Raw genomic sequence first — 72,089 nt, forward strand, 5'->3', positions numbered from 1 at the left:
GTATACCTTGGAGTACATATCACGTCTGATCTAACACGAAAACATCACATAGATAACGTAACTAACAATGCAAATCGCTTGCTGGCATACTTGGAGAGAAAGTTCTCATTGGCACCCCAATCATTAAAGGTGATACTGTACAAAACACTCGTACGACCAAAGCTAGAGTATGCATCGTTTATTTTGACCCTGATCAATCTTCACTAATTGCATCAGTTGAAGCTATACAAAATAGATCAGTATGTTTCATTTGCTCTAACTATCAACGAACGGCAAGTATATCGTTAATGAAGGCTAACCTTTCACTTCCACATCTCTCGGTACGTAACAAAATCGCTCGGTTAAGCCTATTTCACAAAATTTATTACACTAATGTTACACTCTGAGAAAGGCTTGTGGCGGTCTCCTCACCGCCAGTCACATCGAGAAGCAAAAAGTGGGGTCCGCCCGGCAAGACCAGCGCGGCCCCTTCCCTCGCGGGGTGAAAATAATGAGAACGCGGCAGCCCCAGCGGAGGGTCATAAAACCGGGCCCCCGCGGGGCTCGCCGCTCGGTCCCTTCCGCGTTGCCGCCTGAGTGGACAATAAACAGAACCGTTTTGTACAAACACGGAGTCAGACGTTTTTCCTTCGAGTCCGCAAAAATCTCGCAACACTGCCCCACAAATTGGTGACCCCGGACGAGCGACTCCTTCACGGTTCCCGGCAATTTTCCAACCATGTCCGAAAGCGAACAGTCTGCTGCTGGGGATGCCATTCCGACGGGATCTTTGGCGCCAATTCGACTCAAGCTGCCTCCATTTTGGACGAAGAACGCCAAAGTCTGGTTTGCGCAGGTTGAGGCGCAATTTCAGCTGCATCACATCACCTCGCAAGCCACTAAATATCTGCACGTTGTCTCCTCGCTGCCAGCTGAAGTCGCCGACGAACTAGAGGATATCCTCGCGGCGCCGCCAACATCCAACCAGTATGACAACCTCAAGGCCGCTATCCTCGCCCGGAAGACCGCGTCGGAGCGGAGCCGCCTCCAGCACCTCCTCAACATGGAGGAGCTTGGTGACCAGCGTCCCTCCCAGCTACTGCGCCGGATGCGACAACTTCTGGGCGACGCCACTTCGGATGCCGACACATCGCTCCTCCGTGAGCTATTCCTGCAGCGCTTGCCCAACAACATGGTCGTCGTGCTCGCAGCGGCTGAGGAAATGCCCCTGGAACGCCTGGCTGTTCTGGCGGATCGTGTTGCGGAATACTCGACACCCCCGGTTGTCGCCGCGACCAGCTTTCAATCGCGAGCATCGGATCCCACAGCAGCCGCACCTTCCCCGGATATAGCGGCTCGACTCAGCCGCTTAGAAAAGGCCATCCAAGACCTGCAACTTCCAGCCTCCCGTTCGTCGTCTTCCCGTCGGCGATCAAGCTCCTGTCGTACTTCCCCGGCGGCTGTATCGCCGGACAACGAACGTTGCTGGTACCATCGTACCTTCAGGGCAGCTGCGCGCAAATGCTCCCAGCCATGTTCGTGGCAGGGAAACCCGACCACCGGGCACTAGCAGTGGCGGGTGCTCCCGGTTCGCGACAAAGCCGCTTGTTTTACGTCGTGGATCGCATCGCTGGCCACCGGTTTCTCGTGGACACCGGAGCGGAAGTCAGTTTTGCCAGTGACACCAGCTGAGAAGCGTCGCCTTTCCCAGACAGCGCCACTTCGTGCAGTCAACAGTTCGTCCATTCCAACATATGGTCAACGCTCCTTGACCATCGACCTGGGCCTGCGCCGGACATTTCGGTGGGTCTACATTGTGGCGGACATTCGCATGGCTATTCTCGGCGCAGACTTTTTGAGCCACTTCAACCTCGCCGTGAACATGCATTCCCGCCGCCTCGTTGACGCAACGACTCGTCTCTCCGTCAACGGCATCGAGTCTTCTTACGTGATCTCGGAGGTACGTCCTGCGCCCCCGAGTTCAACGTTTGAGGACCTGCTGGCCAAGTTTCCCGAACTCACAAGGACCAATAGCCTGGATCAACCTGTGCGGCACTCAGTCACCCACCACATCGTGACTACTGGCCCTCCCACGTTCGCGCGACCGCGTCGTCTCACGGGTGAGCGACTCAACGTTGCCCGCCGCGAGTTTGATCACATGCTGCAACTGGGCATCGTACGGCCATCGGCGAGCAACTGGTCATCGCCTCTGCACCTGGTCCCCAAAGCAGTAGCTTGTGATTGGCGACCATGTGGCGATTACCGCGCGCTGAACGCCCACACCGTCCCGGACCGGTATCCACTTCCGCATATCCAGGACTTCACAACGAACCTCGCAGGCAAGTCCGTCTTCACCAGAATAGACTTGGCTAAAGCGTATCACCAGATACCAGTCGAACCCTCGGATGTCGCCAAGACAGCCATCACCACACCTTTCGGGCTCTTTGAATACGTGCGCATGCCGTTTGGGCTGCGAAACGCCGCACAAACATTCCAACGGTTCATCAACGAGGTGACCCGAGGCCTGGACTTCGTGTTTGCCTATCTCGACGACTTGGTCGTCGCCAGCTCATCCACTGAGAAACACGAAAAACATCTCCGGCTCCTCTTCGATCGCCTCCGATCCTTCGGCCTCGTTGTCAACCCAGGGAAGTGCGTATTTGGTGTCCCAACCATCGATTTTCTTGGCCATCACATCGCGTCAGACGGCATCACGCCACTGGACGACAAGGTGCAAGCGGTACGTGACTTTCCCCAACCTACATCATTGCGCAAGTTACGCGAATTTCTTGGCCTTCTAAACTTTCACCGACGCTTCATACCCGACTGTGCCCGTATCCTGCAACCTCTTACTGATCTGCTCCGCACGAAGAAAGGCCCTAACTCGCCGGTCGAATGGTCGGACGCAGCGGCGTCTGCTTTCTCCCTCGCGAAGAAAGCCCTGGTCGACGCCACCGTCCTCGTTCACCCACGCGCCGATGCCCCCCTTCGTTTGATGACAGACGCCTCGGGCGTCGCTGTCGGAGCTGTGCTGCAACAATACGTCGGAGGTGACTGGCACCCTCTCGCGTTCTTCTCTCAGAAGATGAAGCCGGCAGAGACAAGGTATAGCACCTTTGGACGTGAGTTGTTGGCCATTTTCCTCAGCGTAAAACACTTCCGTCACATCTTGGAAGGCAACACATTTCACGTCCTGACGGATCATAAGCCTCTCACCTTCGCGTTCATTGGGAATCATACTAACTACTCTGCCCGCGAGATACGACATCTGGGATTCATCTCCGAATTCACAGTCGACATCCGACACGTGCAGGGATCCGACAATTCCGCTTCCGACGCCCTCTCGCGGGTGGCGGCACTTTCGCCCCTACCCGTGACAGTGGATTTTCAAGCAATGGCCGAAGCACAGCGTGAGGACCCTGACCTTCTAGCCGAGCGTCAGAAAGAATCGCCGCTGCAGCTTGATGACATTCCCTTGCCCCTGGGCTCATCGACGATCACCTGCGATGTGTCAACTGGCAACGCACGGCCCTTCGTACCTCTTTCGTTTCGGAAGGCGGTCTTCGACGCCTTGCACAACACCCACCATCCCGGGATTCGCAACACGCAGCGACTGGTCACGGCTCGTTACGTATGGCCAAGTATCAATGCTGACGTGCGCCGCTGGAGCAGAGGCTGTCTACACTGCCAGCGTTCCAAGGTTACGAGACACATCATCACTCCGTTGGTACGTTTCCCGCTCCCTGAGGCTCGCTTCGACCACATTCATTTGGACCTGGTTGGACCTTTGCCACCGTGCTAGGGATTTACCTACATCCTCACCTGCGTGGATAGGTACACACGGTGGCCTGAGGCCATACCGATTTCCAACATCACAGCTGAGACCGTCGCGGAGAACTTCGTCATGCACTGGATTTCCCGGTACGGATGCCCGTCTACCATCGCGACAGATCGAGGACGACAGTTCGAGTGTGCGCTGTTGACGGCATTAGCTCAGCTCCTCGGGGCACGGCACATCCGCACGACAGCCTACCACCCTTCGGCTAACGGAATGGTGGAACGACTTCACCGGCAGCTGAAAGCCGCACTCACAGCACAGGACGACCGCACGCACTGGCTCCAACACCTACCACTCGTACTTCTCGGCATCAGATGTGCCTTCAAACCCGATTTGGAATGCACGTCGGCGGAACTCGTGTACGGCACAGCACCACGGCTACCAGGAGAGTTTTTCACCCCCCTGAACGAGCAAGCCTTGCCATCACCATGTGCCTATATGAACCGCTTGCGAGAAGCGTTCTACCAACTGCAGCCAACGCCCCCAAGAAATCCTGCCTCCCGCAAAGTGTTCATGTCCCAGGACCTTGAGACATGTACGCATGCTTTCGTGCGCCGCGATTTGGTCAAGAAGGCGCTAACACCGGCGTACGATGGCCCTTTTAAGGTATCGGCACGCGCAGCGAAGACAATGACTTTGGATGTTAAAGGCAAGCAGGAAGTCATCACAATCGACCGCATTACTAATTAATTAATGTCCCCAAGAGGCAAAAGAAGTAGCTGAGACGCTCTTCCGTGACCCCTCTAACGGTGTTTGAAACTTTTCCCCCTTGACTTCTAACTTAATTACTTAGTTCTTTTATTTATTTACTTCACCATTCTGTTAAAACCTATACATGTTATAAGAGTGCACAAATCTATGTGTAAACACACTAGTTTTTTTTTTGCTTTTGTACAAATGTATATATATATATATTCTGTGAGTGCATAGGTCGGTGTTGTGGGCACAAAAGTGCATGGGCGTCAGCCTTCCCCCAACACCAGCACGCCTGTACACTTCTACTTGTCAAGTGCAATAAATAATACCAATATCAATATCAATATCAATGTCCCCCCAGCTGTATCTTCTGTCATCTCGTCCCCCTCGCATACCGGACCCGGCCCATCACTCCAGCGCAAAGTCCGGACAGTGACATGGACCCTTCCGCAGCTGCCTCTGTGGCGGTCTCCTCACCGCCAGTCACATCGAGAAGCAAAAAGTGGGGTCCGCGCGGCGAGACCAGCGCGGCCCCCTCGCGGGGTGAAAATAATGAGAACGCGGCAGCCCCAGCGGAGGGTCATAAAACCGGGCCCCCGCGGGGCTCGCCGCTCGGTCCCTTCCGCGCTGCCGCCTGAGAGGACAATAAACAGAACCGTTTTGTACAAACACGGAGTCAGACGTTTTTCCTTCGAGTCCGCAAAAATCTCGCAACACTGCCCCACAGGCTTTTTGAACTTCCATTTCATGTTTCATCAAGAGTGGGTAATCAGCATAAAGTTGGCATCGCTCATTCAAATTGCAATGCGTTTTACTATTTTTTCTACTATGCACATCCCATGAATGGAACCACCTTCCTGCCCCCATTGTTTCAATTGTTGACAGTGCTCATTTCAAAACGGCGTTGATTAGTGTCTTTACTTAATTTTGTGAATCATGATTTTTATAAATTTTCCTGCGTGAGTTTTTTTACTAGCGACTCATTGCTCCCCCACTCCCCCCTCTGTAATGCTTTATGCCCTGAGGGTAAATGAAATGAAATGAAAAATCTGTGATTACTAATGTCCTCTGTTGCATGTGAAAAAAAAAAAACTTTTCTGAAACGTATTATGGCTGTTGGTCATATCCATACATTTGTAGTGGACTGCATATGCATACTGTCAAAATCCGAAAATATTTTTGTGTATTATCGCGGAAAGCACGTTTAAAAAGCCCTTCATGCTTCTTTGGCGTATACTTGCCAGTTCTTGAGAGTAATGTGGTCCGAACTAGAGGCGAAATACAAAGTGGAGATCCCATGTTACGAGCCTTTAGAGAAATTTAGAGATAATAGAGCTCCCGTGTACCGGAAACACAAACACAGGCTAGGTCGGGTGTTTGAGCCCGTAGTGTCCACGGGGGTGCATTGTGTTTTAGTTGTACGTAATGCCCGTAGAAAGTCGACTCCTCTCGTAAACTTAGCCCAGTAGCGATGCCAACGTGCTTTAGCACTTAAGAGAAGAGAATATGATCCCACCTCTTTGTGATCTCAGAGATTATCTTGTTTTGCGGGTAAACCACGAAGGGGTTTGTGGCTATATACACAGTGGCGGATGCCCCATATCATTTCAGACAAGATGGAGGAGATCATGGAGCACCTGGCCAAGGAAGTTGAGTGGTAAAGTCATGCAACGTTTGATTTTCGTAGTGCGATACTGCTTGAAAATTTTATCTGTGTCTGTAAAATAAAACGGGGACGGCGGTGCAGATTTCAGTTGGGACGGCGCAACTTAAGATCGCACATAGAATCGCGCCGCGGAAATCTGGCGCTACAGCTGTTAATACGGTTCCTGCAAACCTCTTTTTTTGCGAACGCAAAAACCAATACAACATAAAAAAAAAAAAAAACGCTTGTGAGAACTAAACGCGTTGAATGGATGTTGTCTTCTTCTGGAAAGCCAAACAACACGGTACAAATTATAGTCTCAATGCTTGGGGCGCAATTAAAAAAGATAAGTTGATGATTTATTTTAAAATAAATAGTACAAGTGTGGCGAACTCCATTCAATATAAAATGAGTAATATCTGTGAACTCTCGAAGAGACTAGCAGCTCCCCGAGACAGTATATTGATTCTTGTGAGTGTTGCCGTCGACTCGATGTTTGCGTTTCGTTCGCTGGTCAGCGATATGGACGATTATGGACTCGTGGCGAGGAGGTTGGGCGGGTCAACGCACCTGTGCCGGAAGCATACCTGCGTGAAAAATATTTAGTGGGAGTAAGATATCTTGCAGAGAGGATTATATTTTTTTACTGATAACGAAATCATTATTAAACTTGAACCGCATAACAAGCGCTTGTCAAAAGACGCGCCGTACGAGGTTGAAAAGAGCCATATGAGTCCGTTAAAGAAGACACCCGTTTAACTATCACCCCCGAGAACGATCAAAACCCGTGCATTAGCATTTTGGCGTCATCAGAGTGAGCTCGAACGCAGACACAGGTCAGACAAGAGTCCTGAGTCAGCGTTTGGCTGGGCCTCGAGGTAACCGGCACCAGGAACTGAACCCCGGTCACCGATGTGGAAGCCAAGTGCACTGATGACTGAGCTATGGACCTAGCACGTAGGAACGGGGAGAGCAGAAACAGGTGGTGTGAGAAAGCGCGCGGAGTGTCCAGGCGATGCGTCGAAGGACGCTGGGCATCGGCGCCAATTGCTGGTACTCCTGAGAAACCCCGGGAATGAGGGGCACAAAAAAAAAAAAAAAGGTGGCAAACACAACACTGTTTTAAAACGCCACAGCTGAGGTGTAGTGTTTTTTAAGATGCCCCCTTTTTGTGTCCCCTCGTCTCCGGAATTTCCCAGTAGGATCGTTCAGCAGCTCGCCCGCCCAATCACCATTATTTCGAATTGCTGAGTTGGCGCCATCCGAGTATCATGTAAGTAGAGGAGGTTGTTCAAAGGCTTTGACTATTCTAGCCGGTGTTGGTTCGACGCAGTTCTGTCTGGACTTATCATCGACATTATTGTTCTTGGCAGATGACGAGTAAGATCTCAATCTGAGCATGCCTGGCGGTTTACAATATTTGTAAAAATAATATGGGTTGTTGCTTAACGTCTGCGTTAGAGATCCAGAGGGGAAACGAGGCTCTATTTACGTTTTGTTTTCGAAATTAATACCGCCAACGAAACATTGCTCGCGTTTCTCTTTTTGAAAGTTTTGTTCTGAATTTCGCTATAAACGTTTTGTTTAGAGTAATTGAATCGGCGTGTGTTGCCAAATCTTAATCACATTGGGATTATTACAACCATCAGGTTTTGTCCCGAAAAATGATCGGCCGGTAAATCTGAAGGCATTCAAAGATACCAATAAACGTAATATAATTTCGTAATAACCGCGTTTTAGCTACGTACTTTGGACAGTTAACACATTTATAGATCTTTTTGTTGCTTGGCAGCTGAATCTTAAGACCCGTTCACACACTTGCGTTTGCTCATGACACCGTAGGACCGAGTTCTTGCGATCTCTTAGGCTGAAAAAAAACCACTGGCTTCCTGGCGTCATCTGTTAGGTGTCCCTGGAACCGCACGACAAGACATGGCCTCCGATATCCCGAAGCGCGGGAACGCTCGCGCGCGCTTCGGGATGTCGGAGGCCATGGACTAGAGCAAAGGTTTTGCGGTTTTTGCGGCGAATGTATGTACAACCTGAGAAGTAGTCGTTTATAGCTTTGTCGAAAGTTTTTCAAATAAAAAAAAAAAAGAATGATGCTACAAAAAAGGTATCTAAAGAAACTCATTGTTCCACTGCGACCCTAAAACGGCGCTAGTGCATTCTCTCGTCGCAAGAGATTTTCAAGAGGTTTTAAGGCACACCGTAGTAAGCTGTAGCAAATCGGTGAACCAGCCTTTACACCCGAAAGTGCTACATGTTTTGTGAAATGGCGTAAAGCAAACGCAGATTTTGACGTGCACCGCCCTTACCTTGTTTCCCTGGCAGGACATTCCATCCACAGCAGGTTCTTCAAAACAAGGATCTATGCCATCAGCACAGCACATAACTTTGCAACGTGGCATATAATAACCCTCCTGTTAAATAAAAAAGTGAAAAACACACACATATGAAGTCAAACCCGCCCTCCGCTATTTGTTCAGTTTTGAATTTTCTGCGCTGCACGGAATAAATAAAACGCTGTTCTAACAGCACATTTTTGCGTGTAACTAATAATCTGGCCTATGGTGCTAATACAAAGAGTTGTATTGTTGATAGGTTGAGCCTTTAATTGAGCCGGTTCGTTCCGACAGGCAGCCTGTTATACGATTCTGTGGCTTAAAGGGCAACTCCGCTTCGTTTGTGTTAATGAAAAAAAAACAAAAAAACAATGCAGTCCTCTTCAGTATCAGCTAGGAAGACCACACGTCAAATATTAAGACCTAGTTCTGCCTATATGTTTCTTAAACGGTCCGGCAAACTTTGCAACGCGCCAAGTTTCCAAAATCGGCTGACTCTAGCGGACGAATTGAGACGCAACCAACATCGCAATCAAGGCTACGGCATTGGTGTAGCTAACATTGAACTAAGCGTCATTACCATTGCCTCTTTTCGTTTGTTTTACTTATCCGGGCAAGCGTAATGGGCGACGTCAACAACGCTATCCCTCAGCGGTCAGCGGTGCCCACGCGCTTGGCGTAACGCGACTTCGCAGCGCGCTTCTTGCAAGCCATCCAGTCGTACCGCCGTTTCGTTCACACTACGTGCGCAGACTGATGCCACAGTTATGCATACGTAGTCGAATGTCGTAACCACCAAAACATGGTGAAAAGTCTGGTGCAGACGACACTTGCGCTCGGCTCACGCCCGTCCAACGGTGACCAGCCGGCTCGCCGAATTCCCCTCCGTCGTTGCGTAGAGGATCAGGTGACATCTCATACCACGTGATAGCCATGTTTTTGGAGGCCCAAGGCCAATGTTGCCAGACAAAGCCGAAGTTTTGGTTGCGCTTTATGCTTCTGTTTAAAGTAATACTTAAATAGGTAAGTATATTCTATTTTTCGCAAAGCAAACGATTTAGTGCCTTTTATTATTGCTTTTGAATGTAAAATCCCTCATAATACCAAATATTTCAGAATTGAGTGCGGAATTGTCCTGTCCTTTAAGGAAGTCAGCTATTATTACATTCAACACCAAAATTGTTTCTAAGGGGAAAATTTTAACATTGGAGACTCTAGACGGCCAGTTTTGTAAATGAAGGTTTTTGAGCTTAGTACAACTCACGCTTAGCGAGTTTTTTTCTTGCTGATGATAACTGCATTTTCGATATAGGAATGTATTGCACTAGCCAATACGGAAGCTCACTTCTGTAGCATATATGGGAAAGACGCTGTGCTACAATGTTTCGTGACGTATTAAAACGGTTGGTGAATATAGCAGATGGAGTCAAATGGTCCAAAGTATAATTGTGCAGTATACTTTATATTCTGATCTTTAATTTTTTTTTTATGACTGTTTTTGTTGTTTTTGGAAATGCAATGTGTCGTGCGGTCTGGTTACCATTTATTAGCTTGAGGTTGTAAAGCGTATTCTTTTAGGATTTATAAATTTGGTTAAAATAAGCCGCGAAAGCGACACTAATTCGGTCTGTGCCGGTGAGTTTATACGGCCAGGCGCATGCAATATGGGGGGGGGGGGGGGGGGGGGGGGGGCTAATCGTCTCGATATGTCGGATAATGAACTACAATTTGTTGGTACAGTTTACAGTTTTTATTTAGTAAAAATAAACATATGGTTTTAATTGTAGTTTTGATAAGAGTCATCGGCAACAACTGAGTTTAAAACAATTGGGGGCGCGTAGGAAGCGTGGCGGTGCGCTAACTTTACCTCTCGTGCACTGGACGCAATGCTGTTGGTGCGAAAACGGGGATGATAAGACACGAAAAAATTGCTTTGCGCCTTTTTCACGAGTGGTAACCTTGGCGCATCACCGCGCTTCTCACGACCAAAAAATCTTTCCAAAATTTATTTAATTGTTTCTTCTCTATTACACAGCAAGCTTTTTGACTCTAAACATATATTTATCTTCATTAAATAATAATAAAATGGTTCAATATATTCTAGTTATTTATCCGACTTATCGGGACATTCATTCACATATATTACGTCCCAGTGGCCGTATACCTCACCTGCGCAGGAATCAATGTAACGTTCACTGCGCTTCTACAACAAATTTGTAAAGCCTTAAAAATAGTATAAAGGAAAATAGTTACCAGCTGGTGAGCTGGTAACTATTAACCTTGCTGAATTAACCTGAGACTGCGGAAGAAAACAAATATCAAAACGAAGAAGGAACAAAAAATAGACAAGACGACGTATCAAACTCAGCTAACCGGTTTATTTAGTCCACCCCTTTATATTGTCTCAAACTTAAGGTCATCACCACCAACAAAGATGGACGAAATTGTTCTGTGTTGGTGGCGATGACCTTGAGCTTGAACTACACTAAAAGTGTACTGAATAAACGAGTTAGCTGAGGTGAATTTGAGTTGAAGTTTAGATGCTGTTTGTCTCCCTATAATGTTTCTAAGACTTTATTATTTTAGTGGCCCATTCGCGGTTGAGTGGGATCATGATAAACGTCCGCCAGCTCGCGAGCATTATCACTTTGCGTACTTCCAAGAAGCCTTCACCTCTTAGTGAGGTATCGTCTTTTAGCGTGTTGCGGTACCACAGGTTGGAAGTAGGATTAACTCATTCTTTAACATATAATGTTTTATACGGCTGGATCCTGGCAGTTTCGTCTAACGCAGGAGCATCACGCAAAACTTCGCGAGATTAAAATACGCCTACACAACTGAGGAAGCACAGTTTCTCAACCCTTCGGTTAAGAAAGCGGATGTTGAAGAAACGGCTCTAACAACGCATGCGGCGAGAGCAAGCTCGAAATGCTGTCACCAAGCAGAGACCACGCTCATATATATTATAGTGAAAGAGTGGGATAGACGAGAGGAAATATTACAAGCACCTACTTCAGAGGAGATGGCAAGATGCGAAATAGCAAGGTCACAGCTGGGGAGTGCTACAGTTGGAGACACGAACCTCGCATTCCGCACCATCTAGAGCGCTAGCTTTGGCAGGACTTTTTTTGGGGACCCTACGCAATAGTGTGTTGGTTACCTTGAGGCAAAGCAATTCCTATCAAGTTCATCTGTAAAACATAAGCGCGAAGCAATACACAATACACTCTGTGTTACGATTGCCTTCGCTTACTGGAAAGAGGGGTGTTGTGCTGAGTGGATTCCCTTCGTAACATGGGAACGTTGTAAAAGCTAAGTATGCTTGCGTGACTGCCCTTGGAACAAGGAAATATAAAGTGTGAATATTTTAAAACCTGCAGCATGGTTTGAGATTTTGTCCGTCCCCCTTTTTACGGTCGCTTCCAATGTGTGTTTTTGATGTGTGAAACACCATCGACTTTGAGTGTGTTGAGCTCTGCAAGAACCAGCCAATCGCTGATGACCGAAGCAGGATAATTCCTAGTATTCGGCGGTGCTGTACCTGCGTACTCAAGTACTGAAAATATAAACTTACATGCCTGCCAATGATTTAATTGATTACCTAGAGTTCTACGTGACGTTATAGTGTGTGATGCTGCGGCTTACCAATTATCACGCTAAGTAGGGTGACACAATGATGATAACTTGCATGAAGGTGAACTTATATGTGCTCATCTAGTTGCACAAAGTAAGCATGTGCAGATAAAATGATTTCAGAAAAAATTATTGCACAAGAAATGTATATAAGCGTTTTTTTTATAGTTGGCCTTACGTTATCTGGAACGATCCGTGGATAATTTGGGTGTTTCTTTTGGCAGTAATACGTTCGGTTCAAGTTCTTCCCCGGGAGTTCGCTCGCTATCACCTTGTGGTAAGTGTCCAATTTCACATCAAGGCAGCTTTGGGTTAATGTACTGGAAAAAAGAAAGTTGCGAATGAGAAACCGTACTACGACAATTATTGAAGTCCTTTATCTGCAGAGGCCGACTCATCGTGCGATAGAAACTTAAATCTAGACGCCTATAATAGCCACAATTAGGAATAGGCGCAATAAGGTACAACTGGTCGGGATGCCTTTCAAAACATTTTGGGCCTTTGTAATGGATAGAAGGACTGAACAAAACCATACCATGATAAAAGCAGTTAGATAGTCAAGCCAAAAAAGAACTTTACTTTCATAATTTGCGTGCTTAAAATAGCCCATTTATCGACCAAAACCAGCTTTGGGCGGCGAAAAGAAACGATCGACGCGACACACCTCAGTGGAGCGTACCTGCATTTTGGAATGTTTGGAAGTTTCCGCGCTCCGAAATCCTTAAATGTTCGCGGGCCACAGAAACCCCTGATGTTATTAAAAAGAGTTGCAAGTTTTAAAAGACTGTTTTCAACACTGCTTTTGCTAAAACGGTGCTGAATAGTCTTTACTTATTCAAATTAGTCGTGACGTTTCGGGTAAGAGTTCTGCCTTACAGTTTTATGATGTCGTACATCGATCGCGAGAGTCGTGTTGTGGGGAGCACAAGTAAGGCAGGCCTTTTTGAAAGATTATCCCTCGCACAGGACAGTGTGATTTTTTCTGACTGAACGAGTTGAACCTCCCCTCGAATTTATTACCACAGTTCTCCACGTTATTCAAGTTAGCGTGTAAGACTCAATGGCTTTAAACAATGCGTCCCAACGTGCCTAGACGGGCCTCTCCAAGACGCGTGCCTCTTGAAACTGCTCCCTACATTCATGTGCGTAACAACACCACCTTATAACGGAAAGAAAACAAAAACAAACAAAAAAGAAAAGCGATAAATTTTACCCTGCGGTGCTTTTCTGGGGGGGGGGGGGGGGGGGGGGGGGAGGGGTTGCTGTCACAAAAGCTGTTGTGCCTCACGCAAAGCAAATGTATCACCGTGCGAAGTTTGTATGTTGTTCACCTCATATACAACACCACAAAATCCGGCCTAAAGAAGGCATTTCCGGGACATCGAGCTATAAGTTTGTACACAAGCTTGAATTGTTTCTTGAGCTCTGATCTCAGAATTCTAACATACTCTTCCACACGCACTCAAGTGAATTCTGAGGTAGTCAATTTGTGATGCAAACCAAATTTATGGACCCTATAGGCACCATAAAAAAACAACACTTAAAGTTACACTAATGGGTGGCCGATTTCATTATTAGAAATTTAATAAACCATTGTGACACGCCCCTCTTCCTACGCCTTAGAGTAGACACCAGGGGGCGTTGTCAAACAGCGTTTTCAAACAATAATTGTTGTATTAAGGCTTCCACACCCAAAGATTTCACGTTTTCGTCAAAATATAATGCATAACCCGCCTAAAAACAGCAATTATAGTAATGCTTGTAATCTCCACGCCGAAAACTGTTCATTGGTAAACTTCTACGGATACGGCGTAGACCCTAGGATGCAACCCCCCTCCCCCCCCCCCCCCCCAAAAAAAAAAAAAAAAAGTAGCGCCCGTAATTTTTTTTTTTTTTTTGCTGCCTGTTTTTTAGGACGTCTTGCCATCTACACTCTAAGAAAAAATGGAGGAAAAGAGTAGCAGCGGCGCGTCCTCCTCGTTTCTACTGACGCGCCCCCAAGCGGACACGAGAAAAGCGGAGGAACGAAATGTTTTTCTCCTTCTCCAGGCAGACGGGAGAAAGCTTTCGCCCTCCCGACTCATCTTCTTTCGGTTTCGTTTTTCGAGCAGGTCGCGCACGTTGTTTAATAAATTAATGTTGAGTTGATTGAGCTTCAGCGGCAGCAAAGGCCGCCTGTAATTCCGTCTTGTAGTCCAAATGTGCAGAATATTTCGGTTGCATTGACGTACGAAATGGTGACGGAAATTACGTATATTTACAGTATGGAATTTCGGCATTAAAAAACAATAGTAGGTAAAATCGAAAAAAAAGAGCTACCCTTTATTTTGCTGTTTAAATATACTACGATTCCTGGAGAAACTGCCCTCCAAGTGGCGCGCTGGGATGAGCGCTAGAAGTTTACGGGCTCGCCACGGCGTAGCTCCGTACACATAACACCTGCCGCAAGTCGCGGCTTTGACTGCATTCAAGTTGATCGAAAAGCGATTTCTCAGCCCGTGAAGTATCACTTCCAGCTGAGTGAATATCCGCTCTACAGAGATTAATTCAAGACGGCAGTTGCAGGTTTGCGCGAACAGCACAAATAGAAAAACCAATAGAAATACAGGCTACGACTTGCCGTGTGGGGAAACAAACTCATGGCTTCGAACCGCTTGGCTTCGAACCTTCGAACGGCTTGATTTATTGGCTTTCAAATAGTTACGGCATGATCAAGCGTTTACTTTTAATAAGAGATTCATCCCCTGAGCTATTCAAAATACTCTCAGAGGTGTGACATTGCTGGGAAAAAATCAGCACGCTGGGAATATTTTTTATTGCTTAGGGAGTCACTGAAAAGTTCTGTACGTTCAAGACGACCAGTATAAAAGACGGAAACGCAGAGCACCGGTGTAGTGTCCGGGTTAGTGGAGTGTTCCGTTGTATTGATATTTGTGTGTGCCGTGTATATGCTCAATGTATGTTCACCTGATGCTTGTAATAAGCGTAATGTGTTGAGTATGCCCAAGCGCAGCAGAGCCATATATGTAGAGAATTTGGTCAATGGGAGGCGCGGGCAGAGCCAGGGCGTGCACCACACTCGGAACGAGGGCTTGGCATGCTCTCTGGACCAACCAGAAGCCGAAAAGTATCCCCTACGGTGGTAGCGAGAAACCGTTCTGATCAAAGGTCGTAAATGGTTTAATAAGCGCGTAAGAGTGAAGTGTAGTACCTCTTCGTGATTGAAAATAGGGTGCACGTGTTGTTTTGATCGTGATCATGTAGAAAGATGTAAGAAACGAATGCGCCGCTCAACTCTCTTTTGCTCGGACAGAGTGTGACCGCTCGGACGGCAGATTCCCGGTCCTCGGCGCTTGGCGTACGGATTATGTCTACCGTTCCGCTAGTCGCACTCTTCCACCATCATTTTGGATGAGCGTGATTGAAACATCACGCGTACTATATTTTCAGTCGTCGAGAGTTACTCTAATCCAGTTATCAGGTTTGTTTCTTGCGACCACCGCCAGGGTATTATTTCCGGCTTCTGGTTGGTCATATTCGAATTTCTGAAGACGCCCTGGAACACGCCCAGCCCGGCGCCTCCTCATTTGTCTCCTGTACTTCCCAATGAATGGCCAAACTCTCTACATATACGGTTCTGAAGCGCAGTAGTGGCCTGAGAAGAGCAAATTATTTTTTGTAAAACATGAATTGGGCGGTATTTAGCGCCACCTAGCCTAGCTACTTGCAATTACTCTGCTTGACCCCGCCATCTGGTGGCTAGCGATTTAACCTTCTTTTACGCTACGCGATAAACAGCGGCTTCGAGTTTGTTCTTTCGAGAGCGGCTTTTGGTTTCGCGGATAGAGTTTGCCCTTCTCCGTGATGTGCGGTTGACGAAGGAATTGTGACTCGAGGAACACCAAAGGTAAGACGCAAAGTGCGCGAAGTAACTAGGTATCGGTTGTCTCCGTTTAACATCGCAGTGCTGTCGACGAGAAGACTAGTAACTGCTTTCGAAACGCAAGTTTCTGTACCTGTGGGGGGAATCTGGCTTCGGAAATAAACACAGTTTGCGGAAAGCTCGTGTTACGCTTTTATTTGCTGCTGCTCTCGTCCCGTACAACAGACGTAGCGTCCTCGTCAAGCCTTATTAGGCTCGATTTGCTCGATTCGGGGCCGCCATATTGAGATACAGGCGACGGAGGAACTAGTTGCTCCTCTGCTTCAGGGACGACAGTTTCTCCCTTTCTAAAGGAACATAGGTTACAGGGGCGTACCTCCCTTAAAGGCGCCTTCCCACCGGCGTTGCGATCTAGTCGCGCGATAATTTTCATCGCAAAAGCGACCATCGCGGGCAAAAAGCGACGCGATTTGAGCTGTCGCTACTCGACCCGACTTTTTTGCGACGCGATCTAGTCGCGGAGCGGCTGAGCCAATCAACGGCGTTCGAAGCCAGGGTTTTTGAGAAACGACTAGCCAATGAAGGCATTGGACTCGCTCATCGCGCACGCCGGTGTGACCATCTATCTTTTTTTACGATGCAATCTAGCCAATCTAGCCGCATCGCGCGACTGCTTACATCGCCGGTGGGAATGCGCCTTAAGGGAGGACTATCCATACCTTTTTTTTTAAGAGTGTAGAGCAGGTCATTCTTATTGACTAAGTCCCAACAACCAATATACCGTCAAAAACAAGCGTGTTTAAAACAAAAACGAAAAACATGAGTGCCTTTTTAGAGGTAATATATTAATTCACCATGTCCTTGGTAATTTTTTTCTATGTCGTTGAGGAAGTTCAAGCAGCTGTAGTATGTCTCAGAACAGCCACCAATACAAGCAGAATGGCTTAATTAAGCTGTTCGAGTGGGGACATTCAGCAAGCGAGGTAACCTAATACAAAATCAGGAATTACGCCTGCTCGGTGCGCACTGCCGCGGCTCTTTTTAGTAAACACTACGTTCGTCTATAGAACAACAGCTTAAACCCGATAAAAAAGTAGTTGTGCCTGGGTTCGCAACGACCTCCAATGTTGCCATGTGTCGAAGCAACTCACTATTTTGCTACCCGTTTTTGATGATTCTATCAAAATTCTTATACGTGGGCGGTACTGACCCACAGTCCCGTTCAGAAGTCAAACTCTTCCATGTATTTTTCTTTTTATCAGGGCTTGTACCGTAATACACTTTAATCAGCAAAGCACCATGAGTGGTACCAGAAACTACACAAAAAAGATGGTTTTAGACTGGATATTATACTGTAGGAAGAAATACAAAAATAATCATGTTTAAGCGCCAGTAAAACACTCGTTTGCAAGTGATTCCTTGTCATTCATAAGAGGAAAAGGTCAAGTTCCCAAGTGTATTGTTTGAGTTTCTTAAGTGCCTAGTTTTTGGATATAAACTTTGGCTGTAATATTCGTTTAATTGCCACTTTTGCCACGTTTCTTAGAATAACTCTTCTCCACGAGCGGAATACCTTAGCAAGAATTTATCATATGCCATAGAGGTTCACACTAATGTGCCAGAACAAACATTCCGGTAATTTCCGTTCTGATCACAATATACTGTTTCCCGCGAAGCAATGTGGTGCCAGTAATTGTAACACACAGTGGTGCTATCGCGTACGTCATAAACTACAACAGCCCTCCGCGTTTTTTGGGGTACCGGCCCGTTTTTGGAGAAGCTTAAATGCTAATCAGTGCTCGAACACAAAGAGTAGCTTTTGGCTTGAGCGGTTTGACAAGTTGAGAAATAATTGAGCTTGTGGGGACCTCGCAGGGGTAGCAGAAAGCTAGACCGAGTGTTTCAGCCCGTTTTCTACCGAGGGGGGGCGGGGGGGGGGGGGGGGGGGGGTATACGTGTTTGTGAATGTCTTGGTGCCAGTGCACCTAACGAACATGCCAAATTTATGTTCACACATGTTTCTTACCCGACAAAGGCCTCAATCTGCTCAATAGAGCAATTCGAAAAGTGCCCGTGGTTCTCTCCGTGTGCTGAGGGTGCCATCAAGTGCCCGGACGATCGATGGCATCTGCTTTTTACCTTATGAGCTAAACTCCGAAGAGGCTTTTCGCCATCATGGGAAACTCCAAGTCTGTAAGTTAAAAAAAATTTAGTATACAAAATGTTTGTTATATTGTTATTTCACTAGTAAGAGTAAAAAATCCCAAATGTGCCAAACAGGATAGCTTTCACGAACCATTAATTCGACCACCTAATAACGTGCCGTTTTAATGCATTGACTTGACAGGTTTTTTAATGACACACTGGCTTAATATTTTTTGATTATGAAGGAAAACTGTTATTTTGAACTTACGTATGAGCAAGTTCGTGCGCTATAATTTGGATCAAAGAGTAAGTGGGCGGTACATCCTCCACGATTGCAACGCGCCTTCCGTCCTTGCAGAGACCTCCGAGTTGCGCCTGTCCTGTAAAAAATTAGTATTGTTCAGGCTGTACTGAATTGAGTGAATATGCGGCGAACAGCCGACAAATGTTTCCTGGTGGTACGTTTTCTTTGCGCATTATATTTGCATTATATGTTCCCTCACTTTGTAAGGGAACATATACTAGATTGAAGATTATACATCCATATATATATATATATATATATGAAAACAAAAAAACAACGGAATCTTACTGGAGAAGGGGAAGAAGGGGGGCAAAGAACAAACAGAAGTGAAAGAAGAGTTAGGCCACAGGTAAGCTGGTGAATATTAAGCAACACAATAAAACCAGAGACACGGAAAACGAAGGAAGCTGTGACTGAGACGGTGTTTTGTGTGTCCTTCTTGTTCCGTGTCTCCGGTTTCATTACATTGGTTAAGAACCGGAAATCTCCAAACACAGCTATGTGACTGGTGCGCGACCGAATAAATCCGCCTGGTCCTGGTATCGAACCGCCTAAAGCAACCACCACGTCTGAAGAAAAGAACATCATAAGAACTAGCGCGCACAACGCTATGCAGGCAGAACAGGGTGGGTGGGGTAGCCTCAAATATGGCGCGGAGGCTTGATAGTGCGCGTGGCCGCCAACAGGGGGCGCTAATATTAGATAAGGTCTAGAGTTCTTGTATAGCTACCTACGGTAGCAGAGTTGCGCATTCAGCCTCCGCGCGTGGCCGTAGCGCCGGCTTTCCCGCACGAGCTGGATGCTTTGCTCCTCACGTGACTAAATTTGGCGAATAGCGGCGCCGCGCGCGCCGCCGCGCATGGAAAACAGGAGAGGAGGAAAAGGAGGCGGAAAGCAGGGAAACATACGCCGCGGCGAGAGAGACGTCGGCGGAGCGACCGTAAAGGTGGCTTTCTTGCACGCCACCGGATGCTTTGCTCCTCACGTGATGGATCTCGGCGAATAGCGGCGTGGCGGCGCGGGGGAAAACGAATGCGCAACTCTGGCTCCCGTAGGGAGCCAGAGTTGCGCATTCGTTTTTAGACGTTATTAGAGTTCCTGTATAGACGTTATTTTTTTAGACGTTATTAGAGTTCCTGTATAGGCTCCCATAGGGAGCCTATACAGGAACTCTAATAACGTCTATCACACAGTGACTTACGCCAATCGTAAATGATTGCTCGTGAAACCTAACTATGAGAAATTTTGACGACGGGCTATCTATTTTAAATAGGTGCTTCGGCTCTCGTATAGAATAGAAAGTTAATTAGTAAGTTTTAGGTGATGATCTGGCGAATTACTGCATCACAATAGACCCACAAAAATAGAAACTACACCGGCAGTCACCAGTGCCTTGACAGAAAGTGTGTGATTGGATCCGAGTCCTCGCCGAACGCTGACGCAGCCCTCGTGTCCAATACATGCTCAGAGTACGTGATCGAGCAATGGCGGACAGGCAATGGCGCCGTGCTTTGAAAAGGGTCTTACTGCCCTGGGCACTATTTCCAACTATTTGACTTTCTTAGTAGTCCCTTTTATCAAACAACTTGCACGCTTTGCTACTTATTGTCAACGTTCAGGTACCGTTTACTTCTTTTTTCGTTCGTCCCACCCATCCTTCCCAAATTGAAAATGATAAATTATTTCCAGTGTCATCCCTCCATGCAATAAAAACTTTTGTTGAATACCAGTATCAACCTGGTCATTTAACACGCAAATATGCGGGTGAGCCCGGAGTCCTAAAAATTGTGACATGGAATAAAATGCGACATGTCAGAATACAGGAAATGAACAACACTCACCCATAACATGATTGTAAACAGTTCCATCAAACTTGTCGGCAAGATCCACCCTGAAAGCAAAAATATAAATTACATACACAAAGGGCACAAAGCTTTGTGTACAGTCGCGAAGGATAAAAATAGAAAAAAAAAGGAACCCCAGCCGAGCCCGTGACTCCATGCAAAGACCACCAGTTTTATGTAACGATAGAAAGCTGAGCTAACATCGAGGCTATTCTGTGAATGAACGGGATTTTAGCCGCTGATCAACTTTTGGCAGTACTGGCCACTTGGTCGGCAAACGATTTCTGAGTGAACACCGACAGTAGGAGTGCTCGGTGAAATAAAAGATTACAGTAGGACACCTAAGACTGCTTACATGTAGGAATGCGAAAGCATTCGTATAGACCTTTGTCCGGAAGTGCACTTTTTAGCCTCGACCGCAAGGAGCAAAAGCGAACAATAATCTCGAACCCAGACGCTCTCGGGGAGGGGGGGGGGGCTGCGTCGGCCCGCGCCGCCGCTTCCCGTTGAAGGCTTCTTCGCTGGTGTGCCGACTGCCGTTTCGCCGGCATCGGTCCTGTTTACCGCGGTATGTGAGTATAGTGCCCGTAATGTGAGAGCCGTGTGTCCATACGCCACTTTGTCGCTGTTGGTTTCCATCTAGCCGAGCCAGAAAACATCTCGCGACGAGTTGACCGCGCCGCGAGTGACGAAGAAGAAGCAAACATGGCGATGGTTTGTGCATTTGCTTTGGTGGCTCCGGTGTTCAGTGTCTTCAACGTCCTCGTGAGAAGGTTCCCCTGCCCTTCGAAGTTATTGCAAGCACCGCCAAAGATGTGGAATCATCGTCTCAACTACAAATAAGCAGGCCTTCACGAGCAACAACGGTGCCGAGCAGGCGCTCGGCACAGTTGTGTCAGGCTCACGCAGCCAGCGGCACAGTTGTGTTGGTTGTGTCGTCAGATGTTCAACAACGCCGAGGTATTTTCATTTATCATTTGGAATGGCTTCAAGAGTGGGAAATTAATCTATTTCACGGATTGTTAACGCCGAGGCGAGTGTCCTCCGTTGCAGTGCCGTCGTTGCGCAAAGTGCAGAGAAAACCGGGTGGCGATGGCGGCGGTGCTCTTTGATCTTGCGCCGTCGGGTTCGTGAAGTCCGGAGTAAACGTACGTACGAGCGTCTGCTGGATCGGTATTTTGGACTTCCTCAAAACTCTTTCTCACGCGCATTTTCCTTGTGAAGCTTAGTAGCTCATTACACCTCATCGTCGACTGCGCTCATTTGACTACGACGGACGAGCCTGCGTGATGTGAATTTCACTGCCTAACATCCTTGGTGTGTTGTAACTAGGGCTAATAAAATATCACCGCGAACTTCTGAACAAACGAGTCGAAGTTTCGTCTGCTATCATAACTGATCGCCTGTCACAATATTAATCAGTAGCGCTCCTAGACTCCGCCCCCACAGGCACCGTGCTTCGTTGCCTGATAATAAATGTCTCCTGGTACCTCGTAGAATTCCAGCTCTCACTTCAAGTAAGTACCATCCTTTAGAACTGGCAATTCATAGTTTCGAACCCAGACGCTCGCAGTGTGTGTTTGTTTGTGTGTGTGTGTGTGGGGGGGGGGGGGGGGGACGCGTGCTAGCGTACTCGGAGCCCTCGTTTACGCCGCTTCGCAGCGGCAGACAAGGCGCCACATTACAAAAGGAAGCTAATCCGAGCTGTCTATGTAACTAGACCCATTCGCTAGTCATTCGATGAAACGTCGTGGTCTCGTTTTCATTCGCTAAAACGGCGTTCGGTCAAGTGAACGCCTCCCACTTATTTCACCTCGGCAGAGCCGCGCTGCCGCAGAAAGGCAAGCAGATCGCGAAACTCGGTCTCAAGCGTGCCAGGAATGTAATGTCGTATACAAGAAGCCAACAATCAAGCATTTGAAAGCTACAAGAAAGCGGTAGCGAAATATTTACTACGCAATGAACCCGGACTGAAACGCGGATGTCAAGGGTCAGCAGACACCGAGAACATTTAAGAAAAGAAAGGTTTTCTCTTGTTTTCTTGATCGAGATGGGTTCTCGAATGTTCACGACATCTTATCTGTTGAAGAACGGGTCGCGGAGGCTTCTGGTGAAGACATCGTTCACGATGTGCCGGTGCATTCAGACAGCCTGCCACATCCAGCTCCCCAAAGCAACGCCGCCAACGCAGCCCCCCTCCTGCCTGCCAGTTCTCTCCGCCTGGTGGCGCGAGCGTAGATAAACATGACGGCGCCCTGGAATTGGCGCGGACACTGGTCTATGCACGGCGTATTCTTACAAGCTGCGCGCCCCGCTATCCTCTGCAGAGGCCAGCGGGGCAACCTCTGCGGACGCCGGCTGGCCGGATTCTTTTCTGGGGGGCGGCGGGCGTGCGCTGCGGCGGCGGCACGGGGCAGCAGCGCCGCTCTGTGGGGTGGCGTTCCTTGGAACCATCCGGCGCGCCGGCCGCGTCGCAGCCATTTTAAGAGCCGTTCCGCGGTAGGAATTTCTCTGCCGCTTGTCGTGGTTACGGACAACGCCGGCTCCGCTCCACGGGACAGTTCATGCTTTTGTATTAAAGAAATCATAAAAACCTACGGAATCCGTAAGGTGAAACAAAGAGACAGCTGAGGTGTGACGTCGGTGCCGCTAAGGTGTCATTTCGGAGCAGGGTGACTCAATGAGCGGTAAAGGCGCGAGAGCGCACCGTAGTCCGCCTAGGCGTTTTGTATGAAACCGGGTAACACACCGGACGAGAATTCCATAGCGGTTTGGAAGAACATGATTTACGAATGCCGCGATTAATGAATATAGAGATGCCGCTTACAAAAGCTTCAAAGTTTTATAATTTTGACGTCACAAATAAAAATAAGCAAGGAGGTAAAAAACTGATCCGAAAAGCGAAAAAAAAATTACTACAACTTGCATCGGGGCACTTACACCCCGAAGGTCGGATTTCTTGTTGTTGTCCAATACGATGCAAATTGTTGTTATAGAAACAAAACAAAAAAAAAACGCACACATACACAGGGTAAAAATTTTTTTTTTGGTGGCGGGGGGGGGGGGGGGGGCGGGGGGCGGTTCCTCTTTTAGAGCGCAGCTCTTAGGGGCCCGTTCCCGGCTTGAGCGGCGTCGCCGTCGCCGTCGGCGTCGGCGTAACCAAGGTCATCCCAAGGTCACGTGACCCCCAAGGTCACGTGACCCCTCGTGACCCCTAAGGTCACGTGACCTTGGGGGTCACGTGACCCCTCCCAAGGTCCTCAAGGTCACGTGACCCCTCGAGGTCACGTGACCCCTTCCAAGGTCATCTCAAGGTCACGTGACCCCAAGATGACCCCACGTGACCCTTTGAAGGTCACGTGACCCCTCTGAGGTCACGTGACCCCCGAGGTCACGTGGTCTCCTCCCCAAGGTCACGTGACCCCTTCCAAGGTCATCTCAAGGTCACGTGACCCCAAGGTGACCCCCACGTGACCCCCCAGGTCACGTGACCCCTCTGAGGTCACGTGACCCCTCTGAGGTCACGTGACCCCCGAGGTCACGTGACCTTGGAGGGGTCACGTGACCTCGTGACCTCGGGGGTCACGTGACCCCCGAGGTCACGTGACCCCTCCAGGTCACGTGACCCCCAAGGTCACGTGGGGGTCACCTTGGGGGTCACGTGACCTTGAGGTGACCACCAGGTCACGCCTCCCCGAGGTCACGTGACCCCCTCCCCGAAGTCACGTGACACCCCCCCCCCCCCCCCGAGGTCACGTGACCCCCCCCACGGAGCATACTAAAGAATGAGGGGAGGAGGAGGAGAAGGGGGAGGGGTCTACCCTTAGTACCCTTCACTCCTCCTCCTCAAGAGCTGCGCTCCAATTCGGCGTTACAGGGATTTGTAAACGGCTTTCACTTTTTTAACTCCTTGCTTCTTTTTATTTGTGGCGCAAAAATTATTATATTTGTAAAATTTGTAAGTGACACTTCTATAATAAGTACTAACGGCATTCGAAAAACATGGTTTTTAAATCAATTGCGAACGCACTATACTATAGCCTTTTTTTCTTTTTTTTTTCTGAAACACCGAAATTCGGAGTCCGGAGTGAAGTCGCCCCTTCTGGCTTTTTATCCTCCCTAGAAAATATGGCGGCGTTGGCGGCGCTCGGCAGATGTAGCACTGAGGATGATCGGTGGGTCGGGGAATCGGACGAAGTTCTCTTTTTCAGGAGCCCGACGGCCTCTCAAACTACGAAAAAACATAACGAAACAACAACAATAAAACGCCAAACGGTCAAAACAAATGGATTTGGTGTGAGTGTACCGTAGTTCCTGTTGTGACTCCGCGGGGCAGCGTTTCAGGCAAAACCGGTGCGACGTGGCCGCTCAAGTCGCACACAAATGTCCACTGCGGTTATCTTCGACCTCACACCATTTCAAAGAGTTTTAGATCGTCGAAAGGGCACTAAAAGAACTTTAAACTCAAAAGTTAAGCGTCGTCTGCTCACTGCGATAGGCGGCATGCACGGAGAAGAGCATTTGATCGCGGGACGCAGGCGAACACGAGACTTTGTGTAGTGATGGTTCGGAGGCGTGAGAGAGACTCGAGTTGCAGGACGACTCAATCTTTGAGGTCACTGCGCTGGCGCGGACCGTGCGGGAACTTAAAATCGGGCTTTGGAGAATTGATTTTAAACTTCACAAATACTGAGTTCCCAAGATGGTAATGTCCAGGCATCGTTTTCAATGGGTTCGGATAATAAAAAGAATATGACATTGACCCCTTTAAATAATGGCTCTTCTGCGCCAGTCATATGATTACGTTGCGGGAAACAAACAACGACAGCAAGACACTTCACTTTTTTGTTATGACCCCGTATCAAATGCTAGCACAGCCGGCTAATTTCACCGGTAGGTAGAAACGTAAATAATTCGCATAGTTTGTATTTGAGGACTTTGTCTAGAGATGTAAATTTTTGTGTGCTAGGGACTTGGAGTTACTTACGATGTAACAAAAACAGTAACATCCTCGTCACTCTTCCCATAAACGTTTGCAGTTTTATTAATCATCAAGACTGGGTCCATGTATCTTTTCAGAGACCGGCCTGGGCAGTCCACGTCAGGGGCAGTAAACACCTCTGCAAAATCACTCTTCTAGGAAACAAATGTTTTTGTAAATTTTAGTCAGTCACTTCTATATTGAAATGACATATATTTTACAGCAAAGAGGACGTACCGCTACTTCAACGGTAGTGAGTAGAAACTGAACTCTTGGATTTGAAGTGTCTTCGTAACGAATGTTTACCTAAAAAAATATTTTAAAGCAATATTTAGAAAAGAGGTCAATAATATTTTGTCTATGAGTTTGGGCTTTCCGTTTCTTGAGAAAAGTCAATTGAAATGAAACGCGAATAGATGGAAGTTTACTTCTTCCTATGAGATTAATTCCATAGGCCGTTCAAAATACCTTTTGAGGAATGACATTGCTAAGCAAATATATTCATACTAGACACATCTTTGTTTGCGTAATTATCGAATAGATCTTAACCTTCAAAACGCCCAGTATTAAAGGCGGAAGCGAAATGTGCGGATTCAATAATGAGGATATAGTCCGCGATCATATTGATGTTTGTATGTACTGTGTATGTGTATGCTCTTGCTATGTATGACCGGTTCCGTTGATGCTATCGTATGTAGTTGTACGCGAAGTGCACGTGTGTCTGTGTGTGATGAAGTTGCCTCGAGCGCAATATATAGTTGCGGACGATAATATATATATATATATATATATATATATATATATATATATATCAGGGGCAGTAAATTTTCTGTAAACTTTAGTCAGTCGTTTCTCTATCGTTTCTACAAAAATATTTTAAAGCAATATTTCGAAAAGAGGTCAGTAATATTCTGTCTATACAGAATTTGGGCTTTCAGTTTCTTAAAGGAAGTCAATTAATATATATATATATATATATATATATATATCCGACCTATTATTTCAGTGGTACCTGGCGGTAGCTAGCGCCACCTAGCCTAGATATTTGTAATTACTCGTAATATTTGTAATTACTTGTAATTACGGATATATATATATATATATATATATATATATCCGACCTATTATTTCAGTGGTACCTGGCGGTAGCTAGCGCCACCTAGCCTAGATATTTGTAATTACTCCTTTACTCGGCTTAAATCTATCATCTAGTGGGGAGCCTTTCACGCTTCGCGATCTCTACTGACCCGTGCAATGAGCAAGGGAGGCTGCATTGAATTTGCTGTTTCGAAAGCAACCTTTGGTTTCGCGAATGGTTTCATACTCCTACACGATGTGCGGTGCTAACGTAGGAATTCTGACACAGGGAATGGCAAAGGTAAGACATGAAGTGCAACAAGTGGCCGGGCTTCCAATGACTGGGTTTGTCATCACAGTTTTCAAAACGCGAATGAGAGGCTGCGTTTGAAACCCTAAGTTTCCTTGCTGGCGTAGGAAGCCGGCTTTGGCAAGAAATAGAGTGTGTGAAAAACTTGTCTTGTGTTTTTAATTCGCTGCTCCTCTCGCTCAGAAAGCATCAAATAAATTCAAAATGGCTGACTTTTTTTTTTCTATATTGTTTAGCTGGTTTTGAAGGACCGCCTTTAGCGCGACGCATTTTCCGGTCCGAGAGCTATGCAAAATATTTCCGAGTGATTCGCGGCAGCGTTCCGTGTCAAAACCGACAATCTTGGGGTCGTTGTTAACCCTTATTGGACTCGATTCAGTCGATACGGGCCGCCATGTTGAGATGCAGACGAGGGTGGAGTTTTGCTTTCCCGATTGCAGGGACGAATGTTGCTTTGCCTCTACAGGAACAAAGGGAACAATATCGTTTCTTCCTTTATTATGGAGTATATAGATCCTTTCTTCCTAAGGGTGTGTCGCTCTTTTTTTTTTTTGTACTTGTGGGTCCAAAACATAAAACATTATGTCTACGATAATACACCGAACTTAACATATATACAAAAAAAAATTGAATAAAAAAGTTTACAGTTTCTGTTCTCGTCAATTATTTGATCGTTGTTTGTAACAAATTGGAAAACCCCATGCATTCGGAAATCTATAAAGAAAAACACATTTCAAAAACACGAAGCTTAGAAAAAAAATGGACAACACACCCACACGTGTCTCGGATTTTCAACATGTTGAAAGTTCACCAGTTCGCCTGATTGTTTTTTGTTATTTTTATAATGAAAAACAATATTACCAGCTTCATGCAGAGGGCAAAATATTGGACTAATTCTTGACGAGTTTTGAAGGCACTTTGGTGATCATCGTCAACCACAATTTTCAGTTCCGCAAAAAAAGTTTTGCTGCTTTTCATTTCTGGACCAACTGTAAGGAGAAACGTTGAAATACCATAAAACGTACCTTTCAGTATAATGCTAATCGTGAAATACAAAAAAAAAATCGTGGAGAAATATGTTTTTAACTTAATGATACCATTTATCTTTAATATCGATAAAATTACAAAGTTGTTTCTATCAGCTCATGCAATCTTCCGCAGGGAACATAACCCAAAGATAACCAAAACTGAAAGCCAAGTTTCAATGATGCACTGCAAAGTTATTGTTAAGTTTGTAGAAATCTTGTTAAACAAGTAAGGTATTTTTTTAGAAAAGTTGAGTTTTTTATAGTTGCATTGGAATTTTTTTTATCTTTCTATGTTGGTGTCGGCGTTTTTGAGGGAGCAGTTGCGGGGCATAGTGGTCGCGAGGTGGGAGCGCTTCCCTCACGGTTGTTAGGAGTCGTCTCGTGTTTCGGGAGGCTGCACAGACAGATCCCTGGGACAGCCCGTGCTTAAAACTGCTCGTGGCTTTTAACCGAGTATGCCTGTGTATACAGCGTTTCTCCGCTTATTGTCTAATTGTCGCTTTTTGCCCGATGTAATAATTTAGCTGTTGGCGGCAACCAGACCGGAAACATTGCAGGCAATTACTCTAGAAAAAATCTGGTTTGGTCGGTCCCAGAAGAGAAAGGAGGTCCCTATGAAACTACAAATAGAGTGCCCAGAGAATTCTTTGGAATTGGATTGGATTCGATTTTGGGAGACTGGGGCAAAAGTGTGGGGTTTAACTTTGGGATTTTAACTCACTGTTGAGTTCATATTGTTTTGTTTCGTAATAAACGCGGCCACACTTGCCACTGAGAAGCACCAACGTCTTAATGAGTTCAGCGGGATCGAACAACGCTTTATTTTTATTTTATTTTATCAACTTCCCCGGGGTTGTCATCGGGCGAGCACCACCCGGACCAGGATTCCACCCCCATAACCTCGGAAAGTTCACTGTTATCGTTTATTTATTTATTTTTTTATTTTCAGGCAATCTTGAGGGAAGTAATCAGCGAATTTCACTCTCAGAAACTCAATCCGTTTGCACTTTCCGTAACACAGGGAAAGAACTCGCTTCTTATAAAAATATTTTCGGGTGATATTTGTTATTTTGACAGAATTTACAAAGGAATTATACGCAGTGTAATTATAACATTAAGTTTCGATATAAAGTTCTCGATCGTTTCAACTAATCTATCAACGCTTGATTCAAAATATTTAGAAAAAAAGATTACCTTTGAAATTACCTCTAATACCAGCACGCTGTTCTACTTGAAATATCTCGTGGGGAATAGGACTGTCTTCAGATCGAGCACCGATATCCAGGGGTGCGATTCGCAGCGTATCACTTAGGATTCCTTTCTGCAACAAAAATATGTAGAACAAAAAAAATGTTAAGAGATGCGCGATCGCAGTAATAAGCTGCCGCCTACCAAACTCAATACAAGTTCTGTCATAGGCGCAGCCAAAAATTATGAGACGCGACGAACCAAGAGACAGATGGGAATGTAGGTAGGTAAAAGCAGGGAAAAGACGCAGGCAAGCTGGATCAATATACTGGACAAAAATAATCATTTTCCAGTGTCAGGATTCTGGTCGTGCAACTTAAAATGTCTTACTTTGACTGACCACGAAGCCCACATCGCGAGTCACAACGAGGTGAAAAATTGTTTTCTGTGCACTATCTGGAACAATATGTTTTTAATGCGAAAGCATTAACTGGTCTTATGAAGCGAACAGGCGTTATCAGCTTTTGAAGCCGCGAAAGACGGCACCTAAATTACCCTGTCCCATAGAGCGAAGTCTGTAGTCTATAGAGCGAAACAACGAATAAACTCTCGAAACGGCTGCGACGCGTCGTATCAGATGGTTCGTCACGCAAGCCACTGGGGTCGCTCAAAAAAAAAAAAAAAAAAAAAAAAAGAAGCGCATAAAAAAAAGAATAAAGCACTAAGAAAAATAAAGCAACGCAGATGCATTGCCATGGAAGCCGTGAAGCCGAGGGGAGAGGGGGGGGGGGGGTGGGTGGGCGCCGCGATGTCACCGCCGGAGTGCAGTGCGAAAAAGGAAGACGTGGCGCGAGCTTGTAGGAATGCGCTGCGTGTAACGAATGCTTTCGCATTCTTACACGTAAGCTGTCTTTAGTTCCTTCTCGAATTTTTAATGATCAAATGGGCTGATAAGAGAATATATTAGACCGCAGCTCTTAGGCGCCCGTTTCCGGCTTGAGCGGCGTCGACGTCGCCGTCGCCGTGGGCGTAACCGCGCAGTGCATTATGGGACCCGTGACGTCACTGATGACGTCATTGGCATCCGCATTGTGATCGTCATCGTCCCTGATGACGTCATCAGTGATGTCACTGATGACGTCATTGGCATCCGCATCATCATCGTCACGTGACCCCCGTGAGGTCACATGACCCTCGTGAGGCGACGGCGACGCCACTCGGAGGGAGCAGTAGCAGACAGGATGAGGAGGTGAGGAGGAAGGAGGAAGGATATACCTTCCCCTCAATACCGTTCCTCTTCTCCTCCCCAAGAGCTGCGCTCTAATTCGGCGTTACACGGAGTTGTAAACGGCTTTCAATTTTTACCTCTTACTTTCACCTTCTGAATATTTTAAATAAACTCAAAACTAATACATTTAGTGGGGAACTAGGGCTTTTTGGACCATATTATACGATTAAATGACTGACTGGAAGGAAGCCAGAAATGTTCCAGGGTCTGTACCGATGCCGTCAAAGTTCAATGTATTTGCAATATTATTTCTGTCTACATATTGATACGAGGATGAGAAGGAAGTTTGAGCTCGGCTGATCGAGGAAGAAGGGGCAGCAGCGCTTCGGGGGCTCGCAGAACCGCCATCTTTTAACCTCTCGTTCATTGTAAAATATAATATATGTCATAATCACCGCAGCAATATATGCATAAAAAGCTAAGATACACACGAAATATAGAGACATAAAGCGGTAAGTTATTTTCGTGCTGGACATAGCATGTCAAAGGTTTCATGTGTGACATGTTTGGTCAAGCTTTTATAAAATGGTCGTAGTAAATAGAAAATAACTTTTTCGATAATGTGGGAAATGTTTTTCTTAGTGAGCAAAGCTTTTTCCATATCACATTCGCAACACGTCTTCAGGAAACATGGATAGGTAATATTTCTTCAGGTTGTGATGCTCATTTGATGGGCTTGTACAGTATCTCAATATCGGAACCCCCTTCCATGTACGTCTTATTTGTATCTCCAATAGCATTTATTAAATTACTCCAGAATAGTGCCAGGATACGAAGACATAATATGGGGAATTTAGTTTCATGCCACGGGCGTGTGTTTTATTTATACTGGGGGGGGAAATTTGGAAGAACCAGAATATCAAAAAAAAAAAGAAGCCTGCAATAGACTTAGGAAATTAAATAAAAAGGGATAATTAATATTTTAAATTTTTGACTTGAAGGGTCACAATGTAGTTGAAGAATTGACTCTCCACATCATTAGTTTAGCCGTGGACTAAAACTTTGGTTTTGGTTCGTGGTAGGCGTGCGGGGCAAGAAATGTCACGGGTCTGCACGGCTTGAAACCGAATTTGAGCCGGCTAAGCGAGCCCGTAATTTCGATTCTTTCATTCTTCGCCGGCTCCGCATTTCGCGTGTCTGCGCTTCGAATGACGTCAGGAGTGCCAGGCAAGCCAAGAGCAGAGGCATTGACGCCACGAGTGGGCTTTGCTGGCTTTGTTCGCCGAGTTTCGGTTTCAAACCGTATACAAGGGCGATATTGCTCTCCCCGTAGCCTCACTGTAAATTTGAGGGCAGCTCTTAGGCGCCCGTTTCCGTGTTTCGCGGCGTAGGCGTCGGCGTAACCGCACTAAATTTAGCGAGAAAATTGACGTCACGAGATTTAGTGGGAAAATGACGTCACGTCACCTCTACACCAATTCAATTTCCCGCTAAATTTAGCGGGGAAATGAATTGATGTTTAGGTTGCGTGACGTCATTTTCCCCGCTAAATCTAGTGGAAGAACTGAATTTGCTCATATGTGACATAACACCAAGTAATATGACGTCATTTCCCCTATCTAAGTTTAGCGGGGAAACTGAATTGGAGGAGGAGGGGAGAGGAGTGGATGGAGGAGAAAGAGGAGGAGGGGCATAAGCTCTCTTTCTCCTCCTCAAGAGCTGCGCTCTATTTTCGCATTACAGAGATTTAGAAACGTCTTTCATTTGATAAATAATAATTTTAGGACACGCCTAAACTATAATGAGGTAATGCATCAATTGTCAAATTATATTATGCTTAAAAATTAAACAAATAAAAACAAGTTTAGTAAACTATTTAGGTTAGTCAATTAATTATTATATTTCACATAGCCTCCATGACCATCAAATCAACGCCTAAGCTAAAAAAACACAGAAGTTTTTGTATTTCTTAGATTTTAGTGGCGCTAATACAAAACCCTGTATTTACAAGGTTAATAGACTGTTTTGCCGGGCGAAGCCGACATTTGACCATTATTTTAAGCATTCTTTATTTGCCTTATCTTGAACGTAATTAAAAGTAAAATTATTTCCGATCCCTCTCAGGCTTGACATGTCTGTCCCTTCTTTTTTAATGCGAACAATGTAACCTTTATGAAAGGGTTTAGTGTAATAAATAATTTAGAAGAAATACTGATTCATACTTTCCACTAGCAAGAAGAATAACAAAAATGTTATTATTACTGTGTTCAACTTACCGACAGGAAAATACAAACAACAAAAAAGTGCGAAATATTTTGGCTTCATAATAATCTTCGTGATGGCTGATTTCTCATTTAGATATGAATATTGATCACATCTACACCAACTATGATGTCTTTAATCTCTTATTGGCTTACATCTACAATAATGTCATTTGTTGTTGTTGTTGTTGTTTTTTTTTGGGGGGTGGGGACACGTGATTTTCTTATTAAATGCATAATCTTCTTTTTGTAACCTGTAAGGCACACTCTCTGTGCTGAGTGAGTTTTAAACGGGAGGTGCAGAGAAAGAACAGTGTTTTACATACCACTTTGACACCGCCGTTCGTTTCTTCTATGTTCACTGACGCCATTCGATTTCTATCATGATAGATGTTTGCTTCAAGCTCCTTTCCGTCCATCTGAAAAACATATTAAAAGGAACATAGTGCACATATTGTAATAAAGCACACACCTATTTAAAAAAAAAATAGGTGGTCTCCTTTATGAACATTTTAAACAGTTCGTATGGTCGTAGCAAAGCCAACTTATTCGTTAACATGACATACAGTTGGGCTACTTTGCGCTTGAGTGCGGTGAAAACAGCACAGAAAAACTTCAACATAAAATCAGCAGGGGAGCGTTAATTGATTTGGAACGCGTTGGACACATTACACACTCATGGCGTCTCCTAGTTTATGAAAACTGTTAAGACTGGTTTAAAGAATGAAGAAAATATTCCCTGGAGAAGGGGAAGAGGAGGGATAAACGATAAACACAAATCTCCAAACATGGCTACGTGACTAGTGCGTGACCGAAGAAATCCACGTGTTCCTGTTATCAAACCAGGGACCTCTCCGTTTGCAGCGGAGCGCTCTACCAACTGAGCTAACTAGGAGTTAGACGTCTGCAGAGCAAACCTGTTTTATCAGCTGCCACCAGTCTAGCACCAGCAAGAGTGAACAGCCTGCATTTTAAGTTTATGATGATATAGAATTCATGCAAAGGTGCAAGCGAGCTTGACAAGGGTGTCGAAAATAACCCCTGGAAAAGAAGAACAAGGGGGACAAAGGGAAAACACAAATCTCCAAACACTAACTGGTTTATTACCAGGACCAGATATATTTTTTCGGTCGCGAACCAGTCATTTAGCTGTGTTTGGAGATTTGTGTTTGTCCTGTGTTTCCCCTCTCCAGGGATTATTTTCTTCATTCTTGGCCAGCAATAGCTTACCCCTTTGCATTAATTGTATTATTACCATAACCTTGAAATGCAGGCCGTTCACCCTTGTTGGTGTTTCACTGGTAGCAGCTGAAAAAACCCGTTTGCTCTACCGACGTCTAACTCCTGGTTAGCTCAGTTGGTGGAGCGCTCCGCTGGAAATGGAGAGGTCCCTGGTTCGATACCAGGTCCAGGAGCATTTCTTTCATTCGCGCACAAGTCTCCTAGCTCTCCTTCAAGATTTTGGTTCGTCCTTTGTTACTCTTTTACAGGGATTATTTTCTTAATTCTTGTCCAGCTCGCTTGCGCCTTTGCGTTAATTGCATTGTCCACACTAGTCTAAATCCGTTTTGGAGTCCTAGTGATCTTGGATTTTGAAGAGCTTTTTGTGACAACTGAAGTAATCGCGAGGGGGAGGGGGTTAATTGTACCCACCACGCTATAGTTTAACTGTTTTGCACAGTCGTTATGCCACTGGCCCGCTGCGCTATCCATTGGCGCGTTATGATTCGCCCTGTAGCGTCGCGAGATCACTCAGGGAGCTACGCTTTGTCATAGGCCTGCTGCGCTGAAGCTTTGACCAGACTGTGGCGCCCTCATTATGGTCGAAAGCTACAACCAGCAAATTCGTATTTTCGGGATGTCAACAGTTCCGCAATATCCACCTACGGCTAACGTTCCCTGCCAATTGACAGTGGGCTAAGGCGAACGTTCAGGTGGGTACTCATCATTGCGGACCTCTAACCGGCCATCTTAGGCGCTGATTTTCTTGACCACTTCGGGCTCACAGTCAACTTTCGCAGACGCACACATAGATTTCTGGACAAACTTCATGACGTAAACAGTACAGTGACTTTGCGATCTCCCACACCAAACTTCATCCTTCAGGGTTATTTTAACTATCCAAATATTGTGTGGTCGGCGGAAACAGCTTACGCAAGCCCTTTTTCTCCTGACAGTGACAAATTCCTCAAATTATGTTCGGACTACAATTTCTCTCAGCTAGTGTCTCGCCCCACCAGAATTACGCCTTCCTGTGCCTCAGTGTTAGATCTTGTACTGTCAACCTTCGCCGACCTTGGTTCCCCTATTACCTATCTACCTGGTTTTGGTGATCATTTATTGCTGCATTTTACCTTAAATATTACCACAATTCATTCCCCGAAAATAGTTAAACAGATTCGAGATTACGGAAAAGCTCAATTTACGGCTATAAATAGTGAACTGTGTGAATTTCTGAGTTACTTTGTGGAAAATTTCTTTGAACACTCTGTAGATGAAAATTGGTGTCTGTTTCGAAACAAAGTTAATTATCTAATGAGCACATATATTCCTCTTCGCATATTATGATCCACAAGTAATTCCCCTTGGTACAACACCAGACTTAAACAACTTTCCAATAAAAAGAAACACCTATTTCGTGCAGCCGAACTTTCAAAACAAGATAGTCATTTTAACGCCTATCATTGCACCGAGCAGGAATATAAACGTGTAGTATTAGAAGTAAAACGCAATTCTTTTACTAATACGTTGCGCACAATTTTATCTACAAATGTTCGCCACTTTTGGAACTTAATCAAACCTAATTATAACCACGGTGACCAGAAGCTTACAAACGCAGATGGGGAACCAGTAGGTCAAGATGAGTGTGCATCATTTCTAAACGATATATTTATACAATCTTTTTCTTCCACCGATGTTTCTGTGTACCCCAACTTCAATTGCCCTGACTTTTTGCCAATGAATCCAATAGTAATATCATATTGCAGCGCGCGCAGCTGGCCAAGTAGGCAGCGCGCGCGTGGCCTAACGGTTATCGTATTTGCCTGCCACGCGAAAAGCCAGGGTTCAATTCCTGGGGGCGACGCACCTTTTGTTATTCCTGCAATTTAGCTTTCTTTGTAGAGTACACCTTGCCTAGTGGCGAAGGTCGGCAACGCTCGTGAAAAAACACGTGGCATTGCACTCCCGCGCCCTTCCAGGTGCTCTATTAGTGCGCGCACCTCAGGATCGTCTCGTTGACGACGGGCATACATGTACAAATTACTCAAAAAAGGTAGTTAAGTTAAGTTACTGAGTATCGACGCCAAAAGTAATTGGAGTAGAGTAGAAATTACGCAATTGTAATAGTAATTGAGTAAACTACTAACTACTGTAAAAAGTAGCGAGTTACTTTGAAGTTACTTTCGAAGTTACTTTTTTATCTTTTTGTGGAAGCAGAATAAACAGCAGTTTTGATCAATGAAAAACCCTGCGAGGCCTAAAATAAATGCAGTCTATTTATGGCTTGCGTTTTCGCCAAAATAGTTTATTCGCTCGCAGAAGCAATTAACTTTCAAAGTTCTTGATATGAGAGTTTTCCCCTTTTCCTTCTAAGGACGTCCCCAGCCAAGGTAAATAGACGTTCCACCGACGGGCTGGATGGAACGGCAGCATTGAATTTGAGAAACAGGCTGTGAAGGGTCGGGTAAGCGAGTGTCGGCATCTTAGGTGTCCATGACGAAACATCTGAGGTTTGCCTCGGGTAGAGCGTCTTTTATAACAAACTTTCCTCCTTTTTTTCTTTTTTCTTCGTCAAGTTGAGATTGTTATGACTGGCCCCTCTTTATTCCGACGTCGTTCTGAGAGGACGCTGAGCGAGTGCACCTGACCGTCAAGGGTTCCAGTCTCGCGCCACGACGATGAGATCATCCGGACGACTGCGCGTCCCGTTGTAGTGCTAGTGCTACGCTACTGAAAAAAAATGGTTTTGGTTTGTTGGACTTGGTTGACGCCAGGTCCAACAAAATGATCTCCCAAGGGTAACTCGCAATCCCCGCCGGGGACTACAATATTCTGATGCGCCTGACACGCCTGACAAGTAAATCTTTTTTAACAAAGAGGCGGTCTCCTAGGCATGGATGGTCGGAAGGACGCGAAGGATTACTTGAACAAGCATCGTCGCTCGTATACAGTTGCAGCTGGAAGCGGGAACGTGCCCCCATGAACGGATTATCCGTGCCAGGGTTTGTGCGCGGGGGAGTCCGGCTTTGCAAAGGCGTATGCGCTGACGACAAGGCGACCATGGGAGCAGGCGCCCAGCTGCGAGGTCATTCCAGTGGCTTCGCCCGTGGAACCCCCAGACCGCTTGAGTCAGAACTCACTAAAGAAAAACGACACGAAAACAACAACAACTCTCGATGTGTCCCCGTCTTTCACGGTGGCAGCTGGAAACGTGGCGCCTGCGTGCATTACCGGATTAGGTCAATACCCGACCAAGGCTTGTTAAGCATCTCTTCCTGCGTTCGTGCGTGCTGGTGTTATGCTTTAGCTGCTCGTGGCCACCTTGGCCCAAGGACGCCTTCCCGAACAAGGGGGCCCCTTGTTCGGGAATGCCACTTTATCTGGCGGCGTCTTATTCATTTCTGCGCTCAAACTTTTGTGATGGGCAAAATTAGCACTATATAATTTCGAAAGTAGTTAGTAATTTGGGTAGAAGTTACCTGAAAAAAGTAATTAAATTAAACTACTAATTACCTAAATAGAGTTGTAATTGAAAGTTACCAAGTTACTCGAAAAAGTAGTTAAACTACAGTAGTTTGAGTAGAGTAGTTGAACTACGTCCAAGTCTGACGACGGGCCATGTCGTCGGTGTTTACTGCGCCCAGGAAATACTCGTCGTCATCGTCGTCGCTGCTGCCGGAAGGTGTTTCGACGGGAACTCTGGACAGGAAGTCGGCGTCGCTGTGCTTGCGGCCTGACTTGTAGACCACGGTCATGTTGAACTCTTGTAGTCGAAGACTCCATCGCGCGAGGCGTCCGGACGGGTCCTTGAGGTTCGCAAGCCAGCAGAGCGAGTGGTGGTTCGTGACTACGCGGAACGGGCTCCCCTATAAGTACGGACGAAACTTCGTGATTGCCCAGACGACCGCAGGCACTCTTTCTCAGTCGTGGAGTAATTTCTCTCTACCTTGGACAATGTCCGACTTGCATAGGCGATGACTCGTTCGGTGCCTTCTTGTACTTGAACCAGTACAGCGCCAAGTCCTGCGTTACTTGCGTCCGTGTGAATCTCGGTTTCCGCATCCTGGTCGAAATGTCCAAGAAAAGAAGGAGTCTGCAGTCGTCGCTTCAGCTCGTTGAATGCCTGCTGCTGCTCTTCTGCCCATTTGAACTTCTCGGCGTCCTTCGTGAGGTTTGTAAGCGGTGCGGAAATCCTTGCGAAATCCCGAACAAAGCGCCGATAGTAGGCACAGAGCCCAAGTAACCTTCGCACGGCCTTCTTGTCTCTTGGCGCTGGAAATGCTGCGACGGCGCGAGTCTTGTCTGGGTCTGGGCGAATGCCTTCGTTACTAACCACGTGACCTAGGAACTTCAGTTCGTCATAGGCAAACCGACACTTTGACGGCTTGAGGGTGAGTACGGCGGTCCGTATGGCGTGGAGAGCAGACTTGTGGAACGTCTATCACCAAACTCTGGCAGCGCTTCAAGACATTCCTAAGACAACAATCACCACCCCATCCGGCCTTTTTTTAGTATATCCGAATACTTTTCGACATCAAATATTTGACTTAGACATTTCAAAGATTCATCGATGAGGTCACCAGAAGACTCCATTTTATCTTCGCCTAATTCGAAGACATCCTCGTAGCCAGCACAACCACGGTTGAACACGAGCAACACCTTCATCTACTATTCAACCGAGTCCAGCAAGCCGGCGATGTTGTCAAGCCGAGCAAATCCATGTACGGTGTAGACGACCTGGTGTTTCTAGGCCACCACATCACACCCCAATTAAGGAATCATATTCCTTTCTGAAAAAGTTGAAATCATTCGCGAATTCCGTCAGTCGTCTTCTCTTGGGAAGTTTCAGGAATTTCTAGGCCTGTTGAATTTAAACGGCAGGTTCATACCTCACTGCGCCACCATGTTGAACCATTAACAGAGCTTTTAAAGACAACGAAAGGTCTTTAAACACCACTTCTTTTGGACGAGCAGGTTGACTCAGCATTCGAATCAGTAAAAGAAGCCCTGTCAAGTGCAACATTTCTTGCACACCCGGTGCCAAATTTTATCACTCGCTGCGTGGCTGATATCGCGGATACTGTAGTTTGCGCAGTGCTACAACAGCATTTAGATGGCGATTGAAATCCCAGAGTGGTTTGGTTTTTTTTCACAGAAGCTAAAGCCGCCAGAAACTTGCCACAGTACATTCGGTGCGAGGGATGCTGGCTACATATTTAACTCAGAGGCATTACCCCTACTTTTTCGAAAGAAACAGAACTGCACATCCTCACCGACCACAAGCGACTGACATGCATTTAAAGATAACCACTGTGTGTACTCTGCACGAGAAATTCGCCGTCTGGAGGACATTTTGCAATTCACCGTCGACCTTGGTCACCATCAAGAACCACAGAATACAGCTGCGGACGCGCTGTCACGTTTCGGTGCCATGTCTTCGATTTAACGAGAGAACTCTTTTTCTCCATATCAAAAAACATCAACATTCTCTTCTTTCATCACAATCACAACGAATTACGAAATGTGATGCCTAGTTTACAACCTCTAATACCCCGTGAACCAGCGCAACTTAAAGTTTTCTCCAGACAAGACCTCTCCACTTGCAGCCATGCTTTCCCACTCAAAGACGCCATAAAAAAGTGTCTTTCTCCACCTTACGATGGTCCTCACAAGGTCTTGGCACGCACCACGAAGATTTTCACGCTGGAGATCAACGGTCGCCAGGAAAATGTATCGGCTAACGGCATAAAATCCGCCGTTATGAACAGCACTGATTCAACAACCGTCTCCAGATGACCACATGTTCCTGCTCGACCCACCAACCACCGTTTCGTGGCATATTTAATTCACGATCTCAACATCACCCTCCAGATGAGAGCTTTATAGGCGGTGCTCTGACTTTGCCTGGGTCGGGGTGGTAGCCCCAAGAAACAACTCAACGCGATAAACTGGCGTCCTTCTGACGCACCACCGACACCCCGACCTGGGGCCCTAATCTGGACTCTTGGCAAAGAAGTCGGATAGAAATCCGATGGCCGTGATTGGCCAACGCCGTCCTTGACCTTGGCGCCAGCCAATCATAGCCGCCAAATTTCTTGCCGACTTCCTCGCCAAGTGTCCACACTATTGCCCCTGCATGAACACTCAAGTTCCTTTCTTTCAGAATGCAGCATACCATGTTTGATTCTTGTGGGGGGGGGGGGGGGGGGGGGAATCCTGTGGCGACAATCCGTGGTATAGAATAAAAGAAATGCCACATTCGTCTTGGGCGTACCGCACCGCACGGACGGACGCGTCACGGTCGCTTGGTAGTGTCGGTGCCGCTGCACTACGTTCTCCAGGGACTTCATGGGGCGCGTGGAAGGAGACCATGCAGGTCCTCGCACTGCGAACTTGAGTTAACGCTCTCCGCTTCCTTCGGCACCTGTTCTCTCTCTCTCTCGCCTCGTCGTCGTCGGTCTTCCTTCCTCGCCTCGCAAAACATGGCGGCCCGCAGCTCGAGAGAACGTGATATCGGCGCAGCTATCTTCTTTCCCTCAATCCCTCTGCTCTAGCTGCGATTCCAGCAGTGAGGACGGGCGTCGGTTTTTCCCTTTTCGGGAAGTGTGTGTGTGCGGTGCTGGCGTTGCGTCGGCCACCGAGCAACCAGTCCACCACGCCGGGCACGTGAAGCTTTTGTCGTTCGTCTGATTCAAGACGTCGGTGAGTTTGGGTCCCGCAGTGGGGACTTTCCCTTTTCGGAACTTTCGTCTTCTTTGCACCGGCGAACTTGTTTCCCGGCTGCAGTTTGTGCCGCGAGCGGTGAGTTGTTTGGCGTTGTGTCAAAAATTGAGTGATGTCTTTTTTTTTTTTTTTTTTGCGGCCCCGCTGTTCGAAGGTTTGTGAGTGTGTTGTTGGAGTAACGCGTGTTAGCATTTCGTTTTGATGACTTTGTCGTGTTGCCGCCGCGCGCGGCTTTTTATCGCCTAATTAAATTTCTTGTTTTTCGTTTAACCCCTGCGTGCCCTCGCCTCTGTTGATGTTCACATCAGACGTGTGCCTATCGCTGGTCACCAGTCCGGCAATAAAATAGCATATGTGTAAACGCTCTGTTTCATAGTCCAGGTGCTTTTGTTTTTCCGTTGGCGGGCGAATTTTTGGTGTAACATGTACATACTTGAACCATCCACTTGAAAGAAAATTTGTTACTTTCATTTCTCGCTAGTTGGCGCGAGCCACCGCCCCACTCTTGCGGATATTTTTTATCGTCCACCCGTTCATGTTTTGCCCTTGCACTGACCGCACCGAGTCCGTCGCACGGCGGGATGCTTCGCGTTCGCCTGGTACTGCGTCATGTGGTGGACCTACGCAGTGGCGTTTACTTGGGGGCGGCATTTTCTCGGTGGCGTGCGCGCCCCAGACGAATGTGACAGAAGTATAACCGCGAGGTTACTGTCCCGCGCATTTAGGAATTAAGCAGTGCACGTGCTGACATGAGATTGTTCGGACGTCCTTACAGCCGAGTAACGAAGTTAAAAAGTACTTATACTGCTGCCCCTGTTCAAAACAATAAAAAGGTGTCGCCGTCATCCTTACATCCATAGGCTCTTCAGCAATTCGAAGAAAGTAGCCACTCATATCGATGCGCCATTTCTGTTCTCAACCTCTAGCAAGTTTTGAAGCCTTTGCCCAAGAACTAATAACTAAAGAGAAGCGAGTTACGCATGCAACAAGAGGCGTTGAGTTGACATTGTGGGAAGAAATAGAAACCAACTCGCACTCGAATTGCAATAGTCCCTTGTCATCAAGGACAAGAGGGAAAAATGTGTCCGCGCTCCTTCAGTTGCACTCCGCCAGAAGAAGGAAGCGTTCCTGCGGGGGGGCCAGGGTATCCGGGCAAGGATAAAAGAAAGAAGAAACCGCAACTACCTCATCTCCAAAAAAGCAGAAATTGTAAAGCAGCTTAAAAGATAGAAATATATTATGAATTAAGCGATAAAAAAATAAAAAGAGAAATTATTTTTCACTCGACAAAATAAAAAAAAAAAATAGGAACATTAAACAGTTGTAAGTCCAGTAGTGTGAATGGTGTTTTTTGTGCGTAGTGTGATCTTTGTGCAGCTGGCCCATCGAAAGCATTTCAACAAATACGTGGGATGCGCCGCGTCGGTGGTTTATCAGATTCCGACAACGTGTGGGCGCGTTTACATTGGCCAGACCGGCAGATGCCCGAAGGGTAGAGCAAGAGAACATGACCTTTCAAGAAAGCGAACACCGCCAGGCCACTTGGCGGTGCACTGCCCTGCACAAAGGTTGCTGCCAGTCAAAGCTCTAAACAAAAAAACAACGAAAAAAGAATTTTTTTTTTTCGGCTTTTTGCAGCGTACTTTGTCCAGCTGCTTGCGCTCAATTTCACTTCCTCCTCGTGTCGCCCAGCAAATGTTTCGGGCTGCGTATTACACGGTTCCGGGTTGGATTTCTACTGAGCCGCTAGATAAATTTATCTCGTTACGATTAGGTATTCCTAGGTATAATTTTGTATGACCATGTATAATGGGCATCTTCTATATCCTGATATAGTTTGTGTATGCGTTATGTTGCCTTGGCATTCATGTAATTCTTTTTAGTCACTCTCATATGTAACTCTATTAAAATAAATTCAACCTATAAACACAATTTATGTTTAAAAAAATGTAAAACCAAAACAAGTCAAAGGGGAACTCCGGCTATTTTTTCATGGACGCTGATTTGCCTAGAAATTGGCTCAACACATCGATAGACAAGGCTGTACAAGTTCCCCAACTATTGTGTTAAAAGAAAAACATTTCGCGAAGTTATTGCATTTTCGAATTTAGTTTTCATCGTATTTCTCAAACCGGGAGCCCTTACTGGCAGCATTGAATTGTGACGACAGAAATGGTACAAAGTAGGCAGCAAGCCATGTTCCCAACTAATTACAAGACGTTTGATGGTGGGAAAAGAGTGCTTGTTAACTGATTCATTGAGAAGCACGCAAAAAACGCTCGACATACTCTGGTTAAGACTACCTGCGCGACCCGAAAGTCTGCACCATTTGGGACGTCACAGCACTGGAGAGCGCGCGGAAATTTGAATCTTGGCTTCTGCATCATCTTCTTTTACGGTTTTCTGAACTTCTATTTTGAATTTCGAAAAAAAAATAAATAGCATACCGTGAAGACTAAAGTCCGGGTAGTTAGGAAACGCAATTCCTTTTGGGTAGGTAAAAAAACGACCAGAGTACCGCACTAGGTGGAAAACTAATGACGGTGATTCCGGGGGCTGCTGTAATGAGTGAGGGGATCCACGGGCGGCTGTTTCTTGACCGGCAGTTACTTAGAGGCCTCATTTGTATAAAAGTCTTAGTGTGTATCAGTTTATATAAACCAGGGTGTCGAACCGGAACCGAACCGAACCGAAAACCGGAACCGAACCGGTATTTTTTCCGGAACTGAACCCGAACCCGAACCGTTATATTGTTATCGCGATGAACCCGAACGGGAACTGAACCGGAAAAAAAATAGCGGTTACCGGCTCATGTCAAAACGGTTCGGCCACGCGCTGTTGACAATGAATGTGCTATCAATGCCATTTGTTTTTTAAGTGCCGTCAACTGACACACACCTCGCTTACATATTTTTCTTCTCCACTCAATCTTAGGAATATAAACGCTGCATCCATGAATCTTGACAAACGCTGCATCTATGAATCTTGACATAGGAACCAGTATTGCGCTGGTCGCGGCTTGCACGAAAAAAAAAATAATTAAAACGCTGTGCAAAAAAAAAAAAAAAAAAAAACATCGCGTCACGGGATTTCATTTTTTTTTCAATCTCGTAAATCCTAAATGCTGCTGTGTGCTCATTTCATAACACGTTTCTAGATCGCGCGAGTTCTTGAAGCTTGCTTCCATCGGAATGAGAAAAGAAAAGGCTGTGGAGTTTGATAATAATGCATCCGGTTTCGTATAGGCACTTAGAAGCTAACATATTTGTGAGACAGCGAACTCTTCTATTTTAATATTTATCCTATTACGTCCTTCTGGCGTTGCGTTCGGTGAAGTGTTTTTCATATTCCGTATCTTGTTTAATGAAAACTTCTTTAAGGGTCTAATTTGAGTTACCGAAGGCTAGTTCAAATAAAGAAAGCTGTATTTTCTCCCCACTGTTCCTTCAATTGCTTACACGCCGAGGTGGCGGGGAGTTAGCGAGTCCTACTTGTAAGTGGGTTTGTAAGGAGGTCGCGGATTTTACAGCTACTGCGTCGGACCCAATTAGATGAAGTCCGAATGCATAAACGTCGGTTAGGTAACCTTTGAGTGCAGATAAAGAAACCATTCCTGGTAAAAATCCCTGAGCCTTACACTACGATGTATCCCGTTTCGTATGTGCTGATTTCAGATGTTTTATTTGTAATTTATTTTGATGTTGCAATTTGTCATTTATAATTTCCGAACCGGTTCGCGAACCGGTTCAGCGCCCCGAACCGGTTTGCGAACCGGTTCGCGGATCGAATTAATCGAACCGGAACTGAACCGGAACAAAATTAATTTACCTGAACCTGAACCGTAACCAAACCCGTATTTTTTTCGGTTCGACACACTGATTATAAACGCATTTTATTCTTCAGGTGTCGTCGAAGAAATCACCTGGCAGACCGCAATATACGTATACCTATAAGATAAAACATAAAAAAGACTGTCGTGTTATCAGTTGCATTTTTAAGATACTTAGCGGGCTGCTCCTGCGTCGCAAAGAATAGTGCAGCTATAGTCACGGACAAGATGAAAACGGCAATTATAGTTACTGACAAGGTGAGAAGTCCTCTAGCACGAACTTTCTCCGTGCAACCTTGGCGCACATAAAGCCAAAGCACAATAGAACATGGTTAAAATAGCGCACACATAGAAAGGAACACAGAAGAGAGAAGAGACAAGCGAAGACATGTTCAATTATTACCAATTCGTCCAACTAACCACCTTGCAAAATAGAAGGCATGGAGCTCCTGCTGGAAACTCTCCGTTGGAAAGACACGCTCTTTTGTTCTCAATCTGTGAGTGACTATAAAAAGCAAGTAAATTTGTCTCATTTGTACTTCAAAAAAAAAAAAAAAAAATTCGTCCTGAAAAAAAAAAAGAAAAAAAAAAGTTGGTATTTTTGGGGTTCTATCTCTGAATTGAAAACTTACAATTTGGTCGACTCTTGTTCCGTCAACGTTTTCCCTAAACACAATATTTTCCGAGAGTATTGAAGTCTTTTGTAGCCTTAGAACAATATCGTCTTGAATGTACAGCATTTTTTCAGCATCGAGTCCTCTTGCCTCAAGAAGCCTTGGATAGACGACTATGCCAGGCGAAGGAGCTGTGTTTGGCATAAAAGCGTATTTCATTAGTATTAAGTGCGCTGCCAGTATATATCTTCGTTGCATTCTAATTTCGGAAGTGTTAAAATCAAAATTAGTGTAATTTTCAGAAAGTGCTCAAAAGTACCGTTTCTTTTTTTATAAATCTGTTACTGATTTTTGTAGTTGAATAACTGTTTAATGCTATTTGTATCTCTCATGCATCGAAAGACAAAATGGTCCATACATGAGACAACAAACATAAGTCTAAAAGTGTTTGCACATTTTTCAAGGATGATGCAAATCATAAAATAGGCAACAATTAAGAATACATCCGGTATGATTTGTTCCAGTACTTTTAGTACTGAGATAAGACTGACCGCCGCACCGCAAAGCCCTTGATGGAAAGGTCTTCGTTTCGAGCTATTATTCGTCTACGAACGACAAGGCACAACCTTTTAGAGTTTGCTCCCAAAAATACACGAAGCTGGATCCCAGATATGTGTGGTATTTAAGATATTGCATCGAAAAATTTCGCTCAGGAAACTGTACGCTTTGTCTTTTGTGAAACATGCATTTCGCTTAAACAAATCGACGGGTTGTCATGAAAACAAGATAATAGCAACTCGTATGCTACGGGAATATTCTTGGTGAGAGCCCTCTGCGCGACGTACTAAAACTCAGTTGGGAAACTGCCATAGAGTCCTGCTTTGAAAAAGCGGTTCCAGTCCGTAATCGAGAACCGAACTAAATGCGATCCTAACGCTGCCATTTCCTCTGCAGCGGCTGCTCCGAGAAGTGCATGGCTGTAGGCATCGGTTCAGGTTTAGTCGTGCAAGGGCCGGTGGAGCCGTCTCCCAGTAGCTATATAAAGCAACTCGCCGCTAAAGGACGCCACTGTAATTGTATTTAGTTTGGACCCGGTAACGCGAGCAGCACCGGTTTCAAGGGCGAGTTTCCCTACTGAGTGTTTTAATGATGTTGCCTCTGTGCTAACTCGCGATTGTCTTTTGTTACCTCGAATATTCCCTTGAAAAACTTGTGTGGCCCGCTTCTGATATGCCTATTCATGCACGGATCGCAATGTTTCTAAATGGGAAGTCACTGACAGCCTATGAAACGCGGGGCTTTGCATATTATGTCGAGGCTTCTCGCCTCGTGAATGGTTCTCCTGCGTTTTTATCGGCTAATGCAGACATCTGATTGGCTGCGGAGAGATGACGAGATGCTCCAGATTCGCCACGCTCTGCGTTTCTTAAGCAAACAGTGACTATAGCGTGACAGTAATCTAGTTGGATGTCGTTGCGAAGCATCAGAAACAAAGGGAAAAACGGGAAGACGCCATATTAATTGCCGAGATGTGCTTCGTCATGAGGTGCCAGTTTTGGCTACCTGTTAATGTGGTGAATTCTAACAGACTCCATGGTGGCAAGGTGCGCGATTTTCGAACAAGACGCTTACATTAAATACGTTTTGATGTTCTCAGTATTTGTGGCACCTACAATCGGCGGGCGTGTGAGTCTAGGCTGGGTGTCGAAACAACAACGGACCAAGCGTTCGAGGAAGTTAAACTACGTTTTGCATTAGTAAGTGAACGCAAGGGGTGAGGTATTGTCGTGACTACTAGGACACGCACTTACCAGAATCGGTGACGCGTATAAGCAGCCCCGAGAGGAGCGCGCACTGAAAGATTGCAAACATCTTCTTAAAGTATTTGCTGAATGCAGATCGTCCATCCAGTAAGTGTTATATATATGGACATACTAGACCGTGAAACGCGTTTATTTCATCGCCATTTTTAAACGAATAGCAGGTGCGTACGTAGGGTGGCTGACATCTGTTTACGTTACGCACCTCTAGATCTTTTCGTACGGTTATGACGTCAGTAAAAAGAGCGTGGATGCGTTCTGCGATGTGACGTCTGGAAACGGCACGTGGAGCAGTGCACCTTTAACAAAAGCAATACAGTAAAAGTGCGGAAATTCCGTGATTTTCTAAAACTGAGAAATACGCTGAAAGTGAATGGCTATATTGTTGTAACGCGTGTGAAAACGATACGTTAAAATTTGCGTCCCTTTTCCGTGATGTGTGCATTGACGACTGACGTCATTAGGTTGTCGTATCTGTCTCAATGCTCTTTGTGTAGTCGTTCCTCCTGCTGCGTTTTCTGTTGTTGATTTCAAGCCGCAACGTAGCGCTGCTGGAAAGAAAGGGTTCTGCCGCGAGAAAGTGCCAGGGACCGGTTACAACTTATATCATTAGTGGACTGTAATATAAGCTCAATATTGGACGAATGCATTTAATTCAATCTCAGTATATATTTCGTGTTTTAGTTGAACGGAGCGCGTGTGTACGATCTCTTCTGTTGCTGTCCGCTCAGTCATGGTGGACTAGAGCAGGTGTAGCGATCGCTCGCTTCTCTCGGAATTCGAGAGCGTTCCTGGACTTCCTACCTTAGCGGCATGGTCAGCAGTGTATCACCTGAAGGGTGATAGCAACGTCGCAGCAACACTCCGCGCTGCATCGGCGATTCCGAGATATTCTCGCCTTTCTACGCTCGCCCGCATGCTCTTGCCCGCCCAGGCGATCGACCAAGGTGTCAAGGCTCGGCAAAGGGAACATCTGCGACCACTACAACACCTGTTTCTTCATAGTCGTTTTGACCTCAAGAACCAGAACCACGCTAAAAAAACATTCGGCTCCCCGCGGAGCATTACTATCTTGCTCCTTGATGTGGATAATTAAGGTACATGAAAGTGTGTTTTAGAACTGTTATCTTACGAAGACGTACACTTTTAAAACTCCAAGAGCATCGACTCTTCCTCCCACAACAAAAGCTTGTAAGAACTAATTCGTGCGGCGTATAAACAATGTGCGAAACAAAATTTGTTTCCATGTGACAAGTATAGTAGTATAAAGCGGTGCTGCTACCCCAGCATGGGGTATTACCAAATACGGTGTCCTCTGAAAACATGTACACGTTTGGAAGTCCGGCCTCAGGGCGCCGCCATCTTCCTCAGTGGCGTGCGCTCGATGGCAGCGCCCTGAAGCCGGACTCGCAAACGTGTATAGAAGTGGCGCCGAACGCGACAGTGGTGCCTCTAGCGGACTCGGAGCCTACGGAAGCAGACGACGCAATGTAAAAGTATAGGCTCCGCGACGTCCTCGAGCTTTGCGAGCCCAGCTTCGTTACCCCAACAGCTGAAACAATTTTATTGCGGTGAGTTCGCTTGCAAACCGGAATCCACTGATCGCAACTGCAACAGCAATCAAATAACAACGCGCGAATAAACAAAGATCGAGCAGTTTATTTTGCGGTCTGAAACGCCTCAGGGGATCACACGCGTTTGAAGCGCGTCTGGGAAGGAAAACAAAAGGCGTTTAGCGACTCGAACTACGTCGTAACAGGTTCCTGTTGATCCATTACAAACTGAGTTGTCACAATTTCTTATCTGAAAAGGTGATTATTAAAACGTGCGCAAACAACATGTTAAGATCAGCAGAGCAGGCGCACTAGCCCCAGCACGATAACTAAAACAAAAATTAACGAGAAAAATGATTGTGAAAACACTTTCCAAACTTTTCAGAAAAGATGGGGTATTCATCCCACACGAAAACAAAAGAAATTGGGAACAGTCGTGGACAACGGCAAATTAAACAAAGCAGACAATACCAAGATAGCAATAACCCGGCAAAGATCTTCTTCAACGACGACGATCGTGCGGGGATTTGGTAGGAGCTTTGAAGATGAGCCGGTTGTGGTCGCCGTCGGTGTTGAGTCCACAACAAACAAAGCGGAAGCGTAGACGACGAAACTATTAAAAGAAGCTTCACTTTTTATTTTGTTGAGTTGCACGTTACACGTTTGTTTATTTGATTTCGCGGCGTTGGTAGGAACTAAAATCAAAACTGAGGAAAGGAATAACGTAGTCTAGCTCATATTGCCCTGTAAGTCGCACGCTGCGATCTGCTACGTACAATAGTTGGTTACAAGTTAAGACGGTAGGAGAAGCTCCTCCCACAAGCTTGATGCGCCGGTTTCAAATCCCTCCGCAGTAGAAAGAAGAGTTCACTGGAAACGCTCCTTGTTCAGCTTCAATGGATAGATATTGGCTACAGAGTGATGCCAACTTGTCTCCGATTCCACTTTTTAAGAAAGCGACCTTCGTATTCATCGGAGGGGGAACCGAGCCCCTGAAAGCAGCATTTGGATTCATCGGAGGGGGAAGCTAATCCCTGAAAGTCGTATTTGTTTCTATTGGAGGGGGAAAACTCTAATCTCCCCTTCGTGGCTTCCAGAATGCTAACTCAAAGTCAAAAGATGAAGCAAATATGTACAAAAAGGCAAGACCCTGCTTGCGCGTTGGCCGCGACACCACGGAAACGATGGGACGCTATTGGATGTGGAGATGGCGGAGGGGAATGCCCCTTTGAGGGGCATTTGCCGCTACCTCCTTGAATTGTAACCTACTATAGCAGTGTGTGACCTTTTTAGCTTTCGCATTTCTTTTCCCAGGGAATTTGGCAGGTTGTTTGTCTGCTCGCTTGACGAAGCAGTTCAAAAGTATACTCAAGTACTCGGTGATGTACGTGTCCAGACCGTACTTGCACACCGTGCCTTTGTTTCGAGTGTAAATCAGCGGCCTCAAGTACACCTTCAGCTAAACTCTTGTTTGGGGCAATATATCAGTTACCGGCTAGGTGACGAGCGAAGTCGGAAGGTGGTGTCATTTTCGCATGCGAGTATTTCTTGTTTTGCAACAGAACGGCTTTCGAAGTGTTTCATGATTCTGATTGCAGTTGGACTTATTAAGCATGATGAGAAATTTGACTAGCTGCCAACCCGGCTACATAGGACTGAGTGTTCAGTTGTGCATCTGGTCTGTCATCCGTGAAGTTTTCCGCCATCTCCATGGAGCTGTCATGATCGTCTGTTGAAGCGTTAATGCCAATTTTGAAGCCAGACTTGGATAGCTCTTCCAGTTTATTTTAAGTGACTTAATTAGTCACGTTTCTTCGGTATTCGGGAAGCCAAAGAAGGATTTTTCACCACATCGCAATAACTTGTTTTTTTCAGTGGTAGGCAGCACATGACATACCTGCCATCTCCAAGTGTGTGCTGGTGTATGCCCGAGGGAGGCCGTGAGATCAACAAACGGTGACCCACAGCAGACTTGACATCGTACTCAAAGAAAATTTGAATAGAAATGTTTTACGGGCTTACACTTTTTAATATATTTATTAAGTATCAAAAATAACATATGAAGATTTTGGATTGGAAACTTAATCGAAGATGGAAATAGGTTATCGCAGAAGACCGTGGAAAAACAACAACAATAACAAAGTTGCAATAAAACTTTGGTTGGCGCCAGTTGGATCATATCGATTAAAAGGTAACGTGCTAAAAAAAAAAAAAAAAAACATGTAACAAGATACACCGAATGCGTGACTAAGGTGGTTTAGGAGATTCCCTTTAGTTGCCGCCAAGTTTCCATCGGTCAGACCAGCCGACGCTTTAATGAAAAAGCGCGCGAACACAAGCTTGCCGTACGCAATAATTCGGGTGGGCATCTTGCGGAGCACTGCAAGCGATGTGGGTGCGAACTTTTGTTAGAGCGCACAAAGTTCATAAAGAAAGGGAATGAGAAGATAGAAAGAGAATTAATCGAAGCAATCTGTATACACAAAGCGGCTGACACATGCGTAAGCATGTGTCAGCCGCTTTGTAAGGCAGAGAGGGCATGCGTAAGCATGCCCTCTCTTTATTTGCTAAACACAGAAATTCTGTTTCTTGAGGGCTGTGTGTAATTAGCGATAGGAAATTTTACCAGTTGCATGTGTTTAGGTAATTGGGATCGACATTTTGACGATGATTCGTGTTTCACTAACTCAGTCGGAAGTTGGTGCCTGTCTGCGTCGTGCGTGTGTCTTTTATCGTTCTGTTTTGTTCGCGCCTTTTAACCTTTTATACAAAGTTGCACACGGCACTCCAGATGTCCGGCTATAGAGTGGCAGATGAACCGTAAGTTGTTTTACAACAGTGCTGTGTGCTTTTAAAGAAAAACTGAAGCGATTCTGTATTTGAGGAAAAAACACTTAAATCGTCATTATGTCACGTTCAGGATCATGAATATCGAGATTATTTTCAATTTCGCGCACGGAGGCTGCTGAGAATCATTTTCAAAGTACCGATGAAGCCTCTCCTTCCCGAAGCATGACGCCATTGTAGTTTTCAGAATCTCCGCTACCGCGTATCTTCAGCGCCTATCAAAGCTATGCACGCGCACTCCTGCTATTTTCAAAAAGGTCAGAAAAATAAGTGACGACTGGTGTCAGTGCAAAGGAATATTCCTGACAAGCCTGCAATTGCACGCGCTGCCCACACGAGCGACATTAATGATGTAAAGACCGACAGGAGGATTTTCGTGTTTTCTCGCGCTTTGGGGAAATCGAACGTGATATTCAGGTTCGCGAGATAAAAATACTCGATAAAATTCGCCTCTGTCTCGTTTTAGAGCGCAGCTCTTAGGCGCCCGTTTCCGTCTTGAGCGGCGTCGCCGTCGGCGTAACCAAGGTCACCCCAAGGTCACGTGACCCCTCCGAAGGTCACCCAAGGAAACGTGACCCCAGGTCACCCCAAGGTCACGTGACCCCCAGGTCAGGTGACCCCCCCAAGGTCACGTGACCTTCCGGGGTCACGTGACCCCTTCCAAGGTCACCTCAAGGCCACATGACCCCAAGGTGACCTCCACGTGACCCACAAAGGTCACGTGACCCCTCCCAAGGTCTCGCGACCCCCAGGTCACCCCAAGGTCACGTGACCCCTCCCAAGGTCACGCGACCTCCCCAGCTCACGCGACCCCCCGAGGTCACGTGACACCTTCCAAGGTCACCTCAAGGTCATGTGACCCCCAAGGTGAACCCCCACGTGACCCCCCGAGGTCACGTGGCCTCTCCCTGAGGTCACGTGACCCCCCTCCCCCCGAAGTCACGCGACACCCCCCCCCCCCCGAGGTCACGTGACCCCCTCCCCCCGAGGCCAGGTGACCCCCCGAAGCATATTAAAGAATGAGGGGAGGAGGAGAAGGAGGAGGAGGAGGAGGGGTCTACCCTCCCCTCAGTACCCTTCCCTCCTCCTCCTCAGGAGCTGCGCTCTAATTCGGCGTTACAGGGAGTTGTAAACGGCTTTCACTTTTTTTATCCTTTCTTTGATCTTTGAAGCTGAAGCTGAAGTTCTTCAGCTCTTTGAAGCTGAAGAACTTCTTCAGCTTCCCTTTAAAAGGTAACTGCAAAGAAAAAGAAACTGTTTTTAAATAGCCGAATTGGGACAAGCATGGCACAAAACAAGACTTCCTCGAAAAAAAAAAAATTTAGAAATATTTATTCCACAGGACGTAGTTTAGTCGGAGTCATATCTCCACATTTGAAACTACCGCTCTTTCGACGCGCGCGTAGTGGCTATAGGTCACTCCGTGACGTATAGCAGCCACTCCGTGACGTATAATACCAACTTTGTGTCGCGCGACTTAGAAAAAAAGAACAAAAAACGGACGAAATAGCCGCAAGCTAAAATCAGTCCCGCGCAATAAATATTGCTGTAAAAAATTTTGTTTTTGTTGGAAAAATCGTTTTGCGACATGCTTGCCCCAATTAGGCTGTTTAAAAATACACTTCTTTTTCCTTGCAGTTACCCTTTAAAAAATGTTGTGGTACAGAAAATTATTGATGAAGAAAACAATTAAAAGGTGCTTAAAGTGCCAGCTTTCAAAAACCCCAAGACTGGCTTTCTGGTTTTCGGCATATGTTGGTGATACCTTCTGTCATCACAGTGCCCTCAAATAAATGTTAATTAACGTTAAGATTTTCTTTTCTTTAACAAATGAGGAAAAAGCTACCTCATTCTGTGAATTTTGTTTGCTTGAACGTGTAACAATTTTGACATTCCCTTGAAGATTGACTTGAGAAGAAATTCCTCACAATCAATTTAGATGAGAATGCAGCACAACTGAATTTAAAGGAGAGAAGGGCCTCTTAACTAGGTGACACACAACAAAAGATATACAGAAAAATTCCAAGAATCTCCTTCCACAGGTATGCTTCTGTTTACAACCATTTCCCTAACTGAATTTCTTGCCAGACCCTAAAGCCTTCTACTGTACACTCGTAGTCGATAGAGGCTGAAATGACCAAGTGAAAACCAAAAGATTCTAATTGCACTGTCACGACACGAGGAATTGAATTAGCAACAAAGGATAGCACGCACACGAGGTTGGAGTGTCAGGCTATCTGCCTCAGTCCGATCATGGTTGAGAACTGCACACCTTTGCTGCGCAGATACTGCTTTTCGGCTTGTTTATAGCTACCATTATGTGAGCTTGTTGATGTATCTGACAATATTATTTGACAGGGACAAAGAACACAGGCCGGTATATTGGAGGGATGGACATTATGCGTAGTTGGTAGAAACACGTAAACGTGAGTGACATTTGAGTGCAGCTAAACAGGGAGAAACAACAAGCTGGGTCGCATAGCAGTGACCATGGCACGCTCGTCCTCATACAATCTGTCACTGCTGTTTTAGCATCTCGCGTCGAGGCACAACCACCAGTATATTTCGGTCATCGCGCTGTCATTTCATCTTACATTGACCACGACTGGAAACGACCCCTAAGATGCCCAAGGGCAGAGCATAAAAAGAAGCAACCTACTAACCTCTGGATAAATGCGATCAAAAAACAGTTTTAAAATACAAAAACATGCCTTCAGTTTAGACCCTACGAAATAAAAAAAATCATTATGGACAACCTCAAGCTTCCAGAACAGAAAGACATCAAGCCTGGTTTTTCAGGAAGATTATAAATCAAGTAATTTCTTACACTGAGAGCCAAAACATAGCAAAGTGCTATACAACCCATTTCCATGCTTTATTATTGCTATTGATTTTTTTCAGCATAAAGTTGTGGTCATTTCCAGTGTTCAAAGCTCTTTCAGTAGAGAACTATAAAGGCACACAATTATCCCCTAAAACTTCTAACTTATAAATACGGATTCTTATCTTCATGAAGCGTTTACGACAAAACCCTGCATTAACGACCGGTTGAACTTAGTATAAGCGTTGCAGAAAAATAAGAATCTGTATTCAGCTGTGTCAAAAGACATAATCTAATGTAATTAATAATTGTGTGCCCTTATTAAACACTGCTGAAATAGTTTTGACTAAGGAGAATGACAAAAAGTGTATACTGAAAGAATGAATAAAAATGATGAAACCTAGAAATCTGTTGAATGCCTTCCCTGTGTTTCGCCATCGAGTGGAAGAAGTTTTTTGGCCTATATTTATTTTAGAAACAAGTGTGAACGTCTGTCTATTTTTGAAAACCATGTTGTGCATGATAATTTTTATTTTCTAGGTTGAAAGCTCAAGCGCAGTCCCTGCTTGAATCACATTTACCAAGATGTTTTTGCGTAAGTTAGGGGTTCGGAACAGTATAACGCTGTAAGGTTCAGGAAAAAATTCCCTTTGAAGAGCAGTGGTTAGCAGAAGAGAAATACTAAAAAGTGTCTGTGTATTCCCCTGTTTTCTCTTTTAAGTCGCCCATTATTTTTTGTTCATTAAAACTCAGCTGTGTTTGGCACCTCTCTGCATTTGTGTCATACTTCAAATACCTGTCTTAATAAATTAATCTTGTTTGGCCTGTACTACCTAGCTTGCACCTTCGTTGTTTTTTTGTTTTTTTTCATTCTTGTATAATTGAATTGTAAGCACAGTGGTAATGCAGAGTAAAGAATAGCAGCATACTTTTGTTGACTAGTGCTGATGATTGGACTATTTGGTAGACATTTATTTAAAAAAAGTAATTGTGAAGAATATCGGAACAGAGGATATGAACACAGCACAGCGCTGTGTTCATCTAGTTCTTGTCCGGGCCATTCACTCTTTTTTGTTTTTAATAATACCTTTTTATTGATTTTTTGCTTGGTATAATTCGTACAGGGGTTCACTCTAACGACCCACCTGCCATTGAATTCACTTTAGGGACTGCTCCCCCTTCCTCGTGGTGCCATCGTTGAGGAAATGTCTGGGTGGGCGTTACTCTCACCCTTGTGGTGCACTTCACCAGGTTCCCATAGGTTGCAAGCTGCCAGTCAAACTGAGACAGGCCTGCTATCCCTGCGGGAAATGTGAATTTCTCTCTTAGACGTAGACAACCATGCTTTGCGTGTACCTGAAAGAAGCACTAACATAGAGGAAACAAAATCTTTAGCTGAAAGCATACATGCAAGTTACATGCTATTGTACATTCAGTGTTGCGGCTTAATTGATGATGGTCATCTTTTTCATATAACTTCGACCATTTAGAGAGATTATTCAATATAATAGGTCAAACATAAATGGCTGCAATGAACAATCCTATACATCTTTACATTACCTGATATAAAATCAATAAAGCAGGTTAGCGCTGTTCTGCAACAAAAAGAATAGGTGGGCGAGTTGGTACGTTGGTAGTCTTCGAAATCCATCGAATATTCAGGTTCTTTTCGCATTTTTGGTGCTTTTGCTTTCTGTAGCTGCTCTGCTTTTTGTAGCGGCTTTCGCCGCTACTACAAACAGGACATTCAAAGTCGCTTCATTTACATCACACAGTCGTAAACTTGGAAAGCCTGCTGCTTCGGCATACGTGAAGAGACCGCGCGTTTCTAAGTAAGAGGCACAAGCATAGGCAAGGAATCAACCTGCTCTTTCTTGTAACGTTATGCTCGCTCCCGCTTTACGAAACGAATCGGTTGCGAGCAGCTGCTGGGACCACACGTTAGAACAAGCATGACCTGTGATTGCTTGAACTGCAGTCAGACTGAACTTGAACGCTTCGCAAAAGTTTCTTTGGACAAACGTCGTCGGACGGCGCCTAGAACGGGCCCTCCCAATACGAAAATGTCAGATTCAGGCCGGAATGAAAAATGCCGGTTCCGCCTAGACCCAGAATTGGGGCACCAGTTTGTATCCAGCCTGAAACCGCGCATTTCCAGCCCCAATTCTAGACCCAGGCGGTGCACCGCCGCGATTCCCGCGGCGTCACCACTGCACTCTACAAAAGTATTTCGCGCGATGCCCTTAGCCGTTACAAGCGAGAGATCGTCGCGATATCGGACCCAGTCCGCCTGGATCTGAAATCGCGACGATCTCTGTTGTAACGGCTAAGGGCATAGTGGTGAGCGCTGCGGGAATTCCGGCGGCGCACCGCCCATGGGTCTAAAATTGGGGCTGGAAATGCGCGGTTCCAGGCTGGATTCAAATTGCTGCTTTAATTTTCGGTCTAGGCGGAACCGGCATTTTTCATTCCGGCCTGTATCTGACATTTTCGTACGGGGAGCGAAGAAACTAAACTCTCGGCGCTGCGCTGCCGCCGATTGCAACAGACAAAGCCAGGCCAACCTCCGAACAAAAAGCGAGGAACACGGTAGGCGCCACTATCGAGGTGTACAGTAGCGCTCGCGTGGTCGGAGGCGCTCATTACTAAAAAATAAACAAAACAATGATCATTGAAGCTTACTTTTGGTTCCGTAATAGTCACTTATTACTTCACATAAAATCAAATGAGTATAATTAAAAATGTAAAATATCTTTCTTCGGTTTTGCGTGTTTTTTTTTGTGTTGTCGAGTTTGAGCCGATACCGTTGCCCGCACTCTTGCGCGCTTATGCGCCTGCGCGATGCAAGCCCGCGGCCATTTCGCCCGGGCTCAAGCGCTGGCGCGCCGGCTCCTCCTTGCCCCCCCCCCCTCCCCCCCCCCCAAAAAAAAAAAGGAGACCAAAAAACAAACGAATTTATCTCCATCGCTCCGCGCAGAGTGTGAGGCGTTCCATGCTTTTTGGCGTGGAATTCCGGTAAAGTCGAACTCAATTTTGGTTTCCTTTTCACGAACTCGCTATGTCGGAGGGGGGTCATTCTGTGTGTTGCGCGAAATGATGCCTGAGCAGTGCAAGGAACAAGAGGCGCCGTTTCTTTCGAATACCTATGGTAGACAGGTGAATCGGAAAGTGTGTATCAGAAACTAAACTGACTTTGCAGGCACAGATCCCTGTGCTGCTAGTTCGCAGTTAATGGACTGGTTTGTGATACTCGTAGTATTAGAACTTGTACTTGCTCTGCGCTTCGCGCGCGTGATTTTGCCTGGGAAACTGTCTGTTTCCAAACAGAGGCAAAATGTCCCTTCTTTTGACATTTCCTGCATTCTCGATTCTTTGCAGTGCATTTAGGTTGATCCGCCTTGTGATGTGTTGAACCACATCTGTAGCAACTACCGGATGATTTTCGGCTAGATGAGGAAGCCGGAGGTTGAGGTTGATTTTGTGCTTTAATTTTCGCCACTTGGGCACTGGAAACTGGTTCTTCAGTGATGAGTCTGGCTTCCTTCATCGCCTGCTCAGCTTGAGATGCGATAGCTAGAGCTGCTTCCAGCGAAAGCTCAGCCTTTAGGAGTAGCCGGTTTCGAACTTCAGTAAGGGTCGTCTTCTCGACGAGTTGATCGCAGATCATTTTATCCGTCATGACCCCGAATTGGCAATTTGTTGCAAGGCCTCGCAGAACCGTCACATACTCCTGTACTGTCTCATCAGGCATTTGCGCTGGTGAACGGAATACAAATCTTTCAGCTGCTTTGTTGATGGCGAGCGTAAAGAATTTTCGCAATTTCCTTACCACGGTATCGTAGGCTGTGGTAACTGATGCTCTGGCTCCGCTCGAAACCAAGGCCGTCCCTGAGGTACTTGTAACTGTTTCAGGGATGGCTGTGGGGAGGGCTTGGAGCTCCGGAAGTTTGCGGTAGGTCTGTTGACCCTCAACACCGAGTGAACTTAGTAGAATGGCAGTTCTTCTGCCGTCGTCCGTCGCCGACCCGCTGGGTGCGATCATGTATGTCTCGAAAATTGCGTACCACTCGTCCCATGGAATTGTAGGCTTGCCCGGCGACGGTATGAAAGGCGGCGGTGGCTCGACCTTCATGCTGAAGTTGAGGCTTGTCGACTGAGCCAATTGTTGTATTTTAATACAGGAACTTAAAACACCTGGACGAAAAACTAGCTGTTTCATCTTCGTCTTCTATTCACTCCTCGTCTTCTTTCTTCACCCCTCTGCGAGCACTTCTTTCCGACAGATAACATACACAACAATCACTATGGTGCTTCAACTGCCATAGGAGCGACCACTTTCATGTCGGCTAAGACTTTCAAAGGCGCTAAGACCATCATAGGGGCTAAGCCGTTCATACCGGTCTGATACAATTATAGAAGCTAAAGCTTTCGTGGGTGCTAAGACTTGTATATCGCCGGTGGCTTTCATCCTGGCTAAAAGTCACTTAAGGCTTTAGATTTTCACTTCGACTGAGGCTTTCATAAGAGTTTATTTTGGTTGGTGCCAACACTTTCATATGGGCAAAGATTTTCACAGGGCCTAAGGCTTTTATATCACCAAAGATTTTCATAGGGGCTGAGATTTTGATATGAGCTAAACATTAATACTACTTTAGACTTTCATAGGGGCTGACAGTTACAAGGGCTAAGACTCACGTAGATGCTAAGATGTCTTGAGGGTTTAAGGCTTTCTAGGGGCTAAACAATTTGCTAGAGCAAAGAGTTTCAGAGAGTGACATGTGAGTAAGCTAAGACAATGATATCGGCTTATTATAATCCTAACTTGATGCAGATGATCAGGCCAGTATATATCATCGAAAGATATCCCTTAGAACATGTTTTGTTTTTATAGGAACCACCCGAAGGCAGCAAAGAAAGGCCGCAATCAAATTAGGACTAAAGTGGTGAACGACATGTACGAAGCGGTCCAGAGATACGAAACTAGTGACAGTTCATCGGACCCTGAAGAAACACCTCAAAAAGTCTTAAGATTGAAGAAAGAAGTTGGCCTCTTTTGCTGCTTGGATGTATTATAGAAACGGTATCTTCAACTAGTTCCTGCATGTTGTATTCACTCCTGTTATAGTATAGATTCCTCGGTGTAAAAGTTGTCAAAATTTTCAGTAAAAAAAAAAATTGCAGTGTCCTTCGAAGTTTTATGACGCATGAAATGCAGCATTTAAGGAGCAATCGTTTAAATCTGTTTAGACGGCCTTATTCAGTCGATTCGGGAAGTGAACAATCTATAATTTATCACAATTTAGTGGGAAGACTGACTGAGTGAATACGTCACGTTGACATCTATTTCCTTGCCAAATTTAGCGGAGAAACTGAATTCGTTGATAAGTCCACGACGTCAAGTCACGTGACATCAATGTTCCTCCTAAGTATAGCGGGGAGACTGATCTGGTGCACATGTCACATGAGAAGAATTTTCCCTCTAAATCTATCGAGGAAGATGAATTTATGTTTAGGTCACGTGACATAAGTTTTCCTTGATAAATTTAGCGGCAAATGCACGGACGGACAAAAGTTTGGAATTTGAGGTAAAGAGAGAGGGGGGGCGGACGGTTCGTTAAAAAGCATTTCAGGCTTTTAAAAATTTGCATAAACGTAATAAGATCATCTAACACAATTGCATTAGGAGAACTAATAGACAGCCTTTCTTGTGAAAGGTGAAATATCAGTTGATAGGGTTGATGAGAAAGGGCTTCCTCGTGATGGCCGCAACGTAGGAGGGACGGGCGAGAGGTGAAATGGACGGCGAAGCGAGCATAGACTCCCCCCCCCCTTTCCCGTTCCCATCTTTCCTATGGTACGACAAGAACGAGCAAGCAATTTTCCGTGGAAAGTTCCCCATACAAAGCCATCGCTTTAAAGGGATACTTCTTATGATCCACTATATCCGTAAATGAAAATTGCACGTTTGTATTTTGAGCCCTGATGGCTGTATTTTTCGTTTTAAATGGCCCGCTCTGGCAAGCGCCCGGAAGGCAGCCAGTAGAGAGCTCACTCGCGCTTGAATTCGGTGTCTATAAAAGTTTTATTTGAGGATCCCGCGCCGACGAGTGTGTCTTTTGTCGAGAACTGAAAACAGCAAAGTCGTGATGGTCCTATTTACGGGGCGAGTCGATCAATGATTCAGCGATCTGAAATTGATGCAGGAGCACATGTTTCAACTTTCAGCAACATAAATTGAAGGTTTCTTTCTAGCTGCATTACGTACTAATTTTGAAAATAAAAAGAATCTAGTCATGTTGTGACGGTCAATATAGGTCCACGGCTCCGATTGAACTCACGGCTTCGATGGTTCACGGCTCCGATGAAACCGATGGAACTAAGTTTTCGAGAATATCGAGCCACACCCGGCGGCGGAAACGAGCCTTGAACTAAGTGTTGCAAATGATAAAATCGAGCCAGTGTCACCACTTCAAGATATCAATATTAAGATAAATTCAGTCACAAAACGTTACAAAAATTACACATCAGGAAGAGATACATCATTAATATGCTTTCAATATCCGATGTATATACTCATTAGGCTTTTATTGCACTTAGTAATTTGCGGTAGAGTTAACGCGCCTACTTAAACTGGCATTTAAGAGTTTGCTTTAGTCAAAGTATACCCATATTATACAAAAAGTAACATAAAAATGTACTCTAACTATAGTTAAGGACACGACTGTCATTTCACGGATTTGAAGCGAACCACTGTGAAGGGCTGGCGACACGCATCTAAATTCGCTCCAAAATGCATGTTATAAACAATATTGCATCTTTAACTGCTGGAGACGCGTGTCATCACCAGTGGAGCACATTACATGGCATTCGACCGGCATCACATTTCTTCAGCGGAGGGTGTCTATAGTTTCTCGTATCACGGCCGAAAGCGCATATACCATATCAGGATTACGCCGGTCAACCAGCCTGGATTCAGCTTCTCTCCGCTGGAGTGTGTCCCGCCTCTTTCATCTTCATTTAATATTTTGTCGCAAAAAACATCTGAAATAACCTTTGCTATAACGTGCTCAGAGAATTTTGACTAGTCTCGACCGTTCTTGCAAATCACGAGGAATTTCATTGTTCCTAGTCGCTTATAAAATGTCTACATTACCATTGACCATAAAAGACTGGAACGCACTACCAGACCCCATTGTTTCCATAAATAGCAGTAACAATTTGCAGCTGCCACTACCCTCTTCCTCTCTAACACCCTAAATAGATATCAGTTCTTGCGTTTGTTAAAGTTGTGTTAGTTGCTATTTTGTATATAAGTATGCTCACTCCTTGTAACCTCTTGGTACTTCAAGATCAGGAAATGATGATGATGATGATGGTGGTGGTGGTGGTGGTGGTTGTGGTGGTGGTGGTTGGGGTGGTGGTGGTGTGGTGATAGATTAAGTAGAACGGTAGAACAATTAGAACGTCCAATACCTTAGCGTTTCTTTTCGTCTCTAAACCAGCAGTCGAAAATGGCGCTCTGCATGATTCCCTGCAGGAGGCCTCACATATTCGTTGTTTTTGCTGTTCTTGTTTTGTTTGAACACAAGTACTGGGTTATTTGTGTCGCCGGGAACAGTGCTGAAAAATGCAGGTTCCGAAGAAATCGCTTTCTTGGTGTGGACGGCCGCTGGATTAAACAGCCTTATTGGTAAGCAATCCCACTCGGTCAAATCGAAGCGTGAATTTCTGGGACACTACTTTTTATGACTCGAAGATTTGAGAAGAAAGAAAAAAATGAGAGAAAGAAAAAGAAAGACGTGTACAAATCTTTAAGGGTTATCAAGTTCAAAAACTCTGGATAACCTTCTGACAGCTTTTAAATGCAGTAGCGTTTCTTTGGGGGGGAAGGAGGGGGGGGGGGCGGGGCGAGGAGAGAGAGGTGGTGTTTGTCGTCACATATGCGCACGCCAATACGCGGGACAGTGTTATACATGTGCCGTCCCCTTATCGCTTGCATGTGCTGGCCTCGGGATGAGGCAGTCACTAAATGTGCTACAGTCTCCACAACGCCTCACAAAAGCAATAAGCGGGCGGAAGTAGGCTTACTGTTTTTGCCTTTTGAGCTTGTCCAAAGACTCGGAGATCGTTAGGTTGACTCCGATGGTTCGTTGTGTTGGCCGTGGTCCACCATAAGGTAAAACGAAGCATGTAGTCGTCCTCTATTTTATCAAAAAACAGTTTCCTGTCACTTCTCGCTATATTTACAGGGGCAAAACAAGCGTCCAATATTCTAAAAGAAAAGGTAACATTTGATTTTTTTTTTTTTTTGTCAATACAAGATCACTGTCAAGATTCTTGACGTATAAACGAAGATAACTTGATGCTCTCTTTACACGCAGGAGCTTTCTGTTTCGTGGAACTGGGGGCACTACTACCGGCATCTGGTGGCGACTACGCGTACTTTTCGGCAGCCGTGAAAGCGTTGGGGACGTACGGCGACTTTCCGGCGTTTCTTTACGCCTGGAGTTGCATGGCCTTGTTAGATCCCACGTCAATCTCTGTCGAAGGCCTGATGTTCTCCGCATATGATCTAAGCCTATTGTATCCGGAATACACGCCACCTAACGGAGCAACTATCTTGATCGCCTTGCTGTACATCAGTAAGCATATTTGTTCGTTTGTTTGTTTTGTTTGTTTTATTCAGACGCAAGGTCTCCAGGGGGAAAGGCAAGAGGTGGATTATCTCCGCCTGACTAGCTCGCTGGCCACTACCGTAGCAAGTACTGCCTCGCCCTCTATGCTCATTGTTATTGGGAGTTAGCTGGCGGCCTCCAGGAATCGAGAATGAACAACGCAACGCCGTCATGAATGGATGAATGTATAAAACGAAACCCCTTTGAATCGGGCGGCGGTGTGCGCCACCTATCTACGGTTAATGGCAGCTTGAAAAACGCAGGGCCCGTCGAGTGGGAAGCATCTCATTATCGCTATGTGGCCAACGAGATCGCAGAGGTACCAATGAAATGCATATTAATCGATCAATAAGCAAAACGGCGAACATAAGAAGTCACGCCAGCTGCTTTTCTTAGGATGTCAGCGACTATCATCATTCTGCGAATTGTTTCACGCTTAGCTTTATGTGCTTGTGTCTTACATGGTCTCCTTTTCAGTCGCAGCAAATGCAGCAAAATCCTTTTCCGTTTGCATTTCGGCAAGAGTTCAAGAAATTTTTTCTGGACAAAAATGTGCTTTGTTATTGGTTATAATCATGACCAGCATATTATACTCATTTAAAGGTAAGGATTATCAGCCTATCTTGATATCAAAGATTTGTTTTATAGTAGTATTCAACATTGTGCACAACTAGCAAGTAGTTCAATGGTAAATTATCGAGAGAATGTGTTCTCGGAATAACACAATGGCAGATATAACATTCACAAACGAAGAATGCACTTCCTCATGCGTAGTAATGCGCTATCTAAGGCATAGAGGCTGAAGCATAACTCAGCTAATGGGCATTTTCTCTTGCATAAGTACTACGGCAAATTCCCTCGTGTCTGTAAGTCTCGCAGTCTTTTACACTTTACTCGAAGAGAATAATGAATTATAATTTCAATGAGTCTTGGTTAAAAAATGAAAGCCGTTTACAACTCCCTGTAACGCCGAATTAGAGCGCAGCTCTTGAGGAGGAGGAGGGAAGGGTACTGAGGTTCACGTGTTATCGGGGGGAGGGGTGGTCACGTGACCTTGCAGGAGTCACATGACCCCCTCGCCAAGGTCACGTGGGGGTCACGTGACCTCGGGGGTTCACCTGACCTGAAGAGAAATTTTTCCGCTAGATTTAGCGGGGAAATTTTTTCGCTAGATTTAGCGGGGAAATATTTCCGCTAGACTTAGCGGGGAAAATTTTCCGCTGGATGTAGCGGGGAAATTTCTCCGCTAGATTTAGCAGGGAAATTATTCCGCTAGATTTAGCGGAAAAATTTCCCCGCTAAATCTAGCGGAAAAATTTCCCCGCTAAGTTTAGCGGAAAAATTTCCCCGCTAAATTTAGCGGAAAAATTTCCCCGCTAAATCTAGCGGAAAAATTTGCCTGCTAAATCTAGCGGAAAAATTTCCCCGCTAAATCTAGCGGAAAAATTTCCGCGCTAAATCTAGCAAAAAAATTTCCCCGCTAAATCTAGCGGAATATTTTTCCCCGCTAAATATAGCGGAATTTAGCGGAATATTTTCCCCGCTAAATCTAGCGGAAATTTTCCGCTAGGTTTAGCGGGGAAATTTACCCATAAAGCACCGCGCGGTTACGCCGACGCCGCTCAAGCCGGAAACGGGCGCCTAAGAGCTGCGTTCTAAAAGTATACGATTAGATTACTTGACTAAGATGAAAACTAATTTGTCATTTTATAAAAAACACCGTTACTTTTACTATTAAAATTTTCGAAACGAAACGTTTTAGAGCGCAGCTCTTAGGGGCCCGTTCCCGGCTTGAGCGGCGTCGGCGTCGCCGTCGCCGTCGCCGTCGCCGTCGCCGTCGGCGTCGGCGTAACCAAGGTCATCCCAAGGTCACGTGGCCCCCAAGGTCATCCCAATTTCACGTGACCCCCAAGGTCACCCCAAGGTCACGTGACACCCAGTCACGTGACCCCCTAAAGTCACGTGACCCCCCGAGGTCACGTGACCCCCCCGGTCACGTGACCCTGGGGGTGTCACGTGACTTCGGGGGGGCATCCGCATCGTCATCGTCATCACAGATGACGTCATCAGTGACGTCACTGATGACGTCACCGACATCCGCATCGTCATCGTCATCATCGCTGATGACGTCATCAGTGACGTCACTGATGACATCATCGGCATGGTCACGTGACTCCCCAAGGTCACGTGACCCCCCCCCCAGGTCACTTCACCCCCAGTACCCTTCCCTCCTCCTCCTCAAGAGCTGCGCTCTAATTCGGTATTACAGGGAGTTGTAAACGGCTTTCACTTTTTTATATCGGTTTCAAAACTCGCCTTTCGTACAGTCCATTATTGGATTACAACCACCGAATTACAGGCTACTTAATTCACCGATGTTTTGTAAAACATCCCCTAGTCAGAAACGTGGCTCGAGGATTTTCTTGGTAGAATAAAAACACCATGTGAAAGGGTAGGGGAAAATAGTTACAAGTAATTTTAGTACTTCCAAAAGTAATCAGGTTACTGCAGTGTTTACTTTTTAATGAATGTATTCAAACGATTACAAAATTACTCCAAAAAGTAATCGATTACAAGAGGTTTAATTACTTGTAATGAGTGCCGTAGAAGTCTGATCTCGCGTCACTCCAACAATCTCTTGAGTTAAACTATAGAATTTGAAATATTTCTCACAGATTCCTGCGATGTATCACTGCATTAATTCATTGCTATTTTGATTGATTATTCACTGTCACGCTGTTTACGACCAAGCAAGCGTTCGCCCCAGGGAATGTGTGGGCGCTCCGCGTGGGCTGAACACCAGCAGATTCACGTGAGGTGAAGCCTCTACGCATGCGCCGTGTCGGCTTGGAAAGCGGCATGTCAAATGCAACTAACGCAGTTCTCTTTCCCATCGCCGGCTTGGAAAATAGCCTCGCTAGCTAGCTTGCTCGGTATAAAACCTGAAAACAAAAAACTCTAATCGTGATGTGTCTGCGAGTCTTTTTTGGAGTCCACAAAGCGTCTAGCCCACTAGACTCGCATAGAGATTATGCCCTCAAAAGAAACTTAAAGCGGTGCTGTCCAAGTACTGTATGGTAGCATAAAGTAACATGGTATTAATGGGTGTTTCAGTAACATTAAAATGAAAGACGTTTACAACTCCCTGTAATGCCGAAATAAAGCGCAGCTCTTGAGGAAAAGGAGGGGAGGATATTCATATTCTCCTCTCCACTCCGCCTCTCCTGCTCCTCCCATTTAGCGTCAAATTTTCGCTACATTTCCCGTAAAATTCAGTAAGAAATATTCCCCGCTATATTTAGCGGAGAAATTTTTCCGCTAAACTTAGTGGGGAATTATTTCCGCTAAATTTAGCGCGGAAATTTTTCACCGAAATTTAGCGGGAAAATTTTTTCGCCAAATTTAGTGGGGAATTTTCTACCCTAATGTTAGCGGGGAAATGTTTCCGCTAAATTTAGTGGCAAATTTTCTCCGATAAATTTAGCAGCGAAATTCTTTGGCTAAATTTTACGGGAAAAATTTTCTGCTAAATTTAGCGACACAATTTTCCATCTAAATTTAGCTTGGAAACTTTTTAACTTAAATTAAGCGGGAAACTTTTTCCGATAATTTTAGTGGCGCAATTTTCCCCTAAACTTAGCGGATCATTTTTTCCGCGATGTTTAGCAGGGATATTTTCCCGCTAAATTTAGCGGGGAAAATTTTGCTGAATTTAGTGGGGAATTATTTCCCCTAACTTTAACGGCAAAATATTTCCGCTAATTTAGCGGAAAAAATATCCTCCTTCTCTCTCGTGACGTCACGTGTGACGTCATCATGGGACACGTGTCATAATGAAACGCACGATTACGCCAACGGCGACGTCGCTCAAGCCGGAAACGGGCGCCTAAGAGCTGCGCTCTAAAAAGACTTTCGAAAAACGTATCTGCGGGGCGTAGTTATCTTCTAGAGCGCAGCTCTTACCGCTCATTCACACTGGAAGTAGATCCGCGTTCGCAGAGCGGTTGCGAACGCGGTAGAATAAAGATCCAGTACAACTGCACGCGCACTCGATGACATCAAGTGCGCGTGCAATTGTACGCTGGACCTTTATACACCAATTCATGTTTACAAGCAAACCGGAGCGCCCGGAGCGCCCCTAGCGGACGCCACCGGCGCCGCGCATGCGCGATAGGGGTGTGGGGTGTGGGGTGTTTTCGGCGTCGGTGTGAGTCCGCGCGCTCCTTTTCGCGTTGAAATTGTTGATTCTACGTCCTCCTAACGATGTCTGACTACTTGAGCGGCGTCAGCGAAATTAACGAGGCTCGCTACACCGCAAAACTTCGCGTGAATAATCTGACATGCGGCGATTCATTCCGCGTGGACGCCGCAGGATGTACGCTAAAGCCCGATTCACATGATGAGATTTCGCTTGCAATTTTCAGTAGCGACGTCGCTCGGCCTGCAAAAGCGTGAACCGTAGCTGAGATGGTCGGCGTCGATACTGAAAATCCCAAGCAGAATCTAACCAAGTGAATCAGGCATAACAAGTCGGTGATGGCCACTGGTAACAATAATCAACATCTCCTTGTATCTACTGTTTACGTCGAGCCTGCTTACCAACCTTCAAACTTAAGTCTTTTGAGGCCTGCACTTACTTCTTATCGCAAGTACCGGGCCCACGGTCTACGGGCCGGTGTCCTTTAAAAGAGCAGACGACAAACAGAAACGTTTGAAAGAGCAGACGACAGTTCGAACGATCGGGCGACCGTTTGAACTTGAAGACGCACTGAACGTAGTCTGCAGGTGGTCCGTACAACTTGACGGTTTTCCGGCGTTCATTTGGGAACAAAACAAATAAATCTGATGGCCAGAAGTATCCGTGAATTCAACCCAAAATGCTTCCCGCCCAAGCACTCATGGTCCGACGGCGTCTGGTTTTCCCTTTTCACGGCATATATCCAAGTTCTCAGACGAACCGAGCGCATGAAAACTGACCTTCAAACCTTTCTCGGCCCTTTGGTACAGCCCCAATCGCAGCATTTTGACAGTAAGGCAGGTTTTTGTCTGGTTCCTTTCAAAACAGCGCAGGAATACACGTGTCAGATGGGCACTTCCGCCCACAGCCCCGGACCGGAAGTGCGTCCGACGCGCTACCACCGCGCCGTGACGTAACAGAGATGAGTTCGTGTATACAACCGCGTTCGCAACCGCTTTGCGAACGCAGATCCGCTTCTAGTGTGAATGAACGGTTAGGCTTCCTCTTCCGGCTTCAGCGGCGACGCCGACTCCTTCGCCGTTGGCGTAACCACGCGTTTCATTATGGGATGTTAATAACGTCACGCGTGACGTCACGTGTGACGTTGCCTTCATGATGTCCCACGATGCCTAAATTTAGTGGGGAAATTTTTTCGCTAAATATAGTGGGAAAATATTTCTGCTAAATGTAGTGGGAATGTTTTTCGCTAAATTTAGCGGGGATTTTTTTCTGCTAACTTTAGCGGAAAAATTATCCCGCCAAATTTAACGGGGAAATGTTCCTGACGAAACTAGCAGGGAAATTTTTCCGCCAAATTTAGCGGGTAAATTTACCCGTCACATTTAGCGATGAAATTTTTCCGCAAGATTTAGCGGGGAAATTTTTTCGTCAAACTTAGCGGGGAATTTTTTTCGCTTGATTTACCGGGCAAATTTTTTCGTCAATTTTAGCGGGGAATTTTCCGCTAAATTTAGGAAGGAATTTTTTGTGCTAAATTTAGCGGGGATATTTTTCCGGCAAATCTTACGGGAAAATTTACCCGCCAAATTCGACGAAAAAAGTTGGTCTTCCTCTTTTTTTTTTGTTTGGCTTGCGTAGCTTGTTGAAGAGCAGAAAACGTTCGCATGACTGATACGCGAATTCCACTGCTCGTTTAGTCACGGTAACGGTATCTGTCTAACGACGGCAGTAAAGGAAACTCGAAGCAGTAGAATGCAGAACCCATATATTTTCCTCATTGGGCAAATACGTGCAAATTCGTGAGGTTAGCCAAACTCCCGCGGCAGCGAAGGGTTCGATATGTCTCTATACATATATAAAGGCACTGCCGGGATTTTTCAGTGCATCCGTACAGCACGCAGACCGGAATACAGCAGTGTGTTGGCATCGCCACGGACGCTCTGCAGGGCACAAACTGTCCCTAAAACAACACATGAAGCGCCTAAAGCCCCATTCGCCCAATGCTTTCCTTCACCATGGCACGCAGCAGCTGACCGCCTCGGTGTTGCCATGGTTACTACGCCGAGACACACTCTTGCCGGGTTTTCTGCAAGAGCATTCTTTTATACTCTTGTTTAGGATCCCAGCAACGTTTTACGATTTCACGGGGTACAATGCCACCACTAAAATACACTTTGAGCGGTACGCGAACTCCCTATGTAGAGGCGCCGATTTTTTCCGGTACGTATAACAGCCAGCACTTCTCTTGATGCAGGTGTAGCCTTGATATCAAGCCCACAAAAACTGCAGCTGTTTGTTCTTTTTTTTTTCAACTAAAATATTTAGAACACACAACCATTCTGGGTCTAAGCCAATGACATTGGGTATAACAGAGGCAGTTTCAGATGAATTAAAACAAACAGATACAACAAAAACGCGGTTACACAGCTTGCAAGGAATATACAGTTGAATTGACCTTTTGGCGAATACGTGCTGCCACCTAGCAAACAACGCGCGTCAAAGACCTCTCCCATCCGTTCCACACCCAAAACATCAGCCACATCCTGTTCGGCAGTTGAGCCAAATTGACCTTGATACTGCTCCCCCAAACTTGCATTTGTCCCCATCATGCGTAATCTTCTGCCCCGAAGTCAAAACAAAGAAACCATCTTCCCTCTCTGCTCGGCCAGAAGGAAGAGAGAGAGGGTACTAGAATCATTTACTCTCGAACCGATGTTTCTACAACAGGTCCATTGTCAAGTCAGCTCAAGTTGAAATTGCCGCACTCTTGCATCCAGGCTCGAGAGTACAAATTTGTCTTGCCGAGGTTGAATAGATAGCAAAGAATAAGTCCGTGTCTATGGTACACAAAGGAAAAGAAGGCGAGGTAGGTGCAGACTTATATTGTCCCTCTCATGTGACGCAGACGATGTATGACTGATTTGTTGGCAAGTTATAGGTCAAGGGCTGTTCGGACACGTTTTCTACAGTTCACAACATTTTCTGCACCGGAAATGGAGGTTTCCTTTTCATTTCGGCCTACATTAAGATGGTTTAATTTGTTGCTGTCGCTGTATTTTGTTTTACCTCGTCTTATTTGTTTTACAATATACTGCCAGCATTCTGAGGGCTGGTAGCTTATATAAAATATTGCAGGCATGCAGCTAAAATATAAAATATCTTAGCTGCATCCCAGCCTGAATTGTTAAGGTTTTCCAAGCCTTTATTTGAGTAACACGTTATTGATAGGAGAATAGATCTGCCATCGAAGCTATCTGTGTTGCCGTGTTGCCGTCCCGAAATTCGCTCAGCCAGCGATCAGGGCAACACACGTTGCCCAACACAAGTTTCTGCTGTTTCTGTTGCCAAAAGCTGTCATATACCGAGGCAAGAATTTGGTTGTCGTCCATGTTGTGCTGCTGTTGCCGCGATGTGACAGGTTTGTCGGACAACACAGGGAGCGAGCAACAAGTTGTTGGCCCGCGTAAAGAATAATACGCATCGCAGAAACCTGAAACTCTGTCACAATGTAATGCTAGCTGTGGTAGTAGAACGCAAATACTTGAGAACATGACGTTACCTGAGTCAAAAAGATTTTTAAAAAAGCATGATATCTTTATGAGCCGACGTTGACCTAAGCCTAACCCTACTAAAACATTTATATGAATTCATTTTCGATATGTTTATTGGACACCTTTTTTCATATCATAACTTATTATGTCATATCAGTTTCATATGTCGCATATCAGTTTCAGCTAGGCTAGCTGGCGCTAGGTACCACCCAATTCCTGTGCTGCATAAATAATTTTATTTGATAACGCCACCAGGTAGATACTTTACGCACACCACTTGCATCAGCTTTAAAAATACATTTAGCAATACAGATACTCAGTACGACAAACATGAATACAATAGCACACCCGATAACTACTGAGCTCCGCGTTTCCGTCTCTTATGCTGGTCGTTTTGAAGGTACAGATTTTCTCGGTGACCACCAAAGCAATAAGTAATATTCTCAACATGTTGATTTATTTTCAATTATGTCATACTTCTGAAAGTATTTTGAACGGCTCGGGGATAAATCTCTTACTAAAAGTAAACGCTCATGCCGTAATTATTTGAAGGCCAATAAATTAAGCCGTTTCACTGCGGTTCCAAGCCACGTGTTTGCTTGCCTGAGCGGCAAGTCGTATACTGAATAAAATTGTATGAATTTACTTCTGATATGTTTATTGGACGCATTTTCATATCCGTCGGCATATCCGTTCTTATAGGTTGCATATCGGTTTTGGGTATTTCAAATCAGTTTCATATATCGCATATCGGTTTTTGGATAGTTCATGTAAGTTACATATGTCGCATATCAGTTTTTGGATATTTCACAATAGTTTTTATATGGATTACTATAATTTTCTTCCGTAGGGTAGGGCCCACTCCAAACGTAAAAATTATTATACACAGTACATCTTGACAAATGTCTGCTGTATTATTGCTCAAAAAAAGCTTGTATCTTGCATAAATCAAGATTACTATCGTTAATTATAACATCCTTGACGTATTGTCGCAGTAAACGATCTAGAAAAAAACAAATTTTAGTATTCCGCACTTGTATATGGTCCGCATCGGGTAAATTTGCAACTTTGAAACATGTATAGTGCGGGAACGATAGTCCGGAAAATATGGGTATATGTTTTTAAACTTTCGCGTTCTATCACCATCGCTAGCGTCACATTCTCACGAAAGTTTAACTTTCTGGGATGAGTAGTTCCTTTACGTGCACCGAAAAGCACAGTTCTCCTTTCTTTGTAAGCGCCCGGTATTAGAAGATACAAGTGGGTCCTTATTCTGCCTGAATTCTTTTCCGAATCACCAATATCAGCTGGATAGCAAGGAATAAACTTGACTGCAGAAACCACCATTCCTGGTTGTCTATGAATTGCGATAGCATTCGTCATAAGCCTCGCGACGCAGCTCACTGTGAATACGTCAGCGCGACTGCAGCGCGCCACTTGGAAATTGAGTGATTGCTTCGCCTCTGCGGTATCATTTAATCGTCTGTCTCTATATAATCGTTTAATATTCAAGCTCTTTCACCACCATCATTGATAATATGTACCGACGCCGTCCTCTAGGACGACGTCGAAAACGACGTCTCAGAGGACGGCGTAAAGTACGACGTCTAAAACGACCTCTAGGACGACCTTAAGGACGACGTCGAAAACGACGTCTGGGACGACGTCCAGTACGGCCTCTAGGGTGGTCTCAAGGACAACCTCAAGAACGACGTCTAAGACAACGTCGAAGACGACGTCCTAGAGTATGACGTTTAGGACGTCCTCGAGGAAGACATCTGCATACGCGCGGCGCCTGCGTATGCGTATGCGTACGTCCTACACATGAGTGGGCGCCGCGCGTACGAACGAC

General features: G+C 45.6%; 1 protein-coding gene across 1 annotated transcript; it reads right to left on the minus strand.

The window, feature by feature from the left end:
* Positions 1-6,688: 6,688 nt before the first annotated feature.
* LOC115308335 (venom metalloproteinase antarease-like TtrivMP_A) lies at positions 6,689-46,644 on the minus strand. The gene is made up of 13 exons (XM_042293399.1): positions 46,584-46,644; positions 44,791-44,963; positions 32,712-32,804; positions 28,903-29,029; positions 27,542-27,669; positions 25,531-25,599; positions 25,300-25,448; positions 20,310-20,359; positions 18,433-18,544; positions 18,046-18,210; positions 12,315-12,456; positions 8,477-8,581; positions 6,689-6,745 (listed from the first exon to the last, which is right to left on the minus strand). Exons 1-13 carry the CDS (start codon positions 46,642-46,644, stop codon positions 6,689-6,691), a joined length of 1,431 nt encoding a protein of 476 aa, XP_042149333.1.
* Between the last annotated feature and the right edge of the window lie 25,445 nt (positions 46,645-72,089).

This window comes from Ixodes scapularis, unplaced genomic scaffold, assembly GCF_016920785.2.
Source record: "Ixodes scapularis isolate PalLabHiFi unplaced genomic scaffold, ASM1692078v2 PGA_scaffold4__175_contigs__length_147842914, whole genome shotgun sequence".
Classification (NCBI taxonomy): domain Eukaryota; kingdom Metazoa; phylum Arthropoda; class Arachnida; order Ixodida; family Ixodidae; genus Ixodes; species Ixodes scapularis.

What these genes read in the sequence shown, in the direction of transcription:
- LOC115308335 (XM_042293399.1), bottom strand. Translation starts at nt 46,644, where the DNA reads ATGTTTGCAATCTTTCAGTGCGCGCTCCTCTCGGGGCTGCTTATACGC. An exon ending in CACGGATCGTTCCAGATAAC is followed by an intron (nt 8,582 to 12,314) that starts GTAAGGCCAACT and finishes TTTATTTAACAG; the next exon opens with GAGGGTTATTATATGCCACG. An exon ending in TGTCCTGCCAGGGAAACAAG is followed by an intron (nt 6,746 to 8,476) that starts GTAAGGGCGGTG and finishes TTTTTCACGCAG; the next exon opens with GTATGCTTCCGGCACAGGTG.